Here is a 67412-nt window from a genome sequence, read left to right as displayed (position 1 = left end):
GCAGCTTGAATGTAGATAATTCTGCAGTGAATATGTACCCTGAAAGAAACGAGCCACATCAAAGATTGTAATGTCTGCAGAAAAATGCAATAGTAAATAAAAACTTCTGCCAAAACAAGAAACTTTAAGATGGATTGTTTCCATTCTGGATGAGCAAGGGAGCAGGGAGCTGGAGCTGGGTTTGTAATAGAAAACATACTTCAATATTAGCATCCATTATAAAAATAAAGGCACTGCATTTATAATGGTTAAAGAATTTACTTGAGGTTCCTACGAAAACTTTGCTTCTTTGTGGATAATTTCAGAACTGGTACTGACACAGGTTCACTCCACGGAAGGGTTTTTTTGCACTGTCTGCTTTCCTTTTTTTTTTTTTTTTAACGACCAGCTCCCTCAGGCTTCTCTTAAAACACCACTATTAATATTATCTTAATAGTATTTTAGTGTTCACTTACACAAAGATCTCTTTATCTTATTAGAAACCAGTCTGACCAGACTTCTCAACCTTTATAATCTGCAAGTACACCGATCTGTTGTAGCTTCACCAGCAATTTAGCTCCTACTGAACTTCCAACAATATATTCAGAGCATCACAAGATATATAAAATCCGCAGTAATGTGTTCTGATAGGACTCTCTTTCATGGTCAATGGAGAAAAACCACTGCCACTCCATTTGCTTTGCTGTGCTTCATTTGCTACTCTTATCACATCTTGTATGTGAAGGTCATAACGAGACGAAATTTCAAGCCCTACGCAGCATCATTTGTGTTACAGAAATTCTGGCTTTAATCAGTTTGAAAAAGCTTTTTCTACAACTTTCAGAATATGCTGGTGTCACGGCGATAGTAATCTAATAAATCGTTGTTTTCAAATAGTGAACTTTAAAATTCTGTGACTGCCCTTTATGTCTTTTGACTTTCGGACATCTGAAATAAAATGGCTGTTAAAAGAAACAATGAGAATTAAACAAAGAGGTAGTTACACTTTAGCTCCGTGTACTTTTCAAAGTAGCCTAAACCAGCTGTGTAGCCAGCACTGGCAGTCATGCTCTCCAGCTCACAGCCACCGTTACGGAATCTCCTCCCTTGCTCCAACATGAAGGTTTCTGCATCCATGTGGCAAACAGGATCAGGAAAAGAGAACATTAAAAATACCGCCCCCAAAAGCTCCTCCTTTGTCAGCAGTGTGAGTTTATCCCTCTGCGAAGGGCTGGTTGAACATGCCACTTTAGCTCTTAGGACCTATACGCTCTTCTAAAACAATGCAGCGGCAGTTTGTGTTAAAACTAGTTTACGAATTGGTATCCAGACCTTAGCTACTCTTTACTAGCTCTTTCAGAAAAGCCCACAGAACTGACTGCATTTCGCTGCCCTCCTGGATGGCAGTGGGTACTGTGAAGAGGCAAATTTATTAATTTCAGTGAAGCCATAATTTCACAGAGTATGAAATACCACGCTCGGATAAGACAAAGTCTCTTCAGATAAGCCTTTACTGAAAGTCACTTTCCTACTCGCATGGCAACACATTTCTGTCCAAGCAATTAGGTTTAAGATATCTACATATTTTTGCATAGCACTTTTACAACCTCCTTTGGCTACTACAGTAAGCCTGCTACCAGCTGCTGTGGCTGTGACTTGACCAAGCAGTAAATCCAGTGTTCAGGCCGCCACTGCTGGATCTAAACCACCACAGTCACTTGACTCAAAACATTGTTTTGGCACAAGCTCGTTCTGTCAAGACCAATTTATTTCAAGATGTTCTAAAAGGTTAACTTCGTGCCCTCAGACTTTATGCTAGAGAGGGCATCTCCTGTGCGTGCCACTGCACCTGGATCAGGTATTCCTTGTCCTCCTGCAGGCAGCACGAAGCCAGTCCAAAAGCACCAAAGCAGCGCTAACCCCAAAACGTAGGATCTGGCTGATTTGTTAGAAATGCGATCGTACACCCATCGTGTCCGATCTAGTTGAAACATGTACTGCCAGCGGTAGGTGGCCAAACGTGAGCGATCACAGATTCAGATTCATGGCCTGCAGCTGCAATTACGGCTCACAGGCAGCTGGGGCCTTGCCTCCAGCACCGGGACAGGTCAATACTCACTGACAGCAGCCTGTGCTGCTTAGCTAGGTGAGCACCTTTAACAGCACAGAGCTAATTTAGATTAGGTGGACCTTGGCACAGCGTAGGGATTTTTTGGATATTGATGGTGGCCCTGACTGAAGCTCTCGGTGCACGTGAGGTGCCTAGGTGTTACCCTCAGATGGAAGAGCTGGAGCTGGGAGATGAAAGGAAATGCTTTCAAAAGCATCCCGGCACCCAGCAGCTCCCGTTCATGTTTCTATGGGTTTCCAAATGATTTCAGGCCACAGCAGAGAGAGCCAGCAAGGTGCCGAGTGCTGTAGACAAACTGCTCTCAAATTTGTAGCTGAAAACTTTGCAATTATGTGTCAGAGGCAGGCGTTACATGTAGGAATCGTAACACCTACACCGCAGTTCCCTGCTCCTAATTCCTACAAATAAAGTTGCCAGAGCAACTGTTCCAAGGGGAGAGCAACGTACTTGTGAGTTAGTGCCACAACCTAAACACAAGTGCAGCTGCCACGTGTAAAACCATTTTTAATAGCCTTTCTAGTACAGAAGAGTTGGTGCTGGCGTAACTCAATCCTCTCTACAGCAGCTGTATTTGAAGCAGTGCAGCTTTTTGTCTTGGGCGATGGCAAAGCAGGGAACAGTGCCTCTGGTATTTGACAACATTTCTCTGGACGAGCAGTTGTTTCTTAAGCAATAGCCCTCTTTGTTGTTTACCCTGCCACTGGCTAATTGACAGCGACAGGGATTATGTTGGGAGGAGAGCATGTAATGGTGACATCAAAGCCAATTATTGGGTAAGAGGAACAATAACGGAGGAAGGCTTTATTCAGAAAGAATATGTGTTTATGTAGCGGGGCTTAGCCAGCTGACTGTGGGCCCTGTACCTTGTTTTTGCCTCCATTCCCAGCTCAGGCTGCACGTCTGTTATCAATAACTTTCCTGCTGGGAAAAGTCTGGCTTATTCACATAAGGGTCAGGAATTCCACCTAACTTTCCTAACCGCCTCAGTTTTTAATCCACAATCCTCTTCTCACAGGGCTTCCCATGCCTACCGGCTTGGAATGGTTCTCACACAGATTCGGCGCGTTCACCCCATCTGTAATTGCATGCTTTCTTCTTCCATCTCCTGCCTCATACCTTCGCCAGCACACGAGCCGCTGCCTGTCCCCTCCACCTACTGCGCTGCAAGCTCACACTGACAACCAGAAAATATTTCACCCCCAGTCTGACCCTGGAAGAGTTGTGCTTTTCTAGTACCGGGGTCAAAAAGGTCAGGAGTTGAACAGAAGCGAGGAGAAGGTACCCTAAATTATACTGCAATGCTGAAATATTTTTTCCATTGAGAATGAGATCTCCTTTTATCAGTTCAAGTAACCGTTTACTCCAAGCCCAGCTTTCCACCCTTTGCTGTTTGCACAAGTGCAACTATACTGGTGGAAAAAAAATGAAAACATAGCCTAGACAAACATATAAACTACATGTACTTTCCATTTCACCTTCAGCAGTTGCCTAATCAAGAGAAACTACATTTTAACAGCATGAAACGATCCTTAGGAATCAACACAGTGTATGAACACTTTTCTATGTAATTACACTCTTCTGTACACTTCCCTCGAGTTTTACAGGCATTTCTAAAAGATGAACTCTTAGTGATGCTGTGGTTTCTAGCACTGGTGAAGCTGTTCAGAACAGAACAGCAGTTTACCAACTGGACAAATTCCCTGATGATGGTTTTTGCCTGTGTCCAAGGTAAGCTATGGGGTTGCAGCACAGGTTCAATAGGGGTTTCACTGTTGCAGCCAGACTAGTCTGATACTAGCTAACGCCCAGATTTAAGCAAGGGCTAAATCTTTTCTTTTGAATAAGGAAAATTATGTGTGGACAAAATGGCTCGGACAAAATGGTTCGTTGAAAGATGTAATCTCGCTGATTGACCTGGATGGGCAGTTAAGTGTCAAAACCCGGTTATGAACGCATTCGTTTTCTTTCTTTTCTTCTGAGTATCTGTTCAGCTCATCTCAGCCTAACAAAACTCTGCCCACAAGGTAAGAAAAGAAACAGGAAAAAACACATCACATTCATCACAGCGCTGTAATCCCTGCCCCCACACTCTGTTTGGGGGCCCATCAGGACGGGGATTGTGTTTTACTCAGGAGATACAGTGCCCAATACAATTGGTTTCCTCTCCCAGTCTGGGCTGGGGCCCTGAGGCGCTACTGCAAGTTCAGGGAAATAATGCTGCTCGTGTTAACTCTTCCCCTGCCAAACAGGCACCGTGCTCAGAGCATCTCATCTGGGACAGATGCAGTCATTTGTCCCCACTGGACTTCAGTGGCGAGGCAAGTCGTTAGGGAAAATAAGCTGGCACAGCAAAGAAAAAGCAAAATGCAAGCTCTATTGCGATCTAACGAAATATATTTCTTCCAATTCTCACCTGGCTTATAAAAGGAGACCACCGTGAAAAAGCTATGACAGCAATCCCATCCCAGGTGAAACTTTGCACTAGTGTAATGAGATTTTAGTTGTGAAGGCCCTGGAGGCTGGTGCTGTGGGCCTAAACGTTCACATGACCAGCAATAGCATAGCACTGACTACAACTATATCTCCTGAAACACCAAGGGCATACTGTATACACAGCTTTGTTTTGTTTACTTAGGACACGCAATAAAAATGGCGCAGTTTTCAAAAACGTTGACTAGGCTTTTCCTTTGAATTTCAGTGAAAAATTAGGGCAATTATTGAGATGAAATGATTTGGGGATTTCTAAGCCAAAGCCACGTAATACCTGTCACTAATGTATTTACCTTCAACTCCATCCTGCGTTTTAGCCTTTACAGTGTCCTGTGGTAATGAGCTTCATAAACCAAATGCCGGGCCTGCACTCTGAGGTGCACATAATCCCTGACCTGGTAAGATCAGGAAAACGCATGGTTATGCCAACAGCCATGTTTCTGGGCAAGGGTGGAAAGGAAGAGAACGGCAGGGAACGCCTGACCCAGCAGCTGAATTTATACGTTGCGCCTATAAGCCACGTGCGGACATGGGGGGTGCAACTCCTTTGCAGACGCAGGGCACAAGAATAACCTCCAGTACGTTGCCTGACTTTACCAGTGCACCCAACATCGTTTTTCAAAGATCTCTCATGCTTGCCGTTCCTCGTCTTTGCTTCATTTGTCATTCCATAGAATTAAACATTCCTGTAGCTCAGCTGTCTTCCTGGCCCTCCGCAGACATGCTGCCCAGAGTTTACTGAATGTAATCTTCTCTCGCCCACATTCTCTTCTCTTGGAGGTCTGCCAAGTTTAGGCTAAGCGGTAGCACTCATTGCTCCATAGGAGCTATCAGGTGCTTGGGCAAACAAAGGATCAAGGCAAACAGACGCCCCAATAGCATATCTCAGGCTAGAAGTACTTACCAGTTCCTGTTTGGGATTCCTTTCTCTCCTGCTCTTTTCAGACTGAATGCTTTTGGAGACGGTTTGCATTGTGTCTCTCTCTCTCAGCTGGTGCAGAAGGGGAAAGTTCTGTTTCTCAGTTATGCTCAGAGAAGCTCTGCAATATAAATTAGCAGCTATCCAAATCCTAATTTCTCTTCAGTTCATTTTATGCTGAATTGATAAAGGGCACATATTACTATCTTGGACAAAACTGTTTTCGAGGTTCAAACGTGGTCCTCCTTTCATGATTTATGTTTGCACTGTTTCATCTCTGTTGCTGTTACAGCCTAATCCCTGGCTACTTATTAAAAAGGAAAGAAATCCTCCACCTGTTATGAAGGAAAGCATGTAGAATTATCCAACCAAGTTTGCCAAGAAAGAATCAAACTGCATTGCAACCCACAGGGCCTGGCTGGTTTTGTAATACTACTTCGGAGGATGTGGGATTTGTTTACATAAGGAAAATTACACTTCACTGCTGACAGTAGGTGTCATCAGCAGGTGCTGAACAGGATCTCTGACTTGAAAGCAAAGCCAGAAGCAACTTTCTGAGCTACTTCAGCCTACTTTGAACAGATTTTGACCTCAATTTCTGAAACAGCACAGTTATGCTAGTTCATGCTAGTGACCACATGAATTTCTCTACTGATCCATCTTCATCTGTTATCGCTATGAGCACTCGATTATCAAAGATAATTGATATTGATCAATTGATAAACAAGTTGATTATCAAACTACAGTGAGCTCTAACCTAACCAGACCTTTGTTGAACACCAAACCTGTTACAGATCTAAGTCTCCCATTCTTGATGAAGTGGTGCAAAACGCACTGGTAGCATTATTCAAATCCACTACAATAAAGTACTTCTCCTCCTGTGGGGAGGGGAATAAAAAAGAATGCTGATAAAGTATTCCCAGTGTGAAGATCAGCTCTGCAGTGTTGTCCCACTTCAACATATTCAACCTACACTCATTACACTTTCTTTTCCCCCTCTCAACTATCATCTCTGTGCGTTAAACTAAATGTGATGAATTTACATTGCTAAAGGTCAAACCAAAAGGTGACTGGTAGATGGGTCACTCCCATTACTCAGTAGCAGAAAAAAAAGGTGTTTTGCATATTTCCAGTGCCTCCGCAATAAATACATCCCCACATGCTGATACAAGGGTACAAGTGGCCTACAGAAGATGACTAGAAGTGACCATAGTCAGAAGATCCTGTACAAAGATAACAAAATAAGCAGACTGCAAGTGCCTCAGTACCAGGAGAGTCAAGGCAAATCCAGAAACAAAATTCCTTGTGCAGTAACTCAGGGAACCAGACCCTGGTCTTAAAGAAGATTCTGACAGTATCGTCTTCACCAAATGTCACATCGGATGGCTTGAGGACTGAATTTATCTACAGCTCTTATGGTCCTCAGATAAAAACATACATATCACTGATAATCACCCCTAGGACTTGTTTAGGGATGCAGCATGAACCTTTCAAGCCCAATAAGAATCCCGACACTGCCGCTATTAGAGCTACCTAGTATTTCCTGCTGTTGCGTGGGAAGGGAAGGCTCCATCTGTAATCCTGGCTTTGGCTATTGCAGGCGTAAACTTGCCATTTTTCATCATGCTTGTTTGCTGCCCTTTCCATTTCTGTTCTCAGTTCATTTCAGGACACATTCCAGTGGGGAAAAAATACAAACGTGGGGCCAAGTTCCCTTCCTTATGCTTGGTACTTACATAGTGGCATTTTCAGAAGCATCTGAAATCTTAAAAAAAAACAAACCTGGCCTGAAGCCACTATGTATAGCTGAGCTAGCACATCCTAGGCCAGCTACCTGGTTTACAAGCCTTAGTCATTCCCAAGGTACAATGGAGAGCATGTTTTCAGGTCTTCTATATGCTGCTAGTTCACCAGCCCTTAATCTGCTCCAGTTGCCATCCTTGACAAAATCACTTATCTACCAGAAGGCTGAAAAAAGTTATTTTCAAAGCCATAATGACCACAAAGGTCAATTCACAGCCTGTCAGTGTGTTGATTTCCTCTCAACCTATGACAGCCATTCCCAGCTCAAAGTACTTTTTTGCAAGTACTTGTCGCTTCATTACTGAAGAAACATTGACACATAGCATGAAAAAGAGTCAACTATGAGATAGAAGACAGTGGGAGATAAAGAAATAAAGTAACTTTAAAGGGAATCCGCTGATTATTTTCAGTAGCCCTATCAAAACACAGCTGCAATAGAAAAGATGTCAAAAAGTAAAAACTACCGTAATCAGTCAGAATACTGGGAACACAAGAGAATCAGCTGCAGAAAAAGGTTTCAGCAAAATATACTGAAGGATATTTGAGCTTCTCCCAAGCAGCCCTTTACCTTGGACCACCCTGGTACATATAGAAGAACAAGGGGCCTGAATGTTTCATTACATGCAGCATGAGACAACAGCACTGTCTGTTGGCACCGACCTCTTGTCGTTTTGCTTATGTACTTTAGTTTATAGACAGCTAAGCTACTTCTGTGCCAGAACCACTGGTTGATAGATACTCTGCAAAATATTTAGAACACCAAGTTGCTTTAGTAAGGAGGAAGAAATGCAACACAGCTGATGCTAAGCTCAGTCCCTGTGCACAGATACTGCATTTTCAGCTTTTAGGTGGCTGCGCAGGCAGGCATTGCTTGCTACTTTATTCTAGCAATCATGCTTTGAAACAACTCCCAGTCCTAGTGCTGGAAAGTGTGCCACCTAGCTTTATTTCTGTTTTGCAACTCTGTGATATGAAGTGATGATCATGGAACATTAAACAAAACTTAGAGGGCTTTTGTTTGTTTAACGCATACTTTGCGCCAAAAGGAAGGAGAAAGCTGTAGAGCATGAGTCTGCTGAACTAGCTGAGATGTGACCTAGGAGTTGAGTCACAAGACAAAATGGCATAGAGAAAGCTTATCTCTGTGTCTTTTTTCTTTCATCACATGCTTCAGAACAAGTCAGCTGTAAAACTGGGAGTTTCATGCCTGTAATGAGCTTTAGTTTTGTGTGAGGGTATAAGGCATTTTAAGAGTATGAGCAGAAATATTCCTAAGTGCAAAGCAGAACTGCAATTACCACACAAAAGCAACTGAAAAACAGACAGTGCCAGCCCTGCAGGCCTCAGGATAGTGTTTTAAAGGAAGGAATACCCTCTACTCACTTGTTTTTATTACTATGACAAACAGAAGAGCAAAAATATCCAAAACCAGGTTCAGCAGACTACTGTAATTCAAGTTCATGCATCAAAACAGGTTTCATGCAGGATATAAATACAAATGAAAACATTGTCTAAAAATGTATAGCACTTCATTATTTAGACCACTTCAAACTACCCAACCTGTAGAAGTCCAGTTTCATTGTTATGTAATTAGTTGGTGAGTGGAATATTGACTGTAATATGTTTCAACCTGTATATACTTACAAACAAGTAAGAACTCCACCACTGAAATTCATTACTATCCTTGGCTATAAAGATTTCTCATATACTTCCCCTCACAAAACCAAAAACTTTCTAATAGCCTGGTTTCTAGGTTATTAGAACAGGCTGTTTATTAGGCTGTTTCCCCTTAATCCTCCAACAGCTCTCAGCAGCAAAACACTATCAGTTACCAATTTTACCATGACTTTGTGTTTTCATTGAGAGCACCACGCTTCTGTAACTTCTGTTGGCTTCTTAAAGATTCTCATATGTATTTAATGTCTGGCTTAAGCAACAATATAAACTCAGGCATTAACATTTCAGCCAATTATTTTTGCGTACGCGAATGGACCCAGTTGCTTTCTCGATGAGTAACACTGAAGTCACTCACCTAGACTAAACATACCTGCTAAGCCTCCTCGGGGAGGTGCAGCTTGTATCAATAAAGCAGGGCTGTGCTTTCGCTGGAATACTTTACATCAATTCCCACACACTATTATCTCAAGAGTGAAAGCTATGCTTCTCAGGCTGTTGCCAGCATAGAAGAGCTGTGTACACACATGCTTCTAAGCTGTGCTATGATAAAGGTACAGCCTCTGGAGAAAGTTTAGTGTTCAAGCTGCCCATTGTTCATTTCTGCCCAAATCCCGAGAATTTTTTTTTCTAACAATTTCTTTCCCATGGTACTGTCAATAATCTAATAACTACATGACACTCTTCTCAGAGCCCCAAAAATATCACAGACCAAAGCAAGGCATCCCTGCTTCCCATTAAAAAAAAAGCACTGTCAAAGGAAGCGCATTCTAGAAAGTTTGTCCTATCAGACAGTGAATTTCCTCTCTCTGATTAGTCTCAAGGCCTGATACGCTCTAGAGATACCACCAGCTTTGGATTAAGAATGTTCCATTTCCATTCACAACAATCACTTTTGGTTTATTGAGTCCTGGACAGGTCATCAAGCAGAGAAGTCAAGGGCTGAGATTTAAACTAGTCTGTATCAGACATTTTCACAGCATTACTAACACCCACAGTAAAAAGAAGAGGGCAATGCAGGCAAAGTGTCCGCAGACATCTTTATTTAAATTACCTTAGTCACCCAGAAAAAGGCCCAAATTACACATGATCTTGTCTCACTTCAAGTTACTTATGCATTTTTTCATAATTTATAAAAAACAGATTTCCATGGCCACTTGGATAAACTCTAAAGCATGGTGTGGCCTCATAACTGCAAGTCTTGTCTCCAACCATCACACAGCACAGAGACAAACATTAGATTAATGTTATTCTCTATATATATTTGATTTTGCCCTTTTTCACTATGGAAAACCCCATCTGACTGCCTGACAGCACCTACAGTAATATTCACATGAATTCTACACAGACAAACAACAGTAGTTTCAAAGAACAGCAGCCCTTAGGTATCAGGTACATTATACATCAGGCATTTCAGATGCTGGACCACTAAAAACAAACCAAAACAACAAACCAACCAAACCCAGAACCACAAAAAATCTGGGTGAAATGAAACTGACCCCAGAACAGTAAACCACTTGCTCTGAAAATCTGCTGATTTTGATATTGCATTAATCCATCAAGTATGTGCAACTGTAACATTGTTCTTCTCCACATGGATGAGTTTATTTTGTATCTTATGAGAAAAAGCCATTGTGGTGAAACAGTGGATGTTCCAGCACCTGCAATACCCTAAACCAGAGTGAAGGTCCACATTTCCACGTGAGAAAGAGAGTGATTCTTTGTCTAGTTCTTTACACCTCTTTTCACAACTGCTTTTGAAGCCTACTGCTAATAAAAAAGGGGCTAGTACAGAGAAAGACAATTTAGTTCAATAACTTAGATGTAGTAGCGTCAAGGATTTCATCTTCGTTTTGTGCCCCCAAAGCCTGCAAAGAAGAAGAAAAAAGGCTCAGCTCCATTACGTACTTTCCACTGGGCCCTCTCCAGTTCTAAAAAGTCTAAAACTTGTGAGATGAGTTGAATATAAAGTACAACGTCAAGCAACAGCTGTGGACTGACTGGCCTGAAGAATGTTCTTTATAGTTCTTTACAGTTTTTTTTTTTACACAAAGAAGTCACATTTGCACATTTTCTAGAGAAGGTCATGTGTAGCACACAATGAAGGGGAAAGTCTTAAAATAATGAACCTTGCCAATAAAGAAAAACCCACTACTCGTTGGTACCATGCTCCCTGTAGGCCTGTGACAGAGTTTCAAGCCCAGCAACGGTGCTCTGTTTCCATAAGAAATAGAGATATGGTTACACGCTCATCTGTACCCAATTCCTGGCCAAAATAAAGGCAGGAATACTTGCTGAACCTCAACTAATATTCCATGCATTTTGGACAGGTCCAAATTTCTTGAGTTTCAGGAGATTAAAAGGTCTCGTGCCTTACCAGAAGCAGTTCTTGTTCCTGTACTGCTACCTTGCGTAGAATTGCTCGACTGCCCATACATTGGAGGTGCAGCTGGGGGATCTGTCCACATACTGAAATGTGATTGTGACCGTGCTCTGCTGAGAGAAAGAGTAGGAAGACTTCATTAGTAACCTTATGAATAATTATGGTATTACCACTCCAAACAACAAGGGGAATGCATTTGAGGGAGAACTGTAAGCAGGCATTTTTTTCAAACACAGAAGCTTCTCTATTTAAAAGAATTAACAGCAAGGATGATCTTTATATTTAAGTGCAGCTGTTTGACAAATACAGGAAACTGCTTGGTCTCTGAGAAGTCCCTGCAGAGGTCATATTTTCTCTAGTGAAGACTACGACAGCAACAATTTCCACCCTTAAATAGCTTAAGAGTGATGCATTTTTAAAAGTTTAAAAGTGTTTGGCAATGATCAGATGACCAGTAGATATTTACTCCAGCACTGAAACGGCTTCATTTGTATTATGTCTTTCCAAAAATGCAACTTATGACCTACAAGTCCTTTGAAAAAACTCACAACTCTTGGATTTCCATACATGGGACATTAGGAGACTGCAGATTAAAGGCTGTTTAGTTTGACTGCACTGAGTATCACACAAGAGCAACTGCCATCCATACTAAATTTAAGAGAGATGACACTAACACAAGACAAGCATAAAACTATCTGTAAACAGCTAATATTTTAATCTGTATTTTAAAGCAGTCTGTAGAGAGATTGTTTAAATGCTCATTTTAAATTTGCAGGCCACCAAGCCAGATCTGAGTATGTACTTCGAGCAGAATGAAGAACCTTAGTCTTCCCAGTTCTTCTCCCTGAAAAAGACATTCAGAATATCTTCGCTGCTGGAGTTACAGATTGCACTTCAAAGTTGTTCTAGGAGGGTTTTAGAGCTTGAATGAGACAAGTCTGAAAATTTACAAATAATATAAACGTAGTATATGGTATACCCCCTGAAATCTTGAATACTTAAAATCTGACAGTATGCATATTTTACCTGTGACTGCCAGCCAAGTAGCCTAGCAAGCCTCCTGCTCCTAATCCAGTCCAAAATCCTGGTCCTGAATTGTTTTCATGACTGGACCAAGCCCCAGATCTCTCACCTCCTTAAACCAAATGGAAAAAGGAAAACACATTGGTTAATGGCACCTAATTCTCCAGCCAGCTGTTGCAACAAAATTCTCCCATTAAACATAATGGAAAATTAGACACTGTGTTCCTCTTGATTTCAGTAGATTCTTGATCAAGTTTATCTTGAAAGGCCTCACAGTTTGAAAAGCAGGAAGAAACATAGAAACAAATAGTAAGAACAGTAGTTTTACATTAGCAATTAGCTTCCACCCCATCTCATAGTCTTGATGTTTCCAAAACAGTGCAGAGTCCCTGCCTGCAGATTTTATAAGCAGGCAGTTTAGATTAAAAATAACAGAGGAACTGAAGAAAAATTGATCTGCTCAAGGTCACACAGCAGGCAGACTAAGGCATAAAGTATTATAAAACTTAACAGCGACCCAATCACTAACACACACTGCATCTGACCTCACTGAAAACATCTGCTCGTTTTGAGTAAGAGTGGCTCAGTTTAGCAGCTAACATTACCCCATATTGTTTCTGGTAATTCTAGTCTTGTACTTGGTATCAGAAGAGAGGATAAAAACTTTGCAGTGTGATTGCAGTTATTATGCATGAGTCACTAAGACTGACAAATACCTTGATAAAAATGAAAGCAAATAAAGTGCACTGGGGGGAGGAGAGTCACAGGTTTTATATCTGAACTAATAACGTGAGGTTCTGTCTCTGAACCAGATGTCTTCCATTTATAATTAAGAGAAGGTGCAAAACCAAAGTAGAATAACTTCCTGGTCTAGAGAAAATCGGGGATACAAAAATAAGCTCAACCACAGGTTTAACGCATAAGGAAGCATAAAAAGGCAAGAACTGAAAGCAATGTTACAGTCTCTCTGAAATATGGCATGGGAGAAAAATCTCAACTTGAATCATCAGTTTAAGTCAGACTTCTACATGTAATTTGATGTTGAATTTCATTTTCAATGATTTGGGAGAAAGAAGCTCTCGTTGGGATGATACACCTGTTAAACTACGCTGATACAGGATCCAAAATAATGCTTAATTTACTGTAAAGAACTACATTAATCAGGGAGATGAACAAACTCATTTGTCCAAAAGCACCATGGCTGAACACCAACTCCGAAAGCAATCTTCGTGGAAAAATCCAAGTAAACATTCAAGATGTCAAACCACTAACAGAGGAAAAGTCTAATTTAATTAAGATAGACCAGCTAAACAAGTTTCACAGGACACATTCTGCATGCTAGGGGAATTTGAAATGAGGCAAATTAAATATTAACAGCAATAAGTGAACTACACTGCTTTTTATTACCATTCAGAATTTCAAAGACAAATACATTCTTAATATGCAAAGCCATATGCACTCAGAGACACGCTTTCCTCTGCTGTCAAAACTGAAGGCAGATACTAATTAATCCCTACGTGCTTTTTAAGTTTTTCAGTTTTCAGAATCAATGAAGAAATTTTCGAAGTCCTACTCCCGCTAGATTTCAGATTCCTCCCCAGTAAAAGCACATTTGTGCAAGTAAACAACAAGGAACAGGACAGAAATAATAAAGCAACCCTTTATTCTGTTTCGACTGTGCCCAGTGGGACAGAACCCTGAAACTGCCACAGTAATACCAGAGGCAAGTGGCATGCACACACAAGGTCACTAGTGCACACACAGCATGAAAGAACTTCCCAAAGTCTGAAATAACCACACCAAAATCAATTTGCATAGCCACTAGCTAGTAATAGTGAAGCACAACCCTTCTAATCTTCTGCAGCAGGTACATACGAAGCATTTCTGCTGCAAATGCCCTGCACAAGGGTATCTGAAAGAACTAGATTGGCAACCCCTGTTGGCCAAGTGGTTTAAGCAAGCCTGGAAGAAACCAATGTTTGTTTTAACATTACTAAAGCATAAACTTTTGACCAAGTACATTTAATCCTTGCTATTTAATACTTGATTGGACCCCTTCTGTCTCACCAGAGAGACAGAGGGTTAAATGAGTGGGTCAGACAGCAGATCAGTAACATTTCCTTGCCTTACATACTATGACTATCTATTTCAATCCATTATGTGATGGAAAAGTCATCTGTTTTCACGCTTCTTTTGATGTTGCCCAGGATACAGTTGGCTTTCTGGGCTACAAGCACACACTGCCTGAAAGACCCTTCTGTAGATTTTTCAGAGAGCTTCTTTGGCATTACTTTGTTTCTGCCTTTACAATCTCATCTCATCTGGAAGAGATAACAGTAATTACTCTTCCCCTGCTACAATCCTATCCTACAGGGTATGAAAACAATGTTTGGAGAGCACTGCAAGTTGAATTTTCCCAGATTCAAAGAGCAGTTTGCTTCAGTCTGCCTTGAAAGCCAGTGAGAAACAGAGCTCTTATTTTTGTTTTTGAACAAATAGCAGTTGAGTGTTGGCTGGAGGTTTGCAGCCAGTTAAACATAACACCCTAACGATGTATTGGTTTCAAGCCTGTCCCACAGGCACCTATTGCATATAACACAGTACAATCCTGCTTGCTTGCTAGCATTATAATGGCTTGGAGCCGCACCTGTGAAGCTGGGCTTAAAACCAGGAGGAGGAGGTGCCTGATGATTCTGCCAGGAAGGACGAGCGAATCCATCACCATCACCAGACGTCTGCTGAGGCTGCTGGTTACTGAGGAAGAGCTTGTATACTCCAAAAGCAAGAACCAGAATAACAATTATAACAATTGCTCCGGCACCAGAATCAGAAGAATCCTTCCTTGTCTGATAAAAGCCAGAACCGAAGCTTTCAGAGTTCTTCACTTTCCTTTCACCTTCCTCAGTCAGCTCTAACCTGAACAGCAAACTACAGGATCCTCTTAAGATGTAAGGATCATCTGGATAATCATAGCCTTCACAGCTCACTTCAATTTGTCCAAAGCGATAGGTGTTCTCCAAGTCTGCTTTGCACTGCCACTGGAAAAATAAACACAATATAAAATAGCAGCTACTTCTCCAGAGATGAGAATACCTCTCTGTTTTCCCAAACATGCTCAGAAATGCAACTATCATTGCCAAGAAATCATTTAAAAGGCCAGAGCATAAGGAATTTCTAAGTTCTCCTATCCTAAGGACTAGAACTTTGGAATTAACTTAGAATGATTTAAAAAAACTTAAAAGTTAATATAATCTCATCATTCAGAGCAAAGAAGAATTACAACTCTGTGAGATTTTCTGAACAGGTTTTTCAAGTATGCCTTATTTAGGTATAACATTTCTGAAAATAATCTGTATTCTGCATAATGAAGTGCACCATTAATAAACACCTGTCCAATGCAGAGTGGAGAGCAGATACAAACATAGCCCATGGAAGTCTGAAAAGCAATGCACACAATTATATTTGTGTTCAGATATGAAAAGCAATTGGGACAGACATGATAAGGAATTCATATGTGATATTTAATAATCAGATTGCGATTCTGTAGGTGAACATATACAGATTTGTCAGTCTCACAATTCTTTGAAGTATCTGAATTTAGGTGTCAACTCTAACTGTAACTGACATACTTTAAAAGAAGTAATTTCCAAATTAATAATTCAGGATAGCAGTGCCCACTGCCAATTCAAATTTGACCATACTTTTACAATACCGTATCAATTTTAATAATAAGCTTCAGCTTGGATTCCTGTTTATTCTATTGCCAGAAGCATAGGTAACAGATAAAAAAACTCTGTCTTGAAATACCTGACAAAAATACTAACGTGCAAGAGGAAGCCCTAGAAATTTGAACTAAAAGTTTTAAAAGTTAAAGCTGAAGTGCTGAAATATCTATGGTAATTTCTATTTTAAGTATGATGAATCACTGAATGGCTCAGGTTGGAAGGGACCCTAACGATCATCCAGTTCCAAACCCCCTACCATGGACAGGGATGCCACCCACTAGATCAGGTTGCCAACAGCCCCATCCAGCCTGGTCTTGAACACCTCCTGGGATGGGGCATCCACAGCTTCTCTGGGCAACCTGTTCCAGCGCCTCACCACCCTCTGAATAAAGAATTACCCTTTCCTCTTTCAGAAGCTACCGAGTCAGCAAGAGAACTATTTCATTAAGGCTTAACGCCAACTTTAAACACTTACCTGCACGTCGTACCCATCCCAGCCTTTGTTGTAACACTGAACAACCTCAGGGACGCGGGAGCACCCAGCGCTGCCTCCCGTGCACTGCAACTGCGGGACGGCCGCCGTGCGCCGGGACGTGGTGTACTGACCCCTGTGCAGAGTGAGCGCCTGCACCTCCCTCAGCAGAACCCTGCCTGCAACGAGAAGCACGGCGATCAGCACGGAGCGCAGGCCCACCGTAACCACGGGGCAACCGGGAACCCGCCCCCTTCCCCAGAAGGGCCTCCCCGGGCGCAGGAGAGGCTCCGCAGGCCTCACCCGGCTGGGCCCAGCCCCGCGCGGGGCCGGCGGCAGCGCTGAGGAGGAGCAGCAGGAGCACGGCCCCGGCACCACCGGCCGCCATGGCGGCTCCCCGCTAACTGAGCTCTTCCGGGTCCGCGCGGCGCTGCTCATTGGCCGCCCGGCCGGAAGGAGCGGGGAGCAGCCGGGGAGCACGCGCACTGCGCGCTTCCCGTGAAGCCTCGCCCTAGCAACGCGCGGCGCCTTCACTTCCGGGAAAGGGCGGGGCGCGCTCCGCGCATGCGCGCTGCCTTTTCCCGGAAGCGGCCGCTGGGGCTCCGCCGGTGCGCTCCGCGGGCCATGGCCGGCATCAAAGGTGCGCGGGGGGGGCGTTGCCACGGCAACCGCGGCGCGGGAACCCCGCGTGAGGGGCGGGGGGGGGGGGAGCTCCTGAGGGGCTGCGGGGGTGCGGTTGTGCCCGTTGGAAGCCTACGGGCGGCGTTCTGTGTCGTGTCTCCAGCCGTTTATCTGTTTTCGGTTTGCTTCCTTACAGCGCTGATCAGCCTGTCCTTTGGGGGAGCGGTCGGACTGATGTTCCTGATGCTGGGATGCGCCCTCCCCCAGTACAAGTAACGTAACGCTTGGGTTGGGTTCAACCTCGGGGTTTCCCTGCCGATACCTCCCCAGGCTGGGTCATACCCACCCGGGAGGCTCTCGGCAAAGTCATCCTTCAGAGAACGTAACAAATTTTCCCTTAACGTGCCTGAGGAATCTTGTCTAATTAAGCCACGAGCAACGTAGGAAAGCATGGCCAAGTACGGCGGTGTAATTTTTGTAACGTTGATTGCACTGACATTAAACAAAAAACGTATCAAAGGTTTTGGTGCTCCATGGCTCCTGAATATCAGCTGAGAGCAATACTCTTGTGCTGTGTGCACTGAAAGCTCGCAGACAAAACGAGGTGAGGACTACGCAAAGATAGCTCTGCAATTCTTGAGTAAAGCCGACAGGTTAAATTTAAGAGTTAAGATCATCTTCTGCTGGGTTTCGGCTTGCTTAGCGAAGCCTTGCTTTATGAACATCCTCTTAACGAGGTCTCTGCTGAAGCAGCTCATAAACATGGTGGGTTGGATTAACGTCATCTTGTTCCAAAGTAAAGGGCTTGCTTTGCCTGGGCTTGTCTTTTCCAAATGTGTATATTGGATGTAGAAAATACCTTATATTGATTTTCAGGAAGAGCAGGAAGTAAATTAACTTTTCTTCTCCTTTCTTTTTCAGCCAGTACTGGCCACTGTTTGTTCTGTTTTTTTACATCCTTTCTCCTATACCGTACTGCATAGCAAGAAGATTAGTAGATGACACAGATGCTACAAGTAACGCCTGCAAGGAGCTAGCCATATTTCTTACAACAGGCATTGTTGTCTCAGCATTTGGGCTACCTATAGTGTTTGCCAGAGCAGAACTGGTCAGTACTATTTCAATCTCTGAAAATACTCTTTGCTAGAAAACTTGTTGTTGTTTAAACTGAAGGTAGAGCTCTCGTGCATTAAGTGACTTTTATGAATACATACTTAAAATGCTTGCAGTGGAAGCAGAACAGGAATTCTTTCGGGGGGGGAAAAAAAAACAAAACAATGGAAGCATGGCAAAAAGTCATGTTTGCCAATTGCCTTACATGGTCATGGAATAAACCCTAACATCCTAGGATCCTATGTGTGGTACAGAAAAAATGAGATAGAATATAGCATGAAAACTTAACAGGCAAGTAATCAAATGTACAAGTTTACATCATACCTTGAAGGTAATTTGTAGAATAGTTGGGTTAAAGAAGTATGAATAAACAGTGAATTTTTGCACTCGCTGTGAAGGACATGTGATCTTGTTTTTTTTTTAATCTTCTGAGTTATCATTATAACCTTCCTGGTGTAGGACTTCCCACTAACATCCTGTAAAAGATGACCTTGTTTGCGTGAATTTCAATTTCAAAGAATACCAGATCAAAAAAAAAATAATGGGTGTACTTTCATAACACCTCTTTAGGCAAGAACATTTGAGATGGTCAGTTTGAATGCCTCTCAGCCTTTGACTAATGCACTTAGTCTCCTTGGAAAACATTCGCCTCTGTTTTTTGTTGTTGTTGTAACTTGGTTATCTGCTGACATTTTAAAGGCCTCCATCCTTGGCTGTCTGTTTAAAAACTCCTTTGGCTGGCAAGTGTAGCTGGACTGCACGTATGTTTGATGCTGTTGCGTAACCTTACTGTACTATTGCTGGATGTTAAGTAAAACATCCGTGCCTGCTAGCCAGCACTTAGATCTTAGACTAGAAAAACTTCAGTACTGCTTGGCTGACTATTTTTAGGCAAAGCCTTTTTGGGTAAGCCTAACCAGCCTTCCCAGCATAACAAATAATGAGATACTGTCTTTTATTGCGTATCTGTTGCTGAACTTTGTCTATAACATGACATCGAGAGATTACTTTTTGTCTTGTTCAGCTCAGGATGTATCTAACTAAATTCCCCTTGTTCGCAGATTTACTGGGGCGCGTGTGCACTTGTTCTCACGGGGAATACAGTCATCTTTGCTACGATCCTAGGATTTTTCTTGGTCTTTGGCAGCAATGACGACTTCAGCTGGCAACAGTGGTGAAAGGAAGATAAAGAACTATCACAGACATCTTGTCGTTCAGTGGCCATGCATACAAATGAGAGAATGGGCAATAAGAGAAGTAGTGTAGCAAGCCTCTCGAGTATTCTAGATACTCCTTTTTTTCCTCCTTGTTCATTCTGAGTGTACTACTGTTTTCCTGATGGGTTTCTAGGTTTTTATGAAGTGAAGAGATGGTTGATTTCATTTTTACCTTTGGTATATTTTTAGGTGCTGTATTTGTTTAAAATTTTCATTCTTGTTCTGCTCAGTGTGTATGTAAAGCTTTAAAGCTGGAACAAGAATGTTAAAAACAAGGTTTCAAAGAAAATTTCAAGTCTTTTTGTTGTTTAGCATTAATACAGTGCTTCAAAATAACTTTTTTTTTAAAATGGCGATTATATACAAGCTGAACTGACATAAGCAATTCTACACCACCATTGTCAATTACCAGATATAAAGACTGTAGTTATATTTCACCAGAGGCAAGGGTGGGGGAGTACCAGTAGCAGATTTTTCTTCTGCCCATACCTAAAACTGGGTGATGAATGTTGATAGCCTTCAGTTAAGGAAAAGGCTGAGAAGCAGGTAGAGTTATTTGGGAAAAATCCTGAATTTAAGCACTGTTAGCACTTTTACCTGCTTCCTTATCAATTTTTGTGTGGATGTGACATTCAAATTCTCTGTAAATGTGTTGATGCTATGACATACAAAACCAAATTGCGTTGTAGGGGAAGGGAAAAATGATGTTTAAATTCCATTTTTAAAATCTTTTTTTGAACTGTATTTATAAGTATTGTATGGTTTTGAGCTTTTATGTCAACTTTTTACCACAAAGAGGGTAAAATGTTCACTTATGGAACTACTGGTCTGAGTTAATTTGAAGCATGTACGAAACTTTTTCCTCATTCCCCTTTTTAATTTATTTTATACATAAATAGAATAAAGCTTTTCAAATGTAGATTAAAACCATGTTAAACTTGCCTAAGAATGATTCCCTCCACCCCTTTTTTTTCCTTTGCACAATGCAGTTGAGCCATGACTTTTTTGGAAGTCACTGGCTGAACTGATTTCACTGACTGTTTTTAAGTTCTTATGCACTATGGGTTAATAAGATTTAATGTTTTGTCTGTAACTGTAGACTTGTGTTCTGTAAGTTTACACATATAGCTTCAAATATTTCAGTCATTTCTGCATACCTCTCAATTGTCTGTATTTTTCATTTAAAGAAATCTGTCATTAGACATTCCATTGTGAAATAGCTGATGAGGGCCAGTTAAGCAGGTTTGGCTGTACCACATACAGTGATAAACCTCTAGACTACATTTTTACTCACTTCTTTAAAAGAGGTGTTTAATTTAAAAAATGTACTGTGCATAATTAAAAGGTGGTGATTGCTAAGATCTTACTTAACAGTGGAGTGGTATGAAAAGGCACAATATCAGGCCTTAGCTGTAATGTTTGTGCACAGATGTAAATGAAACACAAAGCTTGAATATTTGAAGTCAGACAGTAATAGTAGCTACTTACGTGATGTGCTTATGGAACTTATGGGGCAGTGGGGGTGTAGTTACCTACAAGTGCTGCTTCATTAATGTCCTCCTGTGCATAAAATAAGAACTCAACATTATCCACACTGGTAGAGGAACAAATGGTTGTCAAGACCATAGTGCAGAAGCCAGTAGGTAGCATTTCAGCCCTAAGTGCTTCACCAAACTTGTCTGCGATCGTTCAAAGATGCCTAAGAGCTGTAGAGCTGCTCATTTCATGATGGTTTTCAGTGAGATGTCTGCACCCCTAGCCCCAAAATGATGGATTCTTCAGAAGATTTTCTAAACCAATGGTTACATTTGCGCTCTTTGCCCTTGTGAAGGAAGAACAATGAAGACTCGTACAAATCTGAATCTGTTACCAGCTCATTTTTTTTTTTTGTGGTCCGAAGCTGTGGTAGTTGGTCCCCATCCCTTGCTCCCCAACTCCTGTGCTGCTAGCCTACTTCTCAATTTGATGCTACTCTGAAACACCAGGACACTGAACTGCGCGTGTATGCATTGGCTATGTATTTTGTATGTTAATTGCATTACAGTGTTACATTCTTTCCCTTGCACACCAAGCACACGCAGTGTGGCTCTGGTTTGAGCTAGACACTTGGGAGGTATGAACTTTCCGTGTAATAGGCATTGGGACAACATTGCCATCCTATAGAAGAGAATTTTGAACAATAAAAATTTTAAATAGCAATCCCAGTTCTGTACGTTTAATCAAAAATACTCTAATAAAAGAGTACTTTGTTTAAAGTATTATTTTGTTCATTTAATATGATCGTTGTTCCTGTTGGGGAGAGATGTCACAAGGTCATTCAAGTCAGTCCTTCAGTGCGCTTGCTTCATTTACCTCAGATTATGGGCAATACCATTTTCTAAGGGTCTGGTTGGCGTGTGTGGCTATTATACCAAGACAGGGCTGGTATTTATGTATATTTTTGTTCAAACGCATTCTTTACGAAATTTGGAGCCAGCCCCCGCGCTCCTGGCACCTGGAAGCCGTTGGCAGACGGAGGAAGGGAGGGGAACCGTAAACCGTAACCCCCCCTAACCCGGGACCGACCACCCCCCCCCCGCTCCCTCAGCGAGGCGGCCGAGGCCCGGCCCTGCCCGCGGCTGCGGGGCGGAGCGCGGCGGGGCCCCGGTGCCGCCCCCGGGACGTGGCGGGGCGGCCTCAGGGCCCTTCCTCTTCCGAGGGCAGGGCGGAGGGCTCCCGCTGACAAGATGGCGGCGGCGGCCAAGGCGGCCACCGCGGCGGCGGCGGCGGCGGCAGCGCTGTGGAGCGAGGTGAACCGCTGCGGGCAGAACGGCGACTTCGGCCGCGCCCTCAAGTCCGTTAACAAAAGTGAGTGCCGCCGCCATGGCGCCCTCAGGCGCGCGGCCGGTGCCCGGTGGGGCTCCTCAGGGGGTTTCGTTGGGCTAGGAGGGGGTGAGGAGCCGGGTGGGGGGGGCTGAAGGTCCCGTGTCCTGCCCTGGTAGGTCTGAGATTTGGGGTCACGTAATAAAATCGTCAGAATTTCTCCTCGGTCTTTCTCTGTGTCTTTTTTTTTTTTTTTCTGGCAGGAAGTGTTAGTATGTAAAACGTGTGCTTGTCTAGAGTCGTGCTGTTCTTCTACGTCAGGCGCTTTTCTTCCTGCGTGTGCTTTATGTGGCGCCGAGACAGGTTTTGGCACCGTGTCTTCTGTCTGGAAGCGAAGTGCCAATGAAAGGTTTGTTCAGGTGCGCGCAGCTCCTTCGGTGCAGCTCTGTTCCGGGTATATTAGCAGAGCGGTCATTTCCAGTAAGTTCAGTGTTTACACCAGATTCTTTTACATTAGCAGGATTTCGTTCATGGTCTGAACCAAGGCAAGCCCTGCCAGGACCCTTTTAAAATGATGTGACTGTTTTCTTTAAAGATTTTTTTTTCCAACTTTAACAATGTATGTCTCTTATAAAGCACTAATGTGTCTGATAACGAGTGAAATCATCGTGTTTAAACTGTTTTATTTTCCAGTACTGCAGATTAGCAAAGACGATGTGACTGCACTTCATTGTAAAGTGGTGTGTCTTATCCAGAACGGGAGTTTCAAGGAAGCCCTTAGCGTAATCAACACCCACAGTAAAGTATTGTCCAGGTGAGTTGTGTCTTGCTGTGGCCTACAAGACATGAAACTGTAAGTCCCTGAGAAGCTGCTTCAGCTGGAAGGACTGATTGACAGCAAAATCAAGAGCAGGAGGTGCTCAGAGCCGTTGGAACTGGGGTTCTCAGTGAGACACTGATTTGCTATGGGTGTGAGAGATGGTCTTGATCGGTTTGAGACAGGCTAATGGCTTGCTTTTTCTGTTGAAGAGATTGGTCATGGAGGTAGCTGAAAACTAGAAAAAAGACAAATTATCCTTGTTGACATGGGTGAGCTCCATAGCTGGGACAAGGGAAGAAGACTTATTTCATGGGAGTGAAGAGAGGCAGGAGAAGCCCTTGCCAGTGGGAGCAAGCTGTTAGCTTTGCATGGCTTTCTCATCATACTGCTCCGCAGGGTCCTTTTCTTTGCCAGCCTGATAGTATTCAGCTTTTGTGGTGGTGCAAATGCTTTGTGCGTGTTCTCAAAAATCAGGACCTTGAAGACAACTTGAGATTTAGAACAAGTCAAACTTCTGTATTCCCTTTTAAGTCACTAAGTAGATTTAATTCTCTTCTTAAGAAAGATGCTCTTAGTGCAATGACTAAGATAAAAATTGCTACCCAAGAACTGCCTGGCAGCAACATTTTTGTATTTCAGATGCTATTGTTAAGGAACTTCCCAGAGAAGTGCCTTTTAGTATCAGAGCAATGAAGCTCTTCCATGTTTATATAAGATAATAAACATTATTACCTTATTCACAAACTCCTCCTTTCCTGGGATGAAAGGGGTTTAATTTAAGTCTGTAGCTTGTTTTTTAGTATGTGATGGGGACAGGAGAAATTTCTCTGAATATAACTGGCTTCAAGTTTTCTCTTTAGCTTGGCAGTACTGTGTGTCTCTATGTCCTGCATAGCGGGGAAGGTGGTGGTTCTTGTTCTGTCCTGAAGTTGTCTTGTCCTTTACTCATTTTTTCACTCATTGTCCCACTCATTTGTTTTAATTCTTAATGCCATTTGTGTTTTTGTTCGTGGTTTTTTTTTTTTTTCAGACTCCCCTAATACTCAGCTGGGCTGAGATCATTTTAAATAGGGAGAGAAATGGCTGGTCACGAATGTCAGTCACTGCATTTGTGGCACTAGTGATGAACTGAGGGAATTGCTGATTAATTTTCTTTTGGCTTAAGTGGTAGCTCAGGGGATAGCTGGAGCAGAGCACTCAAGGCTCTGCTTGCTTCATAATGTTTCCCTGCTGCTGTGAGCTTGGCTTTGAAGCCGATTTTATGCTGACATCAGCAAACACTTTTGCTGCAATTGCACTGTACTGATATTTCAAAATAGGTTACTGTTAGCTTAATATCTAACAGCTAGGAGGAGCTGTGCTTTATACCACTTCCTTTCTCTCTCTGTGGGAGTTGATTATGTGTCTCTGACAGTTTGCAGTGACAATCTTCTGCTGTAGTGATATGCCTTCTCCTAGGGAAGGAGTCGCGTAATGAAGCTTGCTGTTGTTTTGCCTTTAAACTTGTTTCACATCACCAGTAGGAGGTCTGGGGAACTGCTGACTGTGTAAACATCTGATTTGAAATGGCGCGTCAGGAGACACCAGAAAAAAAGAAGGCTCATCTTTAAGATGAAGTTTTAGTATTTCTTCTCTGGTGGATACAATGTAGGTTAAAGATAGTTACAGCACTTGACAGATGAATTATTCAGTAATCTGGGATCATGCGCTCACCTCTGGTGCTTGGCTTTTGGGAGCAGTGCCCAATTAGGGCTGCAGGTGTGTTCAGGTGGGTGAATGCTGTTGAATGAAGACTCCGTGTCTGCTATCAGCCTTTGTCTTGTCATTGCAGTGATGTTATTGCCTTCGAGAAGGCCTACTGTGAATACAGGTTGAATCGTATCGAAAATGCTCTCAAGACCATTCAGAGCGCCAGTCAGCAGACGGACAAACTGAAGGAGCTCTATGGACAAGTGGTAATTACAAGCTTTTCTTCCTGGTGGCAGTTTCGTATGGATGCCTTGGCTCTCTACTCTAATGTGGGGCAACTATGGAGACAGAACTACCTTCTTTGTCTTAAAGGCATGGAGGGGTACAGTTTCCAGCTGCTCCAGTTTGCGCGAAGCCTCAGCTGTCTGTAGAAGACAGACTAATTTTCTGACTGCCACTGAGCCAAAGCACTACATTCGTGACTCCCTCTCCCTTCCTGGGTCTGGCCTGATCTGGTTTTAAAAGCTGAGAGAATGAAGGGTGGAGGTTGACTGATCAATTTTTTTTTTTGTGATTAAGCCCTCTTAATCTTTGCCATCAGATAGTTGTCCAGGAATGGTTTGTGGGACCTGATGTCTCAGGCATTAGAGGCGAAGCAGAAGAGCTGTTTCTCCCAGGTTGATCAGAACAGTTTTGTGAAGACAGTTTTTGGCTGTCTTCTCTCAGTTGCATGAAAGGCTGGTCATTTCTCTTTTCTTGTAGAGAGATTAATTAATTTGAAAAAAGGCTGTCTGAGAACAAAAGCTTATAAAATGCTGCTTCTAAAGAAGCTCCTTCAGGAGTTACAACTCTGCAGCCTTTATATATATCTGCTCTTATTGCTTGAGTCCTAGCAAATAGAATTTGCCCATACGGGTAGATGCAAACGTTAGTAATGCTCAGCCTAAAGCATATGATGCTGTGCTTCTGTCGATCCATGAGGAGGGAGAAAGGAGGCTGCAGTTACTGGCATAAAAAAAGGCAGGGAAATGCTGTTCTGAAGGCTAACCCCCTCCTGTTCTCAGCTGTACAGGTTGGAGCGTTACGATGACTGTCTGGTTGCATACCGGGATCTCATACGCAACTCCCAGGATGAGTATGAGGAAGAGAGAAAAACCAACCTCTCTGCGGTTGTGGCAGCACAAAGCACGTGGGAGAGAGTGATGCCAGTAAGTGTGTGCTTGTATGCGTGTAAGAGTGGCAGCCAGGGAACAAAGGATCTGGAGTCTTAGATCTCTAAAGGATGGAAATGCATTTCTGACTCTTAATGACTTCTGTGTATATTCAAGATCATCTAGTGTTTTCTCCTCTAGAGGAATAAATGCAGTTATTGTTCATCGGGCTAACAAGTTATACTTCATCTTTGATTTCTAAGAACCTTGTTAGTAGATGACACGGTAGAGTGGGTGCATTTCCCTGAGCCTGCATTAAGCAGAACACCTGTGACAAGTAACATTTTCCTCTGTCTCATTATGCTCTTGTCCAGGGTAAAGCTAACCGCCTAGACCACCCTGTCATGACTGGGAATATTTTTGTTAATGAGTAATGCAGATAGTGATGTTCTTGTTTTTCAGAAGTCTTTGTTTTGGAGATGTGCATGGCACGCTCAATTTTCTGTTCAGTGTTTCGGATCCTCTTCCTAGTTCTCTAGGGTAGTGGTTCTTACTCATCCTCTTCCAGCAGCATAAGCAGTCCCCAGGTTCAGGCTGGAGTTCAGTTGCTGCCTCGTTGATTGTGTCTGACTTCACTGTGCAGTATGAAGGAAGATCCTTTGCACTGTGACTTAAAATCTGCCGGTTGTATACCCTTTGAAAATTGCCTCTAAAGTATAGGTTTCTGTAGAAAACTTATTTTGCAAGGAATGTATGTGAAGACTATAGCTTGTGTCTGCAGCCTGTCGAATCTGTATAGATAGTTACTGTTTATGCTGTGATATGTCTGTTTTTCATGCTAGGAGGATCTGGGCCTTCGAGAAACTACTTACGAGCTGTGTTATAACAGCGCATGCGCGTTGATCGGGCAAGGAAAGCTGAACGAAGCCATGAAGAAACTACGGAAAGCAGAAGGTAAAATCACGGTGAGGTGTGAGAAGCTGTGTGTGATAGAAGTAGTTACTTGCTCTCTCGACACCCTTAAACAGAGAGAAAGAGGTTTGGACTGTCAATTTAAAAACTGATCAAGAGCAGAATTTTTTGTAGGTGTCCAGGTGATTCTGGGCAGAAGTGGTGTTTTTGTAGAAGCGTTCTTCTGCAGCTCTCTTCCAGAGCCGCACTGCATGTAGCATCTCCTGGCTCTTTTCCAGCCCCCTGATTGGGGTGGAATCCCTTCAGCAGTTTTTTTTTGAAGTGGGAAGCACACGTGAATGTGATTTCTTCTTGAAAATGTTTAATCTATTCTAACTCCTGGTTTTATTAGTCTGTATGCATATGTGTGTGTGTATATATATATGTATATAATGCTGAGGAAAAAAATATTTTTCTTTCCAATCTGTTTGTTCTTGCACATGAATGTCAGTTCTATCCTGATTTTGATGATAGAATAGCAGCTCCCCCTTACAACTGTTTTGAGCATGTGTAATTTTGGGGGGTTAGTGAATCAATGTGCTGTTTATGGTAGTCCTTTGGAGAGGAAAACAAGTGGTTGGTTTGAAGGCTGGACCGTTCGGTGGATAAGGAGCTGGCTTGAAGGCCTAACCCAGAGAGTGGTGGTCAGTGGCTCTTGTCCAGGTGGAGGCTGGTGACGAGTGCTGTCCCTCAGGGGTCTGCCCTGGGACCGGTACTGTTTAATATCTTCATCAATGACATAGACAGTGAGATCGAGTGCACCCTCAGCAAGTTTGCAGATGACTCCAAGCTGGGCGGTGCAGCTGATACACCAGAAGGAAGGGATGCCATCCAGAGGGACCTGGACAGGCTGGAGAAGTGGGCCCATGGAACCACAAGAGGTTCAACAAGTCCAAGTGCAGGGTGCTGCACATGGGCTGGGGCAATCCCAGACATGAGCACAGACTGGGAGAACAACTCGTTGAGACCAGCCCTGCAGAGAAGGACTTGGGGGTTCTGGTGGATGAAAAGCTCAACACGAGCCAGCAGTGCGCGCTTGTAGGCTAGAAGGCCAACTGCATCCTGGGCTGCATCAGCAGGGGAGTGGCCAGCAGGTGGAGGGAGGCGATTGTCCACCTTTTCTCTGACCTTGTGAGGCCCCACTTGGAGTACAGAGTCCAGGTTTGGTGCCCCCAGCACAAGAAGGATGTGGGGCTGTTAGAGAAGGTCCAAAGGAGGGCCACAAAGTTGATTAGAGGGCTGGAGCACCTCCCCTTTGAAGAGGGGCTGAGAGAGCTGGGGATGTTCAGCCTGAAAGAGAGAAGGCTCTGGGGAGACCTCATTGCAGCTTCTCAGTACTTAAAAGAGGGGAGATTTAGATTAGATGTTCGGAGGAAATTCTTCACTCAGAGGGTGGTGAGGCACTGGCACAGGTTGCCCAGAGAGGTTGTGGATGCCCCATCCCTGGAGGTGTTCAAGGCCAGGTTGGACGAGGCCCTGGGCAACTTGATCTAGTGGGTGGCATCCCTGCCCACGGCGGGGGGTGGGGTGTTGGAACTGGATAGTCTTTAAGGTCCCTTCCAACCCAAGCTGTATGATTCTGTGTTTTGGTGAGATACATGAGAAAGTTAAGAAGTGACTGATACTTGTACTGAAAGCTTTTCTAGTGATGCAGAAGTTTCAGGATCAGTATCTGCAAGGGATACGTGAAAACAGTATGTGCTCCCACGTGCTTCTAGGCTGTTTTTTTCCCCTAAGCGTTCTAAATTCTGTTCTTCCATTTGTTTTTGCTTCTAGAGCTGTGTCGCCAGTCACTCTCAGAAGACACTGTAAGTTGTTGATGTTGTTCTGGAAAGTGTTTACTTTTCACCAGCATGAATGAGGGTGTGGTCATAAAATGTAAAAAAATAAAATAAAATAGCCAGATGACAGCCATTGCTGCTAACGTGGTATTACCCAGCAAGACACGCCACTGCTGCTGGTACCAGCTGGTGAGGCTGGAGCAGCAGCAATCGTGGTTGTTGCAGAAGTGTAACACCACAAGTTGCTGCTGTGCTTCTTGCACGGTTGCACGTGCTGGTCGAGGCGGGATGGTTACAGGTTGTTTGGAACCTCCCCGTGACCTATGCGTGCTATGGGTGAACACGCTGACTGGGTGATGGGAAACATAGGTGGCTTGCAGCCACTGGTTGGCTCAAGCAGAGGGGTAAATTCAGTGCGTAAACTAAGGGTATCTTCAGACTTAGAGTAGCAGGTGGAGCTTTCTTTTCTCGTGGTTCAACCCAGATGTGCTTGTATTTGTGCTGTGGCTTCACGTGTAGTGGCTGGGGTTCTTTGTTGCTAATGCTACTCAAGACAGCTCATAAACATTTGCCTGCAGAATGCTGAAACAAGGGAAAGAGACTTCAGATTGCAGCTTTTTTTTCCCTTGATTTTCCTTCAGGACGTGACTGAGGAGGACATCGAGGCTGAACTGGCCATTATTCACGGTCAGATGGCGTATATCATGCAACTGCAGGGTCGTACAGAGGATGCCCTACAGCTCTACAATCAAATAATCAAGTTGAAGTAGGAGCTTTTCTAAAACTGGTATTCATTCTTCCATCTGTAGAGAGACCACTGGTTAATAGCAGTGTGTTTTCTCCTTTTTTTTATCTGCAGGCCAACAGATGTAGGACTACTTGCTGTCATTGCAAATAACATCATCACAATTAACAAGGTAAAGAATTACCTTGCTCCTTTCAGCGTGGCCCTTCCTCGTGGCTACTCAAGTCCTCTGTTTCTGTGAAAAGAGGGGGATAATCGGGGAAGACTTTTTCCTAAACAGTAGTTAAATCACAGACCCAGAGAACTTCTCTTGTTGAAGTAATATATTGAAATCATGCTGTGTGATTTTTTTTATTTTTTTTCCCCCCAGGACCAAAACGTTTTTGACTCAAAGAAAAAGGTCAAGCTGACCAATGCGGAAGGTGTTGAGCATAAACTCTCCAAGAAACAGCTCCAGGCGATTGAATTCAACAAAGCTTTGCTGGCAATGTACACTAACCAGGTAGGAGAAACTGATCTGAAGTAGTTGACTACAGACTTAGCACCCTCCAGAGGAGTTTGACTAGGCAAAAATGATGTGCAGCCAGTAGGAGATACAACCACTTGGCTTAGGCACGTAGGTGGGGAAAAATCCCTAAAAAATAGAAGAGCCTGTTGTGTGGTGACTTGAGCGTTGCTGTAGGGAGTACAACGCGGAGATGACTAGGATGAGATGGAATGGGTTTGTGGGGTTCTTAGATGCATCTGAACTGCTACTAAGAGGTTTTGTTCTTGGCTCTCTGTACCTGTTTCAGGGAAGCCATTGCTAGCAGCTGATCGAAGGTATAACTGGTAGGTTAGTCCTAAATTAGGTGCTTGCAGAGGTTGAGCAAAGTATATTCTCTTCCCACTTCTCAGGCGGATCAGTGCCGCAAGCTGTCAGCAAGCCTGCAGTCACAGAGCCCTGAGCATCTGCTCCCTGTGCTCATCCAGGCTGCCCAGCTGTGTCGTGAGAAGCAGCATGCCAAGGCCATAGGGCTTCTGCAGGTAAGTTAAGAGAAGTACTCCTTTGGTCTTGCTCCCTTTAAACTTGTTCTGTGTGTTCTCTTGCACGCTCTTACCCTTTGTTTTGTCTCATTTAAATACCCAGGGATATCTGACTGTGATTATTATGGTTTAGTTTAATGCCTCTGGAAAGCATTTATACCCAAATGAGCCATGCTGCTTTTAAAGGGAGATAGTTCCTTTGCACCTCTGATATTTGTTAGAAAACTTCTTCTAGGGTAAGCAGTGGGCTCTGTGGCTCTACTCACAAGCAGTTTACAACAGCCTCCTTTTGGAAGGAATGAGCAGTGTAGGATTGAAATCTGAGAGGACACTGGGTCGCTGGCACAGTTTGGGGTCCTTGTCTGCTGCATGCTGAAGCCTGCATGTACTGGAAAGCTTTCCTTGGCTCTTGACAGCTTCCTGGGACTGAGCATGAGGTCCAGTTCCACCAGAGCAGCAGCCTGGTGCCCATGCACGTGCTGAGTTGTTCTATCCTCTGATTCCCAGGACTTTGCAGAGCAGCACCCTGCCAACGCAGCTGAGATCAAACTGACGATGGCCCAGCTAAAAATTGCTCAAGGTATCCAGTGTCTTCCCTTCTTGGGAAACTGCCAATACGTAATAATGGTTTAAGGCTTGGGGGGAAATGGGCTTTAGGGCAATTTCTGCTGCAGTCACTCTTGTGGTAGGTGCAGAGCAGAGATGCTTTCAGTCAGGTATTCTATAGAGAGAGCTATGGCAGGATAGACCTTATAGCTTAGTGCCTGGATGTTAAGGCTCCACAGATCCCTCGCAGAGCTACCCACAATCTTTGTGAATGATAGGGCTGAAGCTGTTTTGGGGCAAGGGGTGTCTTGGGAGCAGAGTTGGGGCTTCTTGATGGTAATATTCCTGCGTAAATTCAGAACTTGTTTGCAAAAGGTTGCTCCTGATCCCCTGTAGGATGTGGCAAGGGCAGGAAGGGGGGTCCCCTGTGTGAAGGTGTGTCCTTCATTCCTGGAAGTGAGGGAGATAGTTTTAAGGAGGGGATTGTTTTGTCCCCATTGTTTACTTTTGGCAGGAAGTAGTGGAAGTTCACAGGCTAGTCCCTTGCCCTGTCCAGTAGCCAGGATGAAGTGTCAGCGTGGCACTAAGGGCATGTCCTTCCCTCTCTTACAGGCAGTGTCACCAAAGCCTGTATGATTCTGAGGAGCATAGAGGAACTGCAGCACAAGCCTGGTATGGTAAGTAAAACTCCTTGCTCTGGGTCACCTCTAGTTGTGTTTAGGGTGTCTGTACCTCATTTCTTCAGCACTGATTTTTTTTCATGGCTATCGGGGTAGAGACTGGGGGAGAAAAAAAAGGTTTCTAGTGAAACTGTGTCCAGTGGCAAGCAAAGGAAGTGCCAAGACAAGAAATTTTTCTGTGAATGCAGTCCTAAGCTTGTACTGTAAGAGAAGGATTGTTGGTGACATTTCTTTGGGAGGGACTTAGGTAGGAAGTTCTTGCCTGGGTATCCTGCCTGTCACCGTAGCTGCTTTTTAGGGACAGAGCAAAAAGCTCACATTGACTCTGTCTTGAGGAAATCTTGTGAATTAAATGCTGACTCTCTGTGTACAGAAAGCTTGTGTGAGGATCTGTTGTAAGCTGCTCTTGAACGTTTGCAGGTGTCTGCGTTGGTGACAATGTATAGTCATGAAGAAGACATAGACAGTGCCATCGAGGTCTTCACACAGGCTATCCAGTGGTATCAGCAATTCCAGGCAAGTCAGTCCTGAGGAGCTAACGTAGTCTTTTCTAGGTAGTCCAAGCTCAGCTTTTCCCACTGATGCACAGCCTCAGCAGTTCATGCAGCTGGGGTTTTGGAGAGCTACGAGCTCCTGTTTTGTAAGCATTTGTTTTATCACTGCTGTATTATTTTAGATGTGTTGCAAAGAAGGAGAAGCAGATCCTTGCTTTTCCTGTCAGATTAGGAAAGCGGGAGCTATGGGTGCCCAAATGTAGCAGTCAGGCCTCCTCTCTGATTAGGAAGCACTGTGTATCAGTGAGCAAGCTGCCTCATCCCACACAGTCTTGCCTCACGTTCTAGAGTGCAAAGATGGTCTGCTTTCTGTATGATGGTGCTAACTCAGTTCTCCCTGGCCAGGTCTCTGGGGCATTAAAGCCAGCTAGAGCTGGGCTCCATGTTGTGAAATTAAAGACCTAATTACAGCTGCTCTGTCTTTCAGCCAGAGTCTCCTGTTCACTTGTCACTGATAAGGGAAGCTGCTAACTTCAAATTAAAGCATGGCCGGAAGAAGGAAGCAATCAGCGACTTGGAGGAGCTCTGGAAGTGAGTTGTGTGGTTGCTGAACAGGGAGGTCTGCCCACAGACCTCTGCAAGCTGCCTGGTGCCAGGTTGTTTTTGACAATGTTGGTTCACTAGCAGCCCTCCTATAGAGTTGCTTTTGTGCAGAGGTTCCAATGCAAAGCCGTGTTTGTGAAGGCAGGGGATCATTCATTTGGTCTGTAGCTGATGTTCACTTGAAAACCTGATTGACTTGTCCAGGAGGACTCTTACGTGCAGTGAAGGTTACTTAGGTGACTGGGACACGTGGTTTTTTTCTAGTGCTGCATAAACCATGGCTGTCTAAGTTTTCATTTTTTTTTAATTCACTTGGTGGGATATGAGGGAGTTCTGTTAATTTGCCTTTGCAACTGGAACTTCAGGGGGTTTTGTCTTTCACTGCCTGCTTTGTGATAGTGTGATATCATCTGCTCCTCTCTCTGCATCAGTGATGTTTGGTGATGGTCTCTGTAGGAGACCACAGACTGGCATACCTGTCCCCACAGATAGTAGCCGTGCTCTGGTAGCATGCAACAGGTGGTGATACCAGGCTTTGGGATGAGTGTATGACTTGATCCTTGGTTTTTTTTTCTTCTCCAAAGGCAAAACCCGAAAGACGTGCACACTCTGGCACAGCTCATCTCTGCCTACTCCCTTGTGGACCCTGAAAAAGCTAAAGTGTATCCTTTTGGTGCCAAGGCATTTGGGCATTGCTTCCTTGGATTTCAGTTGTGTGGGGAACTTGGACTCGTTCTCACCTGAAGAAAGGCAAGGAACATCTCCAGTTGGGTATCCAGGCCAAGATTTCTGGAGCTGCTTTATTTTCTAACTGGTGTGATTACTGTGAAATTCCACGACCGTTTTGTCTTTGGCCTCCTCTCTGAGATGTGGTAATTTAAGACTATGAGGAACCAAAAATAGGAGCTTCTCCATCTTTTCTGCTGCCGTCTTGGACCTGTGGTAGTAATGCAGAACTGTGCCCAACAGAATATGGCTAAACTCTCCCTGACCCAAAATGTCAGGTTCCCATACAGCTTTTGCCATCTAGAACAGCTTTCAGAGTAAGTTGCTGCTTCTGTCCCCCACCTCAAAGAAGGGAAAAATGAGGCAGAGGGCAATTAAGCAGCTCACTCCAGGTTGGGCAGGGAGCTGGGGCTGGCCCTGTAGGTCTGCCTGGTATATTGCCATCAGGCTGAATTTGTTCAAGCTGACGTTTTCTTTTGGTACCTGAACAAAGATGGGTGTTTATCTTTGGTTGCTGCTTGCCAGTTGCATGTTACCTGTTCTGGTTTGCATCCCTGAACTCTTCCTTTGCAGTCTCAGCAAACATTTGCCTTCCTCGGACACCATGTCACTGAAGGTAGATGTTGATGCCCTGGAGAACTCCCATGGAGCGACTTATGTTCGGAAGAAAGCTGGGAAGCTCACTGGAGACAACCAGCAGAAAGAGCAAGGGTAGCGTGCTGCTTTGGCTGTGGCACAGTCATTCTTTGGGATGGCACGAGAGCCACACCTGATGTGGTAGGGGTATTGGTGTAGCAGACGTGCTGGTGGAAGGGGAGCCTGTTGTGTAACTGCAAGGAGCTTCGGATAGCAGCAGACCAAGTTTTTGGAGAAATGGGGATGGTTTAGCTTCTTCCAGAACTAGCTTTTGGTTGATTTCTCTGCTGTGTCACAGTGGCTGTTTCCCTGCTTGCTTTTCAGACAAGGGGAGGTGAAGAAAAAGAAGAAGAAGAAGAAAGGTAAGTTGTACTTCCTAGACGTTGGTAAGGCACAGATCCAGGGAGCTGGCCAGATTGGTTCTTCTGGTAGCTAACCTTGAGCTCCCTGGGAGCTGGAGCCCTTTGCTGGGACTAGTGAACTGAGGTGTTCGTGACTGATCGCTCATCCTGTGCGGGGCGTCTCTCCACAGAAGTGAGGGCAGCTCCCTGACAGGACATTTGCAATGTAATGTGTTGTGGGTTGCTGGGGTCTGTGTACTTCCTCTCTGCTGACAACCCCTGTGTGTCCCTTGTTGACGCCTCTCTAGCGTGTTGACCCCCATCTCTCTTCCTGGCACTGGCTATTCTGCAGGAAAGCTGCCCAAGAACTATGACCCCAAGGTAACTCCTGACCCTGAGCGGTGGCTTCCAATGCGAGAACGTTCCTACTATCGTGGACGGAAGAAGGGGAAGAAGAAGGATCAGGTTGGCAAAGGAACTCAGGGTTCAACCACAGCTGGTTCCTCTGAACTGTAAGTACCCGTTGCTGGGTTTGGTGTGGGGAATGACTCCTGGGTGGCTCGGAAGTGTGGCTTTGTGCTTTCCTGTGGCTCTGTCGCCTCACCAGCCCTGGGTAGCACAACTGAAGCTGCAGTTTGTCACTTGAACCTTCTACCAGGTGCTCTTCCAGAAGTTCCCTGTAATTAACTGGGAACCAAAATGATATGGTAGGCATGCTTGAAGGTGCCAAGGTGCAAATAAAATCCCGGAAGTCTTTTAATGTGCTTTTCTTAGCTTTGAAGACTAGATGCCCCCTCTCAACCTATTGCATGCCCCCTCTCAACCTGTTTGCTTTTGTGTTTTGGTTACTGGAGAACCGTTAGCCATTATTTGGGAAAATACTATACATCCCTCTAACCTGATCTTGGTTTGAGCTGGAATCAGGGTTTTCCTTTATGTATGAGTCCTCACAGCAAGCTGGTGACTTACTAGCATCTGGGAGAAGGAAGTACGTTTAAAATAATAGTAACATAGGGAACTGATAGTTGTGGATGATACAGCTCTTCTTTATACAGCTGTCTCTCAAAGTGGAAGCGTGAAAAGCCTTTTGTGGTACTGTTAGTTTGAGCAGTGTTTGCATAGAGAGCTGGCACAAAGGTGCCTTTGTCATTAAGGAGAAAAAAGGATGTTGGTCTGCAACTGCGTATCTGGGGGCCCTAAAAGGGTTTTCTTGCATTTGCATGAGTGTCAACTGTCTGTTCAGAAGTTGAAAGCCTTGCTTTTGTTGTTGGGATTTCTGCTGTCTGATGAGCATCAGTTAGAAGGTGATTGCCTGTCCTTTGAGACAAGTTCCCATCATCCATCAACCCTTCTGTGTACGCTGAAGCTCATTTAAGATGAGCAAGATCTCCTTGCTTGAGTGCTCTCACATCCATGGTGGTGTTGTAATGCTGTTTTATATGATAGCTAAACTACTATATCTTTTGCTCTCAGCTTCCTGCCCAGCTGTTGCTACAGTGCCATATCTTGCAGGTGTTTGTGAACCCATGCGGTGTGTTTTTCTCATGTCCTCCCTGTAGGGATGCCAGCAGGACTGCCAGCAGCCCACCTACCTCCCCTCGGCCCGGCAGTGCTGCAGCTGTATCGGCTGCAAGCAACGTCATCCCTCCCAGGCACCAGAAACCTGCTGGTGCCCCAGCCACCAAGAAGAAACAACAGCAGAAGAAGAAGAAAGGGGGTAAAAGCGGATGGTAAAAAGCAAGATGTGTAACCTCCCTCCCTCAGTAGGTGATGCTGGTTGCATAATAAAGGTCAAAAGCCAGTGGTGGTGAAAGACTCGTGGCATCCAAATCTCTCTGTGCTCTGGGAGGAGATGCGCTGGTATAGACACCATGATATGTCTGCTCACCAAGTTGTCTTCCTTACATTAGTTCCCGCTGTGGCTCATCTTCCTCCAAAACCGTGTTAGTATGGAGCATAAATCAGAATAAGGAGCCCCACTGAGTGTGTTTGGGGGGCTGCTATGCCTCCTGCTCTCAAGCAGGAGGCCTGGGGTGCTACAAGCGGGAGCAGCTGTGGTACTGTCCCAGGGGAACAAGGGTGGGTGAAACAGACGATGGTCTTATTTGGTTCTCTCTTGTGCCTCTGGGGAACTGCATTCCGAACTGTAAATACACACAGAGCTTGTAGCTTATTTCTGGAATGAGATCTGTTCCATATGTGCAGCCCCAGGAGGTGCATGCTTCCCAGCTCCTGCTCCAGCTCCTGTTTTAGTTGTTAGCAGCAATTACTTGCTGGGACAGCATACCGGATTTGCGAAGGCCTGTTTTTGAGAGTAGCAAGCTCCCTTGAAAGTTGGAGTAGTGATGCCTTGCATCTCTTCTCTCCAATGCTTTCACCAACTGCAAGTTAGAAGCTGGGTTGTTGGGCTTAATGTTTAGCTACATCCTCCAGTGAGGGTTAGGAAAGTCCTCTTTTCTTCATCAAGCTCTAACAGCCCTCTCTGCAGGCTGATTTTCATATTTCCCCTTTCAAGACTGCAAATCTAACTTCTCTGCTGTTGCACCCCTCCCCAGTCATCCTTGCCACACAGTGCCCTGCAGCCTGGGTAAAATGGTGCTGGTGGCATGGGACAGGGCTTCATACTGCAGCAGTGAGTTTCCTGGAGGTGTTAGGATAAGGAGAGGGGAAAAAAATGATTTTCAAAATATTTAATTTTGCTTTGGGTTGTGTGCTGTATGTATGCCAGGCAGTTCTCCTGGACAACTGCGTGAAGGAACTAAGCAGTTAAGAGCAGTCATTTTTTATCAACAGCTAAGCAAAGAGCAGTCAAATGGGGAAGGAAACTCTGGCCTGGCTATGGCATCTGTCGATTCAGACGGTAAGTATGGAGGGAGCTGGCTGTTACCATAGAATTCAAATGCAGCCTGTAGAAAGAAATCTGTCCACGTTGCTTAACTTCCAGAGGCGTGGAATAACCAACAGTGTCTTGAAACATTAGATTTATGCTACTCCAGCATGTGCTAGTCAAAGCATTTAGCAGAGTTATCTGACAGTGCCTCTGCAAGCACTGTCCTCAGTGTTTTGTCCTAGTTAGTAATTGACCACCAAACAGCACAGGCGCAGATGGTCTTGAGAAACAACATACGGACTAGATTACACAGAAGATAATCTGAGGGGGAAGAGCAAGATTTAAGATGAAACATGGCAAAGCATGTGGTGACTGACCTGGTGTCCCCTTTTCTGCTGCCCTACTAGTGGGCACGGCAAAGTGAGAACTAGCTGAAGCGAGGCGTCTGGTTGTGGTGGTTGCATTGAAGAAACATTGCCGTTTCCAATGGAGGCCGTTGGTGAGATGGAAGAAGTGCAGCTGCTCTCCTAGCACCCTACCGCTAGCCCCTCAAACACCTCTTGAAACTTGTGCTTTAGCCCGATGCTTGCAAAACCATTTTTCCGTGCACAGACTCGCAGGGGCTAGAAACAGCGCTTGGGAGCCAGCCGTCAGCTGTGAGCCCAGCAGGTGAAGCCGCCTGTACTGAAGGGATTGAAAACCCACGCCGCCAGCGCTCCGTGGGTGCGGTGCAAGCATGCGCGCGGGGGCGAGCCGAGGACGCGCGTGTGTGCCTGCAGGGGGAGCCGTGTCCCCGCCGGCCCCGGCAGGCTGCGCTCCCCCGCCGTAGCCGGGCCGGCCATGGGCAGCCGCCTGCGGCCCGCGGCGCTCTGCGCGGCCGCCATGGCCATGGCGGGCGGCGCGGCCCTGGCGGCCTGGGCGTGGGCCTGCCTGCGGGGCCGGGCACCGCCGCCCGCCGCCGAGCAGGTACCGGGGGCAGGCCGGGGCGGCGCCTACGGGGCGGGGAGAGCCCCCGAGACCGGGGCCCCTTCCCTTCCCTTCCCTTCCCTTCCCTTCCCTTCCCTTCCCTTCCCTTCCCTTCCCTTCCCTTCCCTTCCCTTCCCTTCCCTTCCCTTCCCTTCCCTTCCCTTCCCTTCCCTTCCCTTCCCTTCCCTTCCCTTCCCTTCCCTTCCCTTCCCTTCCCTTCCCTTCCCTTCCCTTCCCTTCCCTTCCCTTCCCTTCCCTTCCCTTCCCTTCCCTTCCCTTCCCCCAGTTGTGTGCCCACGTACCGCAGGGCAGGCACGGGGGTCTGAGCGAGCCCTGAGGCAGGGCACCGCGCAGTACGGCTCGTGTGTCGGAGGCCATACCGCAAAGTGCAGTTTGTTCCTCGTGCATGTGAACGCGCAGCCTCGCCCTGAGGCACGCTGCACTTAGCGGGCTCCTCGGATACAGCGAACGATGTACTTCTACCCCAGCGGCCCAGCAGGCATCCTTCCCTTCGGCCTAAAGCGGCTGCCTCTGTTCTCTCCGGACAGGCGTGGATGGATGCCTTGCTGTGCCGCCTCCTTTTTTCCCCGGCCCCACTAAGCTTGGCACGTGCCCCGGGTGCCTGAGCGAGTGTGCCGCCTCTTGTTTCACAGGGTAAGCGGCAAAGCAAGCAGATACTGGTGCTGGGCCTGGATGGCGCAGGGAAGACCAGCGTTCTCCACTCGCTGGCAACTAACCAGGTGAAGCGCAGCGTGGCTCCCACCCAGGGCTTCAATGCCATCTGTATCAACACCGGGGAGTCCCAGATGGAGTTTCTGGAGAGTGAGTGAACTTATTTTGGTACAGAACATGGAAGAAGTTCCTATCCTGTGTGCTAGGGATCAGGCTTATATTTTAAAGCCTCATATTTCCTTGTGCCTGCTCCGATAACACAAAACTCTGATTATTTTCTCCTTGGAGATTCTGCTTTCCCACCCTGCTCGTTTAAGAACATTATATGCTGGTGTCAGAGGAGGTCTGTGCTCGTTCAGCTTGTCCTCCAGGGACTTCTGCTCTGAGACAGAGAAGGCTAACAAACCTGATTGTGTGAAACCAGCCCAAAGCAGAGGTGTCCCTGGTAAGGCCTGTGTTGTGGTCTGCAGCTTCTGTTCATTGTTCTGTTCATCGTACAGCTTCTCCTTGGTGCTCATGCCTGACAAGGGCAAGTGTAAAGGAGGAGCAATAAGGTGAAAGAGGAGAACATAGAGAGCTTTTCTTTCTACTTTTTCTTCAAAAACCTATCTGGGGGCCCTGGAGTCAGGTCAGTCCCTGGTATTGAGAGGCTGACATCCTAACCTCATCGGTGCTAGCTTTCTGCAGGGACAGAGGCTGCCATTTAGTTCTTCATGTTTCTGTGTTGTGCTGTGCCAGTTCTTGACTGGCTGAGTTGGCAGCTAGCCCAGGAATGCCTCAGTACCTTTGTCAGCAAGCATAAAGCAGTTGTGTTGTTACTAGGCAGATGGTATTTAGGATGTGAGGATGAAGTCTCTAAGGCAGAGCGTCGTTCCCAGTCCTACTGTGGAAGTCTCTGCACCATGCTAGGGAAACCACCTCTTCAGAGATGCTTACAGTCTGTGTCCCTCTCCGTGTTGGTATTAGACACTTGTATGTCTCACTGACTTTGCTGGGAATGAGGTGCTCTCCAAGCTAGAGAAACCCACAGTATTTCTGCTGCTGCCTGGAGGTTGCTTGGGCCCAGTGCAGTGCAGAATTGCTGTTTCTGAGTCATCCTTCCCTCTCTAGTCCAGGTTGGTAGTGACTGAGATGTGTTGGCTGCGATCTGACCCATGGGAGATGAAATGTCTCAAGCCAGTTTCAGACAGGTAAATCCGCACATGGTGCTCTAATCTGTTATTTACCCAGTGTGTACCATTGCCTAGACCAGGGGTTAGCAGCCTGCACTGTGAACGTGTGGCTTATAATGATCTTCAGACAGTAGGGTTTTTATTTTGCTAGCCTGGACAGATAGAACAGTTCTTTTTCTTTGTACCGTCATGTAAATAAGTAGGTGGAACCTTGCCTCTTCAAGGGATAGGAGCTCCTGGCTTCTGCTGAGTTGCTACTGGTTTGGGAAAGAAAAAATGTTCACTATGAGGTTGCTGACCCCTGGTTTATGCTATGCATGAATGCACTGAACAAAAAGAACAGCGATGAGCATACAGAACGTCACAGTACAGAGTCAGAGGTATCTGCCCCAAGCGTAATGTCAGTTACAGTCTGTTGGCTCCTTCCCACAGCGGCAGACTTGCATCTGCGGGCAGAACTGCACTGGGGCTCTTGAAGATGAGGCACAAACCCCCTAGCAGGGAAATGTTGTTTCGCTTTGTGTGTTCCTGAAACTGCTAAATAATTTTAACTTAAGGCAAAGTTGCTTTGAAACAACAAATTTACTAAGGGCAGTAAATTTGATAGGCTGGGTAGCAAGTCAGTTTTGAAAAGAGTTCCTAAATAAGACAGGAAAGTATTATAGGGAAACCTAAATATATTGCTTTGGAAACTTGCTACAGTTGGAGTCAAGTCACCCCTGTCTCTTGAGCCTGGTGTTGTGCAAAGTACCTTCACACACACACCCCCTCCCTGCCTTTGATTGCCTAGAAGTGATAGACCTGGAGAGCTGAAAATATACAGAATCACAGAATGGCTGAGGTTGGAAGGGACCTCTGAAGATCATCTGGTCCAACCCCCTGCCAAGCAGGATCACCTAGAGCACATTGCGCAGGACGGCATCCAGGTGGTTTTGGATATCTCCAGAGAAGGAGACTCCACCACCTCTCTGGGCAGCCTGTCCCAGTGCTCTGTCACCCTCACAGTAAAGAAGTGCTCTCTCATATTCAGATGGAATCTCCCGTGCTTCAGTTTGTGCCTGTTGCCTCTCATCCTGTCGCCTCCCTGAAATGCTTAATATACTGTAAGCTATTCTTGCTTCTGTTAAACTCAGCACCACTGACGTTCTCAGATGGGAACAGCAATCTGAGCCACATGGCTTCACCACAGAATTGTTATAAGCCCTGGTTTTGAAGGTGAATAGCTTTTTTCCATAGCCAACAGAAAAGAGTCTGGGTAGAATTGTATCCTGTGCAAAGATTTATCCCATCACCTAAGGATAGCTCAAAGAGTCTGCTGGAACTTGATTTTTATCTCTTCCTAAACACCTCTGGTGCTTTGACAGTACGAAAGCTGTGGGAGTTTTGAATTAGTCCATAGTGTAATACAAATCTGATGAGAGCCCTCCCCATGCCAGAATTAAATTTCTCTCTAGGAAATTGTAGGCCTGCTTTGTCTTAAGGTGAGATGGGCATCCCCGTGAAATGGGGACATTCTCGCATTGTCCTTCTGGACACTGAACCTTTTTCCACTGTACCTTCTGGCTTGAGAACAAGACCCATGGGGCAGAAAGCAACCATAAAAACAAACAAAAAATGCAACTCAAGAGCTTGCAGTGGAAAGACTTTTATTTTTTTCTGAGCATACCCATAAGCCTGCCTCAAGCGGGACTTGACTGAGGAAAATAAAGCTATTTCTATTCTCATATACAGTAACGCAAATTACTTGGGTTTTCAACCCAGAGCCTGCTGTCTGGACCTCCGGGAGCTGTGCTGCTTGGATTATTTGGTGAATCTTGTGTTGCTGTGTTCTCTTCCAGTTGGGGGCGGTGAATCTCTGCGTTCATACTGGAAGATGTACCTGCCCCAAGTGCTGTTGCTGATCTATGTCGTGGACTCAGCTGATCATGCTCGACTGCCTGTGGCGAAAGAGCTGCTTCATCAACTGATCGAGAACAACTCCACCCTGCCAGTGGTGGTTCTGGCCAACAAGCAGGTAGGAGTTCCCTGCCCTTGCTTGAGCTTGGGCTGGCAGCAGCTCCGAAAACAGCAAATAAAGCTTTTCAAAGAAGGCCACATGCTGGGGAGTTTTCTGGGGCACCGGTTGACAGCAAAGGAAAATAATCTGGCGTTGAGTTTTGGATCTGTAAGATGAAGATCCTGTGCTCAGAGATGGTGCAAAACAAGCTGTGGGTGGAAATAATGGTGAAAACTGCTGTAGAGTTGCAAGGCTTGAGAGCAGCAAGGGAGACCGCAGTTGAGCCTGGGATTAGGTTTCTGTTCTGAGTATCTGTCCCTGGGTACTGCTTTACCTAGCAGCCCCCACGTAGCAAAGCACAATTGTTTGCTTTTACATTGCCTCTTTAGTTGCTCCTATGGTTGCTTGCTGAAATGTAAGAGAAGAGGAGCTTTCTTCACAAGGCAGTGTTTTCTTCTATGATTTCTGTGAAAGTGTCAGTGACTGATACCTGTAGTAGAACTGCGGTATGGTCAGATGACAGAACAACCCAAAGTCTTTAAGCACCGATTTATTTTCATTTTTATTATTTTTATTTTTGGAGCCACGTGCTTGGTTTGTTCTCTGTTACCACCTAAAGTTCTGGTAACTTAGATGTGTTACTAGCAGTCCTTTGTATTAGTCTTGTAAGTCTTGGCTTCATCAAACAAATGCCACTGCTGATTCTCTAGGTCCCTGAGACAGAAGTGCTGGGGGCTGGGAAGGTAACGAGGGAATGACTGTTGTATATTTGCCCTGTTCTTGTAACTCTGTGTGGAGTGCTTGGGGTCTTGGACCAGCAATACTTCTTTTCTAGCTTGTACAGCTAGTCTTATGTTATTATTGGAAACACTGAAATAACTGGAAGCAGAGCTATACCATTATTTATTTGGGAAGAAGTTAGGTTAAGGATAAACATTTTGGTTCCAAAGCATGTTAGGGCATGGGAACACGATCTCATAAGGGTACATAGAAGAGCAGTGCCCCCAGATATTCTGACACCCTTCCCCTCCCTGAGGAAAGGCGCAAAGCAGGACTGGTGCCGCCACCTCTTGCAACTTACAGGCTTGTTTTGGTTTTGTGTATCAGGACCTCGAAGGTGCATATTGCATCACAGATATCCACGATGCTCTGGCACTGTCTGATATCGGGGACAAGAGGAAGATGTTCTTGATTGGTACCCACGTGGCAGAGGATGGCTCAGAGATCTCCTCCAGCATGAAGGATGCCAAGGAGCTGATAGCAGAGCTGTTTTTGGAACTGCAGTGACAGCTCTTTTCCTTCAACACAATACTTGCAGCTGTGGAAGATAAGGTGTTAGTATATGGTCGGTTTGCTGCATGGCAGCTGAAATGTAGAAGTACCTTTTCCTTGTGGGTGTGGAATTCCTCCGCAAATGATGTCTAGTTGGTAAGAAAATCTATTTTATAATGTTTTTAAAATACCTTTGGAAAATAATATATTTGTAGCCTATTTGTAGGGGAAAGTGAAACTCTCAGACAGCAGAATTAGGGGTATATGTAGCTTAGGCTGAGATGGCCCCTTGCCAGGTTGGAATTAACCATTGACTCTAATGAGACAAAGTTGTATCCAGTGAATTTAACCTGGCCTGATGTCTCAGGTTTAAATTGAATTATATTTACTTCATAGGTAATGGATTTTACAGAACGCTGTTAGTAGAGTTGTTCTGTTAAAAATGAGACCACCCCTTGAGAGTGTCAGAAATTTAAAGTCCTGTGACAGAACTGCATTTTTGACAGTGATAATTTTTGTTGTTGCTCTGTAGGGGCTGACTTTCAGGGGAGTGACAAATTGGTAATTTCTGGAAATCGGGCTTGTTTACAGCTTTTTTAGTGGGTAAGAAAGACAAGAAAATTAAAGCAATAAAGACATTAAAAATTTCTTTGCTTACAGGGAAAAAAAAAACAAAACAGTGCAATTTAAGGTAGTGACTGAAAGCATTTAAGTTAGGTTGGCACCAGAGGTTGGGAGAATCCATCAGTTTGAGTGGCTTATTTTGGTTCAGTCCAGATTGTGCTTGAGCAAGCAGTGTTATGGGTGAAAAATCTATCACTTGGAAAGTGATTTCTGTTAGCACAGCAGATGAGGAAGATGAGTTGGAAAGGAGTGTTACTTTCTCAGTGTCAGTGTCCTTGTAATTACACTCCAAACATGTGATTCAGGTTCCAAGCAGTACTGCAAAAGACACGTTTCATAACCAAATGTATTATACAAATTTTTTTTCTAGTTTTGTCCTTTGTAACAGATGCATAAATCAGAAAATTTTACTCTTAACGGCTGGTCCGGGTTTCATTTACTTCAACAAGGAATGACACAGCAGACCTTCATGGCTTTTCTTGGACAGCTACCTTTAAAGTTGTTCTTTTTGCAATTCTGTAAGGGATGGCCCGTCTCTGTGCAAACAGTCCCCTGCCAGCAGGGCTCAAGCTTCTGCAGGCAGCGGGATTTTCACTGAGCTCGAGGCAGAGAGAAGCCAGCGAGACCCGCAGCAAGGCAGCACGACGAAGCAGATGGGCCTCACACCTCCGAGGCCTCCCAGCGGCGTGGAGGCGGGACAGGAGCGAAGGGAAGGCTGCTGCAGGCAGAGGGGCTGCGGAGGCTCCCTCACAGGCTCCAGAAGAAGGGCAGCTTGGCGGGCGGCCCCGCTATGCTGTCGAATGGTGTGGGGGACAGGCGGGGATGAGCTATCTGCCTCCCTTCGAGGCCGCTCTGCCAGCGGCCCTCCCCGTGTCCATCCCCTCAGCCCTCGGGGCGTGGTGGGAAGGCGCCTCACGGCCCCTCAGGGCCGCCTGTGGCTCTTGCTGCAATCTGGGCTAGGGGCTGCCCGTAGTCTTCCTTGGTTTCCCCACACTTTCTGCACGTTGCCACATCTTTGTTTTTTCCCGTTCTCCGTCTTAAAATGTGACGGCTTGGGTTGTACTTCTGTGGAGTCCCGGTTTAGTACCGCTGCTGAGCCTCCCCCGAGGCTTTCATAACTTCCCCTTGAAGTTACAGCTAAAGGGAGTAATAACTGGTGCTGGCAGTGCTCGGTCCTGTGGTCCCGAGAGCTGCTGGAGCCCTGCAGTGAGGAGCAGTTACCAGAGGAGTGGAGTGCTTCGTGTGCAAGCACATTGCTATGCAACTGCACTGAGAAGGTACCAAGGATACCGTCAACAACACAAATAACTGCCGAGTTATCCTGAGGAGATGCACAAACTTAGCTGCCTCGTCATTATTTCACACTGAAGAGCAGGCAGCCTGAGCTGCAGATGTTACCAAGTGTTTAAATTCACTTCTTGTCTTTCAAGTTTCTTGCCACTTGTCTACACATTCACACGACAGGTAAGAAACCCTCCCAGCCCTAGCTTCCTAATCCCTAGTGCCCAAGCCATGCCCCAGGCCTCCAGGGGATGGCTCAGTTGGGGATTTATGCTGGATCAGCAAGTCAATATATTGGATGCTGCTGTGATAAATACACAGACAAAAGGATGCCTGGTTTTGTCTTTCCCCCTGCTCCTCAGTACGGACAACATATGACTGTCTTGCCCCTTCAAAACAGAAGCTGTGAACTGAAATTGTAAGGGACTGGTTGTATCAGTTGAATGTTCATAAATCCATGGGGCCTGATGGGATTCACTCCTGAGTACTGAAGGAGTTAGCGGATATTAAAACTGGACCTCTCAACAATTTATCAAAGGTCTTGGGAGTCTGGAGAGGTCCCTGCTGACTGAAAGCTAGTGAACGTTACACCTATCGACAAGAAGGGCATGAAAGAAAACCCAGGAAACTACAGACCCCTTAGTCTAACCTCAGTATGTAGAAAAGGTATGGATAGGATTATCCTGGAGGATATTGAAAGGCATGTAAAGAACAAAGCTATTATCATGCATAGTCAACAACCCTTCATCAAGAGAAAGTTCTGCCTTAGTAATTAGATGTCCTACTATGGTAAGGCCATCCTCGTGATGGATGTGAAGGGAAGGCAGTGGATATAATCTTTATGGATTTTATAAAGCTTTAAAAAATAAATTTATATTTTTTATAATTTTATAAATTTATATTTTTATAAGGCCTTTGATACCGTCCCTCATGGCATCCTTCCAGACAAATTGTCCAGCTGTGAGATGAACAGGTTCACACTGTGCTGGGTGATGAACTGAATGAATGGCGGAGCTCAAAGGGTTGTAGTGAATGGAGCTACATTTCACTGGCGGACGGTCACTAGTGGTGCTCCCCAGGGCTCAATTCTAGGTTCGGTTCTGTTCAACATTTTAATCAATGATCGGGATGCAGGAGTTGAACGCATCCTTAGCCAGTTTGCTGATGATACTAAACTGGGAGGTGTTGTTGACTCCCTAGAGGGATGAGAGAGTCCTTGCAGAGGGATCTAGATTGGAAAATCATCAACAGCATCAAGTTCAACAAAGGAAAATGCTGTGTTCTGCACCTGGGGTGAAGTAATGCCAGGCACGAGTACAGCCTGGGAGACAAGTGACCGGAGAGCAGCTCAGCAGAAAGGGACTAGTGCTGGGAGGCACTGGACATTATGAAATCTTTTTTTTTTTTTTACCGTGAGGGTTGTGAAACACTGGAACAGGCTTCCTAGTGTGCTGGTTGATGCTCCAAGCCTGTCAGTGTTCAAGAGGCATTTGGATAATGCCCTCAATAATTATGCTTTAATTTTAGTTTAGTGGTGAGGCAGTTGGGACTCAGTTATCATTTTAGGTTCTTTTCAGCTGAACTATTCTAATTCTAATTTGCTTTACAAGGGATTGATTTCATTGGCAGTTGGGACCTTTTAAGCAATGAGACTGACTGACCTCCGGCAGCAGAGGGAAGGTATTTCTGTGTCTGGCTGCAACAAGGCCTCGTTTCCCCTGCCGGAAAGCAAAAGCAGGACCAAATGGCAAAGGCTGCCCTGGGACGCTCCCTTCGTCAGAGAGATTGCTTAATTCCCTCAGGTTGCAGAACTGCTGAAGATGCATGTGTGGGGATATCTGTCTACTGGTGCTGAGTTTGGATGTGACTGTGTAGTGGGTCTGTGCTGTCTGTGGAGGAAAACTGATGAGCCTCTGGAGAGCCGCTTGGCTGAAGCTGCTGAAACTGGTTTTGAGCTCCTGAGATGGCTGCTGCCTTCCTGAGCATGTCCCGTCTTGACCTGGAGGCAGGGGGCCAACATCCCACAGGCAGTTCCCACCGAGATCCCAGGGAGCTGTGTTGGCGAGCGGTGGTTAGGTGTGACAGGGAGATAAATCAGGAGGCATCTTGTGAGGGAGTGTGAAGTGAGGATGCCCTGGCAGCAGCCCGCCAGCACGAGGTCTTCGTGGTGCTCTCTGGTAAGTATTTGCCAGCGCTGTGTCCCACTAGAGGTTTCAGTACCATCGGAGGAACCACAGGGGGGTCCCCAGAGCACTGGCCATTGTCTGTCAGCAGACAGTTGGAAGTGTGCTGTCTCCATGGTACCTTTTAGTAACCAGTGGAACCGTTGATAGCAGCTCTTTCTGTTTGTCTGGGCTGGCAGACTGTCCATCTCCTACATGCTGGGGTTGCGTGGCAAGCTATGAACCAGAGAAGTACTTTCCCCCTTTCGTCGTCGTGTCTTGTTTGTTTTGCCTGCAGTGAAGACAGGTGGGCAAATTTGTGTCTCTGCAGTCTGAGAGAGAGCACAAAAATCCATAGCCTGGTGAGATCACCAGGTTAAACGGATGGAAGCTTGCTTGGAGAGAGGTCCCTGAAACACACTCTTGCAAGGGGTGGAGGTAAAGACATGGGTATTCGAGAGAGCATTATGGCTTTGAGTACAGCAGTAGTTGTTTTATGCTTTGTTGGTTTAACTGGATGTTTAAGGACACATCTGTCCATTTCTGCACTTTTAGACAGGATACAAGAACTCGCAGAACCCAAGAAAGTGCCTTGTGCAAACAGTCCCAGGTAAGAATGCACCCAGAGAGTCTGGTTTGAGGACCGGGGACTGACAGGGCCTCAGCCCCTGGGGACTCATTGGCTTTGTCACGCTAGTGCTTCCCTCTCAAAGGCACTCGTGACTCCAAGAACACCAAACTACACAGTTTGCTCTTCTCATTTTCAATCAAAAAAACTGGGCTTAACTTTTGCTGCCCCATCTGAGGTGCGGTGCTCAGACGTTGTAAGGCAGGGGATGGTTGTGTGGTGTAAGGGGGCTCGACCCCCTCAGAGCCACAGGCTGGTGTATCCTGGGGGACGCAGCACAGCTTTAGGAATGGAGATGATGTCTGTATTACGGGGCCAAGCTATGGCTCAGCAAGCTGAACCACCGTGGGTGTCACTGTGCTCCAGAAAGGCTCCACAAACCCTTTATACTGCTGTCCCCTGTTGTGACTGCTCTGGTACCCTCTCCCACCATGGGAGAGTTCATACTGTCCGTTCTCCATGGGGGATGAGCAAATCCAAATTTGCCCTGGGCATGGGAGACTAACCACTAACGTACTGGAAAACCTCACCCACTTTCCATGGCACACCCTGACCGTAACGTTATTATTGTTTCTACTGTCATACCTGTGGTGTGGCTAGGTGGTAATGGTGAGGCAAGAAAAATGCAATCATGAAACTCCTGCAGGGGTTTCAGAGATGGAACGAAATGACCCTTTTTGCACATCCACTGGGAGCTGTGAAAACAGATGCATTACTTGAAGCCTCTTTTCTTTTTTGAATTGACAGCAACCCACCTGCACAGCATTAGGAAATTCAGTGCTGAAGAAGGTGAGTGCTCAGGGAAAGGCAGCAGCACTTTACAGCTGTGGGGAGCCATAGGGACTGTGAGTGTGTCCCATCCCAGGCAGGGAAGAATGATCCCACTAAGGACATTTCACATTTGTACATATTTCTAAAGGCACATTTCACATCCTTGATGTTCTTGCTAGGCTTGTGTGGGGAAACCAAGAAACAATCTGGACCCTCTCAAGGGAAGCTGCAACAGCTCAGCCATCCCCAAGAACAGTGGCACTAGCCAAACCCAAGCAAGACTTCGGCAAGCACCATGGCAGGTCAGTGACGCAGGAGCACGTTCTGGGGAAGGCTGCAGCTCAGATGCTGCTCTCTCAACAAGGGGATGTTCCTAGGGGAAGGGAAGGTGCCATCTCCTTGCCTGCCTGGGCTGCACAATGGGCAGTTCCATGCTACTAAGACCCACCACGCTGTGCTGGTGATTGGAGCAGGGGCTGCCTGCAGCAGGGAAGAAAGTGCTATGGGAACATAGCCACCCTGAGTGCTTGGCTTCCAAAATGAAGAGGAACTGAAGAGTGCTAAGTTTTGATGCCTTTTTATTTCCTCTTCCTGGTTGAGGAAAGGGCTTCTGCAGCATGGGGTGGTTGCTGGTTTGACTAGAGCTGGGGGTTTGGATGGGCTGTACTGGTAGTGAGCCTTGAGCTCAGTTTCCAAGCATGTGGGGGCATTTTCTTCTGCTGTAACGTGTGTGGTCCCCCCCCCCCCCCAAAAAAAAAAACAAAAAACAAACAAACAAACAAACAAACAAAAACAAACAAAAAAAACAAACCTCTGTGGGGCACAAGCCACCAGCTCTCTTCGTGGGAGCCCTGGATGTTTTGCTGCCTGTGAGGCTGATGTAGTCACTTCTTGGGCTGCAGAGTGACTTGTCCTCTGTCCAGGGGATGGGAGGACAGGTTGGGGGGACTGCTTAGGCAGTAGGTTCTTCTTCTGCAGCTTGTCTGGTGCCAGATACAGCTGTGGATGGGACCATGTCCCATCTATGCGTGATCAGTGGCCGTGAACCTAGGTACGCTGAGCTGCAGGTTGGTCGTTCTTGGATGCTAGAAGCACCTGTGAGGACCTTCCTCCCCACTCTCCCACAGGTTTCCAAGTTTGCTCTGCAGGCCATTGCGAGCCCTCGGACCCTAGAGCTGGCTCGGGCAAAAAGACTGAACCCTGACTTATGTGCCCCCGCGGGATGCTCAGTGGCCAGTGACAAAGGCCGCGAAACAGGCAGTGGCCACACCGAGGCTTGTGGAACTGGCTCAGCCTCGTAAAAGGTAGGCACTGCTCCCCTGCCATGGGGAATGCTCAGTTGTCAGCCCCTTCGGTGCAGGCTGTGGCACCTTGTTGAGTTGGGTTTGACACACGTAATTAAGCCCTGTTTGTCAGCTCCCAAAAGACATGGATTTTACATGGTTGGATGTGTCAGTGCTACGGGAATTCTAGTTTCAAAAGCATCTTTGAGGTTGAAGGAGAACTAAAAAAGAAGGAATAAGAACTTTTTAATACTAGTAGGAATTACTGATTGTAACATCTCAATTATTAATTGCAATTTAAAAAAAAATCAACCAGCTGACACAGGGTGAAGTGCAGCACATTCCTTTTGCCCAGCACGGTGTAGCTGGCCTCAGCCCAGGCCCTAGGAAGTCCTGGGTGGGATGTTTCACAGAGGGTGAGGGCACGCTCGGCAGCTGTGATAGCTTCAGTGGGAAATGGGGTTCCTCCTCTCGCTAGTATCCTGATGACAGCAGTGGAGGCAACACTGCTTGTTTCCTCCTTTGATAGGGATGGGCAAGACTTGGGTGGAGATGTGTCAGCAGGAAGCTTTGAGAGCCTGGTGTGACCTGCTCTGTCCTCGCTTCCTCAGGCCTCCTATGGACTTGGCTCAGTTCAACCCCGCTGCCTTCACGGTGAAGGAGAGTGCTAAGAAGGCAACTTGTTCCGCTCGGATCCACGATCTGGCTCGTCCGATTAAGCGCTAAGCTTCCTCAGAAACACACTGCTGCTCTTGCTGGCTGCCCCCATCACCCCTTGGAAGATCACCTACTTTGGGTTTTGCTGCAGCTGGAAAACCTCACGGACATGCAGTGCAGAGGTAGCACCCAGCAAGAGTGCTTTCTTACAAGCAGCTCCCTGTTACTGGGGTTATCTGGGGAGTTAAATAAAATAGTCATTCCTTAAGAACAAAATGGTTACTGGGGAAAAGAGCAGAATTTGACCTAATGTGGGAAGCCTCTTTCCCTAGGGAGGATTGTGTCTGGGGTTTATCACTCTTGTTTTGCCCTAAACGTCAAAGAAGTAATGAAATAACTGTTGGGGGAGGCCAGCATAGGAACTGTTCCTTCACATAAGTGTAGCAAACCAAAGCTGACGGCGTGCAGGATGATGCAACGCAGCTCCTGACCTTGGGTTTCAAAATGTTTGCTAAAGTTCAGAGATCTTAGTGGCACTCAAAGTTATGTGCTTGTGACAGAAATAGGGTCATGGGGTAATGGTGTGAGTTATTTTTTAGCCCATGTACTGGCCTGCACTACTTACTACCACCAGCCTCTGCCACCCCAAGGCCTGGGGTGTGTGGGACTGTGTGGGCTGCTGTGGATGGGCTGTGGGTGCCCTAGAAGAAGAGGTTGCCCACCTCTTCAGGCTGTCCCTGTGGCAACAGGGAAAACCCACGGTGGCTGCTTGAGGCTGCCCTAGAGAAGCGTTGTCGTCCCAGACGGGTTTGTCTTCTACCACTGGGGCAGGGAGCACAGGCAGGGACATAACACAGCTCCTCTCACCAAAAATCTTTGGTTTTTATTTACACATTGGACAAAGAAAAGACCCGTTCTCTCCCTTTGGTGACATGTAACAAAAATACATTCATCTTGTCTTGATCTGATTATGATGTGGATATGTGGTTTGTCAATATCCAAACACCTTGGGCATCTTAAACTAACCAAGACTTCACAAACAACACATCACGTTTTCCAATTGCCCTACTCTCAGGATCTTCTGCATACTAAATCCTAAAGAAAATAAATCTTTCTTCCTCCCTCCTGTGCTTGAACCTTTCATAGCAGCTTTGCCATCAGCCCAGGACAAGGGCATGAGATGGCCTGGCCTGTGCAGCTCTATTAATGGATAAGAATCGTTAAACTGGTTATGCAACCATCAGAAGCTGTATACACATATACATACATATTATATATATATAGCATTTTTTCTATAAATAAAAATTATGTTAAATACCAGGGTATTATTTTGTATCTCAAAACTTTTTGCAACAGGAAACCCACTCTGAACATCTTCACCATCGTTTACAGCAGGCACGGAGACCGGAGCAGCATCCTCTAGTCCCTGACAGAGCCGCTTTCTGAGGGCAGCCCTTCAGACTTCCTCCACTGTGCCAGGCGCTGCTTGAACCATTTCTGGAGGGGAAAAACAAAACAAAACACAACTGAGTGCACTGGGCTGAGTGCTCCTGGGTGGCTCAGAGGCAGCAGGACAGCCCTGTGTTCAGCTCTGGTGAGGCCGCACCTCGAACACTGTGTTCAGCTTTGGGCCCCTCACTACAAGAAGGACATCGAGGCCCTGGAGCGTGCCCAGAGAAGGGCTACGAAGCTGGTGAAAGGCCTGCAGCACAAGTCCTGTGAGGAGTGGCTGAGGGAACTGGGGTAGTTTGGTCTGGAGGAGAGGAGGCTCAGGGGAGACCTCATTGCTCTCTGCAACTACCTGAGAGGAAGGTGTGGGGAGCTGGGGGTCAGCCTCTGCTCACAGGTAACTAGCGATAGGACTAGAGGGAATGGCTTCAAGTTGTGCCAGGGGAGGTTTAGGTTGGAAATGAGGAGACACTTCTTCTCAGAAAGAGCAGTCAGGCATTGGGATGGGTTGCCCAGGGAGGTGGTGGAGTCACCGTCCCTGGGGGTGTTCAGCAAAAGGTTGGACGTGGTGCTTAGGGACATGGTTTAGTGGGTGACAGTGGTGGTAAGGGGACAGTTGGACCAGATGATCTTGGAGGTCTTTTCCAACCTTTATGATTCTAGGGTTCTCTCCTGACCAAATGGTCTTATCACCTATGTGTGCACTTCTTTCAAGCCTTGCTCATTCCAGACCTTGACAACCTGGATGAGTTCTCATTTTATTGCTGTGAGTCCAGGTTCTTCTTGCAAACAGAGTAAGAGATAGGCTAAGCAGCTACTGAATGGCATCTGTTTAAGTGGCTGGAGCATTGAAGCAATCACCACAGGTCCAAAAATGACAGAACCAAAAGTTAACCTGCTTCAGAAAGGATGAGAGGGAAACGTAGTGGCTCTCTGCAGACTGAAGGACAAATAGATTTTTTAAATGGGTTAAAAGTTATCTTAGTCTTCAAGTAGTATGAATGGCTATGTTATTCTGTAGTGACTTGGCATCCCTAAGTCAGCTCCAAGATCTGCTGATGCCACTTCAACACAGCTGCAATTTGAAATGCTGGATAAAATGGGGGTAGATAAAGGAAGCCACACTATCTCCATAAGAAGAGAGGCATAACTCGTGTGTGCTGGAAGCACAGCTCGGGCTTGTCGTTGGGAATGTGCCTATGACTTCTACAACTTGCTTTGTTGCTGCTCGTTTTGTTGCTATATTTGTTCATGGCTATTTCTGAAGCTATTACAGTCACCAATGACACAACCGTGGTGCGCAGTAGAAGTGTCTCTCTTGCACTAATGCTGCCTTGGACCACATCCAGCCAGATGATTGCCCATCTGATCTCCTCCCAAGAATTTCACTTCCTGTCCTAAACCACCGTGTCCCGTTGACTCAGTACCTCTTTGCATTTCATTTTTACTGGTATTAAAGCGGTTGCTATATCTGGCTGGTAAAGCACTCCAGCTGCCAGGAGGGGTGATTCTGCGTCACACGCAATGCAGGCACTTTGCAGCTCACCACCCCCATCTTCATCCTGTCCCTAACATGACCTTTATCTCCAGATATCCAGGGGCACTCTGGATTTGTGGAAGAAGAAAGGCTGATTTAAAGACATCTTCAGAGGGGTTCTGGGCATATGTGACCTGAGTTTACAACTTGCTCAAGGGGGAATAAAATGCAATGACATTTCTAAGGTGTTTCAGGGCTGCTTCCTCGAAACATCTGTACACCTGGTGCTAGACAAAAATATCTGCCTGTCACCAAAAGCCAGTAGAGGAGGGTATCTCCTTTTTCACTCCAGCCTGGGATGATCAGTTACACTCAGCATCCTTCCCTGCGACAGATTAAATGCTGGCATTGTCTGCTTGACTCTCATATTCCTGGGCTTTGCTAAGGGAGAGCCAGACTTGGCAGCTTGCTCCAAAATGCTGCTAACATTTTTTCTGTTTGATTTCTTTTCTATAACCCTGAAACGCACCATGGGGCTAGGAGTTTATAAAACATCTGCATCAAAACCAGAGCTGCACTGCAATCTGCAGGCTGGAAGGAGCTCTTTTCCTTTGACTCCCAGCTCAGCCTGCAGGTAGCCAGATGCGAGTCCCCGACAGGGACAGCCTGTCTGTGTGGATGAACATTTGGAGGCCTCTGTGTCTCCTGGAGAGGCTGACAGACTGCCCAATATGTGCGCTCAGGGATGCTGAACTAATGAATTGCAGTGATGGGAAGCGTGCAGAGCCTGAGTGTGTCCCACAGCACATCCTGCAGGCGTTGCATCTATCCTGTTTTAAAATGATTGTAGTTTCTTCCAGCTACAAAGCCAGCAGTCCTGTGGGCACTTGGGACTGTCAGAAACGGGTTGGACGGAAAGGACAGCATGCACAGGTGTAAGTTAATGGCCCTAGAGCCAGTGACACACAGCAGATGCCCTTGCTCTGGCTACAGGGAGCACTAGCTTGGCCTCCTGGTCCAGGCTGGGGCTGGGGCTCGGGGGCAAAGAGACAACAAGGAACCCAGTGGGGCACCAGGCTGCTATGTGGAAAGCCGTGGCTGTGGGCCAAAGGGGCTGTAATTACAGGGGAAGGGGCTTTGGAGATGCAGGGGAAGGGTAGGAAGGGGGCTTGTGGAGAGCTTGTGGGGCACAGAGGCATGCAAGGGAAGCAGAGCTGGTGTTAAGGTGGGGGCGAGGGGTGCACACTCACCAGGGTCTGCTCCTCGGAAAGCCCGGTTTCAGCTGCAATGAGGCACAGCGTGGTGGGGTCAGGATGCTTGTTCACCTTGCAGAAGTTGTACTCCAGGATCTCCAGCTGCTCCTCGGTGGGAGTCACTGGCTTTTCTGCGTCCATTTCCTTCTGGGCTATGGGGCCAGGCACTGCAGAGAGAGGCCAGGGTTATTGCCAAGACCGAGTGGACAAGGGGTCCATACTTGCTGAGCTCCACCTCAGGCATCCCAATCACCACCAGCCCCCTCTTCCCCAGCGGCCTCCGGCTGTGGCAGGGCACATCTCCCTTCCCAAAGGTCTCAGCTGGGAGCCCTGTCCCCTGCCAGCAGCACCTGCCTCAGTTTCCTGGCTGTGGCAGCAACACTCCCAGCCGAGCTGCCTCACCATCCCGAGCTGGCAGGAACTGCAGCCTCTCCTCTGCCGAGCAACCTCTGTTGGTTGCTGTATTTATAGCCGGCGTGACTCCCGCAGAGATGATTCCTGTTTACGGCCGTATTTAGGCTTGGGCGTCACTCGGGAGTGATGTCACAGCAACGAGCATGTTGGGGGTGTGTGTGTGTGTTACTTTCAAGTTAACAGTTAAAAAAAAAACAACCACATTATTTATCTTTTTATCTTTTGGGACAGGGGACGGCGTCTGGCATCCAGCCTAGTGATTTTGTTTTTTCTTTTCTCCCCAGCCACCAGGCAAAATTGTGCAGGGGACTCACGAGTCAAAGGATGCAGGGTCTGTTAGGAGCACAGGCTTGGGCACAGCAATCACTCTGTTTTCCCTCCTGGTCCTCTTCCCGGCAGCATGGCCGGACAAAACTGGAGATGAGCAAGTGAGCTGCTTTGTTTTTACTAATATTTAATGCTATCATGCATGGGGATACACAGTTAGTCACGTTGTTCCTGAGTATCCCTGGACTGTTGGTTTTTCAGTGTTCAAGTAAGGGGTCAGTCTTTGGAGGACCATACCACATGCATCTGTGCCCGAGCAGTCACAAAATTTGCCAAACTTTGCACAAATTTCTGGCAGGCTTGGCACAAAAGCACAAGCAAAATGAGTCACATCTCGGGTAAGTCCCACGCCCCTCTTCTGCAGGGCTCCAGGTTTGCTCCCAGGTGGCAGAGGGTCAAGCCTGCCAATGCGGTCAGCTAAAACAAGAGGACACAGAAGTCTCCTGACAGTGAACTGCCTCGGTGTTTCCGAAACCAAACTGTGGGTGGTGGCAGGGGAGGAGCTGGATTCAGAAATGTGGCTTTTCTTGATCTGTTCTGCTTTCTGAGTCACTCAGCCTGTGCCTGTCGGGTGGGCTGGCTGGTGTTGCTGGCTCCCCAGTGCTGCCAGGAGCCCTTGGCCTGCTGTGGGCCTCCTCTGGACCACCTGCCTCTATGTCACAATCCAGCTTCTCCTTCTCTTTCTCTCTGGGGATGTAGCCTAAATGCCTCCATCATACTGCACCCCTACTGTGCAGCATTACACCTGCCTGTTATCCCAGCTGAAGGATTGCCACAACCCACCCTGTAGCCTGGGGTGTACCGAATGCCTCAGGGCTCTCACTTTCTGGCAGCACTGCTGGGACAGGGCTAAGGTCCAAAACTGCTTTGCAGCTTGCAGGGAGCCAGCTGTCCTGTTCACAAGGGGCTGGGGAGAGCTTTACCCCGAAAACTAAATGCTCCGCTGAGCCTTATCTTCAAAAAGTTGCTTTGACTAATAACAGGATCTCCTGGCATTCACATGGGGCTAGAAAGACCAGAGTTGCTTATGAAACAGCCCACTCTTCTTCTCGAGTCACTTGGTAAATACTGATTGTAACACGGTGGTTGCATAAGGTCGGAGCTCCTTCCAGTGCGATGGAGTGTGCTGGAAAACGGCATCGTTCACCGCCAGGAAGAGACCAGGACGAGATCACCCCTAGCACCCAGGCACCGCAGGCCGAGCTGCCCTCCTCCGCAGAGTACTGCAGCCACCGGCCTGTCGCAGCAGCTGGCTGGGCTCTCCTGCCACGGACTCGGTTCAGAGGTGTCCGTACAGGGAGAGGTCAGGCATCACGCATCTAGCCTGGGCTCCCAGCAGCAGCAGGGCCCAGCGGTTCATAAATCATCGTCTGCAGCCTGCTCCATTAACGTGCATTAACGCGTGTGCGTGGATTTGCATAGCAAACACGTGCCTCGTAACTCTTCCCGTTTCATCTTCCTGGCTGCTTCTATTTCTGATAATCCGCAGGTCCCTGAGGCGTTTTCCCATAGGGCACAGATCTTCTACCTGCCGGCAGCTCGGGGTGCCCTGGCACATGGAATAGGATACCTGATGTTGGTTTTTTTCTTACCCCTCTCTACCCTTGCTCTGGAGGGAGAACGTTTGCTGCTTCTCGAGGCTGTGAGATGGCTTTCAGGAAAAGGTCAACATCCTGCAGGTCCTGGAGGGCTCTGCGGGTCTTCTCACGTTGCTCCTCTGGAGGCCAGAGGTTTTCAGAGGCCACATGCCACGTGTGGCACCCTGCACAACACTTTTGGTTGCTAAAAACAGGCAGTATGTGACAGGACTGGAGTACACCAAGAGTTCCTAAATATGCTCGTTGGCCTCACCTGGACCCCTAGACCCATTTAAGCCCAGGCCCTGGCTTGAAGCCTGGCCTTCAGGCTGTACAGGACCATTCCCTTGTCCAGAAAAGATGTTTTTCTTACTTACATTTCTTAAAACCTGGCAGAAATATGGAGAATTGTGACTGTTTTGCTCATCTGCTGAAAAGCACCACTGCTAGCTTTTTTTTCTGCCTATTTTTTTTTGCAGGCTTTAGAAAAAATGGCCTTTTCTACCAGAAAGGATGCAAGCTATCTATGCAGCTCTCACAAAAGCTGGGGTACTGTGGTACTTGTCGAGATCTGTGAACAGTCCCATGCCTAACGTTGTCTTCCCTCGGCACCACAGGCTTGAGTTTGGTGGCAGAGGGTGACACACCCAGGCAGAAATGGTGGTTCCAGAACCACAGTGAAACCACAGCACCAAAACAAAAAGTGTCTGCAGCTACAGAGCCCGGGGGAAGTCACACTTCATTCTGACCATCTTGGTTTTAGGAAAGGCAATGTGACAGCAGCCACCAGCTGAAGCTTGCAAGGGATCTGCCGTTGCAGGTGGCTATAACCAGCACTGCTGTGTGCATGGAGACCGTGCAGGGAGCACCTGGTTGTCTTAGCATGGCTGGTGAGTTATTTAAATGTACCTCCACATCCACCTTGTAGGGAACTGACAACAAGCAATGGCCACAGGTTGCAGCAGGGGAAAATGTTATTACACCCCGGGGGTACTGGCTGGGAACCCAGCTCTGGCCTGAGATAGGGGAGGGCATCAACCCTCTGCCTCCCAGGGGGGCAGCTCCTCAACACTGCTGGTGCTTGTCAGCACCTACTGTCCTGGCAGAAAGCAGCCACTTTTCCAGAAAAGAGATGATCTCTGTTTGCTCAGCTTTGCTTTTTTTTTGAAATACATGCACAATAGCTGTCTGGCTGCACAGCTTTCCAACCATTTACTGCACCTGAAGCCCCTGGAAAACTCTCTGGTCAGAAGCTCCTGCACAGCTGATGGGACCCCGTGGCCCCTTCCCCAGTGCTCTCCCCACCGTTAGGGCTGAGAAGGGACTGGAAGCATCTGTTTTTAGCTTGCAACTACTTCCTGCCACTGCAGGACAGAACAGCGAGCTGTCCTCAATGCAAACAGGCTGTCCTGTCCTCTCTCGCTCTGCAAAGCTGTGTCCTGTCCCGAGCTTTGCTCTGCCTCCTGCTGAGCCAGGGCACGGTCGTGGATAACATCAGCCAGCACGGCACACAGGATGAGGTGGGGCTGAGGCTTTAAAAATAAACCAGACCCCACCATAAGGAAAAAACACCTGTCATGCATCCTGTAAGCCTCCCGTTCAGCCTTTTCGAAGATAATACCGGATAGGAACAGCACGAACAGTGCAGCAGCTGCTGTAGCTGAGATAGGTCCCTGTGGTACACCTAGCCTGGGCTCTCTGCCTGCCTGCGTGCCCCTCTCGTGCCCCAGCCACAGGGCTTTCCCGTTACAGCCCTGCTGGGTACTGCTCCAACCTCCCCAGCAAGTCGCTCACCCCGTCCCCCAACCCGTCCCCGGCTGCGAGTCGCCCCAGCGCCCCCAGCTCAAAGCTCACACTTACCTGGAGCTGGCAGGCACCAAAAGCGCGTAAAAGAAAAAAGAAACCCGCAAGTCCTTGGGTGACTGCTTAAGTAGCTGCGTGTGCGTGTGACAGGCGGGGGCCTGAAAAACCTGCCGCAAATCGCAGGAGCTCCTAGGATCTGCAGCTACTCTCTGGGCTGGTAATTCAGGTTTGGCATCTGCTCTCCTTGGCAGAGCTCAACGCATGGTTCTGTGTGCTCCGGGGCTCTGGGGTTGGGTGGCACAGGGAGACGTCCAGGCTTGTCACCGCTGTGCTGGGGGACTGTGCCCTGCGGCGGCTGCTGGGACCTCGTGCCCAGGGGCTGCTTCCTGCGGGTTTACAGGAAGGGTGAACACACGCTGCAGCAGCGGAAACGGTGCTCAGAAATTCATCTGTTTCAGCTGCTCCTGCTCGCCTCCATGGGTCCTGCACGACTGCACCCTTGGCCAGGCTGCGCCCAGCTCCCTGCTGTGGGCAGCCCCGCTTCTGGCTTTGCTGATGGAGCGTGGCAGCAGAGTCACTGTTGTGCAGAGTTTTATTCTCATCTTATTTTAGTTCCCCGCAAATGGTTTGTCCAGGCTTGATGTTCCTGGCTTTAGTATGCGCTGTGATTCTGCCAGGCTGGGGAGGGGTTGGATCAGGTCCTGGATCAGGTCCTGGATCAGGTCCTGGATCTAAGCTGCTGCCGCAGCCCAGGTGCCCCTGTGGGCACAGGGCAGGGGTCTGGCTGGGGATGGGAAGGGGCAGGACACCCCCTTTTCCCAGGGAACTGTCCTCTTCCTGATGGAAGGTCAGGGGGAAAAAGAAAAATCTTGGGTCTTGGGAAGGAGTTGATTTTCTCTCAGCTCACAGACAGCTGAAAGTGGATGCTGGAAAATCAGGAGGAGGGAGAAAGGACTGACAAGAATCACAGTGAAACACAAATATGTGTTTCAGTGGCTGAGCTTATCTGACAGAGCAAAGGAAAACTGGCACTGCATGCAGAAAGCTGTCTAGCTGGCTGGAGCCTGGGGCAGAGGGGCAGGGCTCTCTGGACAAACCCAGGCAAAAACAACAACAACAACAAAGCAACTGCCATGTGTTTAGCAATGAGCCGAAACTGTCCTGAACTTTGAGTGGTTTTGTAGTGTGAGGGGACATGTGGGCCAAAGCATGGGTATTGCAAAGGCATGGGTATTGCAAAGAGATCTGTGCCAAAGGGCTGAAAGACCAGCGCCAGTTTTTCTAGTGGGATGATGCTGACCAAGCAAGAGTGCTTTTGCTGCAGTTACACTGTCTGATAAACCAAGCGATGCTGTTCAGTTGCTGCTAGAGGAGGTTTTGGGGAGAAGACTTGATCCTGCATGCCTCAGGCAGGCACCCAGCCAAGGGGATATGTGGTGTGTATCTGTGGTGCTAAGCAACAGCAGCACGGCTTGCGATGGGTGGAGGCAAGCAGGTTGGAAGGAACGTCTGGTGTGACACCTGGGTGGCTGGAGGAATGGGGATGTGGTCAGGTTGCAGGCCCCTGCTGCAAGATACAGCCCTAGAGTTTGACCCCAATGTGCGAGGTGCAGGCAGAGACCTCGCAATGTGTGATGCCACACGCTTGCAGTAGCTGTGGTGGGTATCGCTACCTGCCTCTGCTCGGCCCTGCCACCTGCTCTTGGTCACTTTTGGCAACAGGACAGCTGGGAAGATAGCCCAGCCCACACAGGTTTGCTCATGTTTTTATGCTGTCTGTTATTTTCTTCCATGCATGTGCCTCAGACATTGCCAAATAGGAGTCCTCAGGAACAGGAAGAACTCCTCTCTTCCCTCGTTTATTACTGTCAACAGAGAGAAAATCTCTAATGTGGAAAAAGAACCCACAACAACAACAAAAAAACAAACAAACAAAAAAACCCCACACCATCTTACTTAGCCTCTGAATCCAGCCCAGACTTGCACTAGGAGTACTGGCAGCAAAGTGTTTCAGGCTGAGACAAGCTGCTGAAATGCTGGGAGTCCTGCAGCGACAGCGTGAAAGTCACATCCCGAATCTGTCTGTGTCCGGATGGCAAATGCTAATGCTTTTCTGATCCTGAAATCTTTCAGGATTTCTCTTCCTGGCAGGAGATCAGAGTTCTGCTGGGGTTTGTGCCTGACCTGTTAAGAAGATATCCTGGCCCCAGAGGAAGTCCCTTTGGCAGGAGAGTAAAAGGAACAATATGCAGGGTGCCTCTAGGCCCATCGTGGAGTCTCCCTTCCTTCAGGGGAAAAAGGCAGCTAGTGTGATGCACACTTGACAATTTTGCATGACACTGTGGCATTGCAGGGAGGATTTGGCATTTGCAGCATATGTTTGGCATCCCACTCATCTGGACTCAGCTCGCAGAGGCCTGGGTATCATCCAGGCACTTGCACTACGGCAGCATGTTGGCTGGAGACACTTTGTTGGGGCAATTATACACGTAGCTCATGGCTGTCCTGGCCCAAATGTCCCTCTAAAGCAGTGAGGAGGCAGGATGGAAAGAAGATTAAGAGGAGAGAGGAGAAGTGACCTGTCAATCCATCAGGAGAAGAAAGGGGTATATTCAGGTTTCCTGAATGTCTGACTCGCCTCTTTGGCATGCACATGTCTTTCCTGAATTTTGTCACGTTTTCTTTCTTGTAAATGAGGGTTAGTACCAGCATCTCTTTTCTGGGCATAGAGCAGAGATTTTTTTTTTTTTTCCTAAGTATGCAAGTTAAAAAATGTGTGCTTTCCAGAAACTCCCTCCACCCCCTGAAAACCAACCATAAGAAAAAGACCCAAACCTTCCCTTTTCCCTGTAACATACCAATGCCCAGGGAAGCTGCAAAAGACATCTTCTGCTTTCTTTTCCTCTTGTTTTGTTTTGTGTTGGGGTTTTCTGGCTACACAGCTTTACAGAATTTGTTTGCTTCCATTCAGTTATAGCAGTATTTCCTAACCAGTCAGTACTGACTCAAAGGATAACTCTTGCAGTTGGTGAGCTGCTCTCTAGGGAGCACCTAACAATTGCCTTTGCTCGAAACACAAGAACTTCACTGAATCATTGATCTTTTGATCAGAAAGCTGGCAAAACAGCAGCAAGAGATGCACAGAACGACCGTATTGAAAAAGCCTTTCCCCAGAGAAAGGATGTTTATAAGGCAATGCTGTGTCCCTACGGCCATGCCTTCCAGGCTGTCTCCTTGCTATAGCTCTGAAGGACACCGGTCAGCTCACTATACAATTCCACCCCGACCAAAGAGGGGCTTCCCAGGAGCTTTTGGCTCAGATGTAAAGTGCTCAAAGCTGAGCCAGAATGTCTCTTTAGTGCATTTTCCTTTTTGTTTTTGTTTTAGTAGGCAAGGTTCAGCCCGTCTCTCCTCAGCATCAGAACTGATTCAGGCCAAACAGATACGAATCAGATGTGACTTCCAGTGGAATCAGTGCCTTTTCTTTGTCCACTGGCTACAGCCACGCAGATGGAAACTGGGATGTTTTATTGTTCCTCCAGTTGTGCCAATAATTCTCAGAGAACAGTGTCATCTCATTGGCATTTCCATGTGCAATCTCTGCCTGGGGTACAGTCTTTCTCCATCCTTTCCTCCCTCTTACTAACCAGATTGTTTTGAAGTGACTAAAATAGGCTCTGATACTTGCAGTTCCTTGCCAGGAGGCTTTTCAACAGCCCTGCATTGCTTGTAGGCAGAGCATGCCCTAGCATGCAGAGAGCCAGTTGGGCATCACATGTGTGAGCTGCCTCTTGTACCCAGCCCAGGAAAACACTGGCTACAGTACTTGTGATTATAAAAGCAGGGAAGAGGCAGGAGGAGACAAGCAGATCTGCTCTTTACTCCTGGAGTGCCAGAGGAATGTGAAGAGTAGCGTGTGCCCTTCCAGAGGTTCAGATGGCTGTACATTTTTTAGGAAAGAAGTCAGGGAACTGGGAGGCCTGCAGAAACCTGTCCTAGTCAGAACCTCTATGCCAAAGCTGTCAGGTTTCCAAAGTCCCAATTCACTTAAATACAGGACGACAAAAGGACTTTATTTCTCACTGGAGCAGGGTCATGAAGGGCTGGATGAGTGCCCCTCACTATGGGTGTTTGCTTCAGGGCTGCGGCAGCTGCCTGGCCTCCTTGTTCTCCTTGTGACGGCAGTGACGTGCAGCCAGCAGCAGCCTGGTTTCTGTCAGACCAGTCTGAGCAGGTAGCCTTGGGCCACCACAGGCTACCACCCTGCAGGTAGCCTTGGGCCACCGCCTGCAGAGAGATGACCACCAGCTGCTGTGGTGTCATTACAGGCCTGAACGCTGGGGTGGGTGACCGTGATGTCTCCATGTGACACACCCATGGTGGCTGGGGGCACCATGGGGCCCATGTGGCACTTAGAGATGACCTAAGACTCCCTAGCTGGCAAGGAGGCTGCAGCTATCATCTCTGCAGCACCACTGTGGCTGTTCCCTCCTTGCCTTACCAGCCTAGCATGGCCCCTGCCCCAAGCTAGCAGCCTCTCCTGACATGGGGATGCAGGGACTATGTGGTGTCCTGGGCCAGCGCAGTCTGTGGCAGGGTGGTCAGGGAACCCATACTGTTTCTTCTGGTGGCTACAGGGGAGGCTGAGACACAGGATCTGAGGCACAGCCTCATACCCAAAGTCTAAGATCCCTGACTACTGGCAGAGCATGTATGGTAATTGTTGAGTGATCTCCCTGTCCTTATCTCAACCCTTGAGCCCTTTTCATCGTATTTTCTCCCCCTTTCCCTTTGAAGAGGGGGAGTGAGTGAGAGCGGCTGTGGTGGAGCTCGGCTGCCCACCTAACACCTCCACAAAGGCTCAGGCCGAGTCCCCGGCATGGGTGTCTGCTAGACTCTCACTGGAGCCCCAGACTCATGGCCAGCCCCACACCAGAGGAGCAGAGAGCACAAGGATGGCCCTGCTCCCAGGGTCCCACAGTCCCATTGCCCCCTTCCGCTCTGCCAGGGCCCTTGCATGGTGTCAGCTCAGGCACTGCCCAGCCAGGCCTCAGGGAGAAGCTGCTCCATTTGCTCACTTGTAGGCTGGGGACTCTGTGGGGCCAAAATGATGTTGTGTCCAACCCCAGCACCAGCTCCGTGGAGCTGCAGAGAACCAAGAACTTTGATGAAAGAGAGGATATGTCCCTCCTGGGGACACTGGGCTGCTTTTCTTTCCCTGCTCTGGAGGGCCACCTCAGACACATGTGAGCAGCTGCTGGTAGCCGCTTGCTGCCTCTCCCTGCTCTGCACCTCTAGGCTGTATGTGCAGTTATTAACTCCACACAGCTTTCTCTCTGTCAAACACATTTCTAGAGGGCAGTTCTTGGGAGCCATGTCTCAAGGCTCAGCTGCCCACTGCAATGGTCAGGCACAGCTCTCCTGGTCTTGGCCACTGCCCTGCCTTGGCTTCAGCGATGTCTCTGAAGGTGGATCCCACCTCCTAAACCCTCTTCAGCTAGCGCCAACGTGCTATCACTGGTAATCTATGAAAAAGCAACATTCTTCATGCCCCTTGTCAGCAGCAGCTTCCTTATGCTTCCTCAGCTACGAAGTGTAGGACATTCAAGAGCTTCTCACTATTCATGCCTCTAACCTCCCTTTTTAACCATTACTTCCAAGGGTTAGTGCTTTTTAAAAACAATTACAGAGTAAATCTTAGGCCAAAGATCCCCATTTTGTCCATTTTTCCTTTGTATCTGTGCTGATTTCAGAGACCGGAATGTGGTCCTACCAAAAAACATTTATTTTTTCTGAATCTGTTCAGTCTCTTTTAAGTCCTGAGCAACTTTTCACCAGTATCTTTTCAGCTGGGGGCTGCAAAGTCAGTTTCACCTTCACAGGTGCTCCACTGACCACCCTGCCCAGGCCTCTCACTGCCATCTGCTGTACAGCACTGTGTATGTCCCACAGTTTCTCCATCAAGTGACCAAAGACAGGCTTAAGGGACTTCCTTTTCTTTAGTGCTGGGTCTTTCATTAGCTACAATAAAGCAAAATGTCCATTAGCGTGAGGATATACGCCAGTCCAAATACAGCACGTCAATAGCAACATGCTTAGACTCCAGATAAGAACATGTTGGGGCTTATTGCAGTTTCTCCCAATAGCACATTGCTTTCTGCAGGAAAGGAGAGTTCACAGTAACATTAATTCAGCGTGACTGGCAGTAATAGCCATTGCGGGATGAGAGGTTTGCAGGAGAGCAGAAATGAGATCATATCCCATGTCACCTATGTAAACCAGGAGTCCTTATGGAAGAATTTGGACACACATATAACACAGCAGGATTCATTTGCCTTGCATCACCATGCTCATTTAACAAGGTTATGCTACTGCCAAAAGTGCTGATGGCTACAAAGGACAGACTTTGTCACCCTGCCTCTGTCCTTAAGGTCCGTAGCTCTGTAGAGGTCAGAACTGTAAGTCTACATAAGTGAAATGATCTGAAAGGATCAGCACGTGGTTCTGCTGCCTTTGGCCTAAGCATCAGTTAGGGGAAAATGTCTCTTCTACATTAGAGAAATCCTTCCCCTCAGCACTAATTCAGTGTGCACTCTGTATCAGCAAGAGTGCAACCACAGAAATAAAGGAGAAGATTCTTCCCATCTATTGCGCCTGGGTGAGAGCAAGTCTGGGTATGGGTCCAATTTAGGCTCCCCAGAAAGACATTAACAACGGAGAGAGTTCAGTGCAGGGCCACCGAGATGCTTGAGGGACCAAAGCACAGGATAAACAAGGTAAGGCTGGGAGACCTGGATGTAACAGAGGGCAAAATGCAGAGCAGGGAGTCTGCCGGGGTTAGGACCTATAGACTCATGGGATGAGTGGGTTGTACACTGGAAGTGGCCATGAGACAATCCTGCTTTCTCCTGCAGCTGTCTCCCCTTGTGCAAGCACGGGACTTAAACACCTCAGCTGCAGGCCTGTTTAACTGTTGTGGGGGAATAACTGTGAGTGGCTGTGCCATAGCTCTCTGCTTCCAGACCTTACCAGTCCCCTGAGAGGCATGTGTCACCAGCTGCACTGAGCTATAGAGCTTCCCCGCGGATCCTGGAGCTTGCCCGGCCAAAGGTGCTACATCCAGAGTTCCTGCTGCCTAAAGTGGTAAGGTTCAGCCCTTCTGGGGAGGGTGTGTGTCTCTGTGGGCTGCTGTGAATGAGCTCTGTCTCCGCACATCCCTCCTCCCAATCTGAACCTCTGTAGGTGCCGGCACGGGTTACGAATGCTGTGGCCTTGTACAGAGCATCCTCAAGGTTACAGCGCCTTGCAGAGGCCTGGGTTGCAAAGCAGAGAAACTGCCCACAGAGACTGTGGAGTCTCCTTCTCTGGAGATATTCAAAACCCGCCTAGATGCCACGCTATGGAACGTGCTCTGGGTGATCCTGCTTGGCAGGTGGGCCGGACTAGATGATCTTCAGAGGTCCCTTCCAACCTCAACCATTCAGTTGAGCAGGCAGTGTGCTCAGGTGGCCAGGAAGGCCAATGGCATCCTGGTCTGCAATAGTGTGGTCAGTAGGACTAGGGAAGTCCTTGGACTAGGGATTGTCCAGGACTAGGAGTCGTCCCCTTTTACGCAGCACTGGTGACACCATACCTTGAATATTGTGTTCAGTTTTGAGCTCCTTACTATGAGAATTATATTGATTTGCTTGAGCGTGTATAGAGAAGAGGGTCTGAAGGAATCGGGATTGTTTAGTCTGGAGAAGAGGTGGCTGAGGGGAAACATCATTGCTCTCCACAGCTATCTGAAAGAAGGTGGCTGTTGTACTCTTTTCTCGGGTGACAAGAGGTAGGATGCAAGGAAATGGCCTCAAGCTGTGCCAAGGGGAAGTTTAGATTGCATTTTAGGAATAATTTCTTCATGTTGGTTAAGCATTGGATCAGGCTGCACAGGGAAGTGGTGGATTCGCCATCCCTGAAAGTAAAAGACACGTGGACATGGCATTTAGGGACATGGTTTAGTGGTAGACTTAGTAGTGTTATGTTGTTGGTTGGACTTGATGATCTTAAGGGTCTTTTCCAACCTAAATGGTTCTATGATTCTATGACTAGCCATCTGAAATGACTGTCTTCAGTCTCAGAGGCACAGGAACGCCTCCAGATCAGAAACCGCAGGCCCGAAACTGAGCTGACAGAACCCAGGATGCTGTGAGCAGTCCGTGACTCACACAAGGTTTCTCCAGGCAATGTACATGGCCACCTGTGTGTGCCCACCCCC

General features: G+C 47.0%; 6 protein-coding genes across 14 annotated transcripts; 4 read left to right on the top strand and 2 right to left on the bottom strand.

The window, feature by feature from the left end:
* Positions 1 to 8673: 8673 nt before the first annotated feature.
* Positions 8674 to 17062, bottom strand: SARAF (store-operated calcium entry associated regulatory factor). 2 transcript variants are annotated; one of them, XM_080591879.1, is made up of 6 exons: positions 16903 to 17062; positions 16603 to 16778; positions 15050 to 15440; positions 12406 to 12514; positions 11374 to 11492; positions 8674 to 10864 (listed from the first exon to the last, which is right to left on the bottom strand). In XM_080591879.1, the coding sequence occupies exons 1-6, from the start codon at positions 16985 to 16987 to the stop codon at positions 10839 to 10841; spliced, it is 906 nt and encodes a 301-aa protein (XP_080448005.1). In that variant the 5' UTR covers positions 16988 to 17062; the 3' UTR covers positions 8674 to 10838. The 2 variants fall into 2 exon arrangements, with proteins under 2 accessions (XP_080448005.1, XP_080448006.1); XM_080591880.1 differs by having other exon boundaries at positions 11374 to 11489.
* Positions 17063 to 17086: 24 nt separating this feature from the next.
* Positions 17087 to 21809, top strand: LEPROTL1 (leptin receptor overlapping transcript like 1). Its single transcript, XM_080591899.1, has 4 exons — positions 17087 to 17239; positions 17417 to 17492; positions 18142 to 18328; positions 19395 to 21809. Exons 1-4 carry the CDS (start codon positions 17164 to 17166, stop codon positions 19509 to 19511), a joined length of 456 nt encoding a protein of 151 aa, XP_080448025.1. The 5' UTR covers positions 17087 to 17163; the 3' UTR covers positions 19512 to 21809.
* Positions 21810 to 22193: 384 nt separating this feature from the next.
* On the top strand, positions 22194 to 36356 carry SRP72 (signal recognition particle 72). Of its 2 annotated transcripts, none has more exons than XM_080591871.1 (19): positions 22194 to 22397; positions 23046 to 23166; positions 25004 to 25127; positions 25926 to 26069; positions 26855 to 26966; positions 28740 to 28771; positions 29386 to 29510; positions 29604 to 29661; positions 29860 to 29991; positions 30387 to 30515; positions 31023 to 31095; positions 31674 to 31738; positions 32162 to 32261; positions 32727 to 32826; positions 33423 to 33500; positions 34138 to 34275; positions 34525 to 34562; positions 34894 to 35053; positions 36101 to 36356. In XM_080591871.1, the coding sequence occupies exons 1-19, from the start codon at positions 22277 to 22279 to the stop codon at positions 36273 to 36275; spliced, it is 2025 nt and encodes a 674-aa protein (XP_080447997.1). In that variant the 5' UTR covers positions 22194 to 22276; the 3' UTR covers positions 36276 to 36356. The 2 variants fall into 2 exon arrangements, with proteins under 2 accessions (XP_080447997.1, XP_080447996.1); XM_080591870.1 differs by having other exon boundaries at positions 22199 to 22397; positions 32162 to 32257; positions 32723 to 32826.
* Positions 36357 to 38153: 1797 nt separating this feature from the next.
* ARL9 (ARF like GTPase 9) lies at positions 38154 to 44490 on the top strand. The gene is made up of 4 exons (XM_080591895.1): positions 38154 to 38337; positions 38991 to 39159; positions 42020 to 42195; positions 43285 to 44490. The coding sequence occupies exons 1-4, from the start codon at positions 38212 to 38214 to the stop codon at positions 43462 to 43464; spliced, it is 651 nt and encodes a 216-aa protein (XP_080448021.1). The 5' UTR covers positions 38154 to 38211; the 3' UTR covers positions 43465 to 44490.
* Positions 44491 to 44633: 143 nt separating this feature from the next.
* LOC308195068 (sperm microtubule associated protein 2-like) lies at positions 44634 to 52174 on the top strand. 4 transcript variants are annotated; one of them, XR_013951213.1, is made up of 6 exons: positions 44634 to 47531; positions 48072 to 48126; positions 48892 to 48933; positions 49095 to 49217; positions 50043 to 50219; positions 50810 to 52174. XR_013951213.1 is itself a non-coding variant. In XM_080591903.1 (5 exons), exons 1-4 carry the CDS (start codon positions 47484 to 47486, stop codon positions 50214 to 50216), a joined length of 387 nt encoding a protein of 128 aa, XP_080448029.1. In that variant the 5' UTR covers positions 44634 to 47483; the 3' UTR covers positions 50217 to 50219; positions 50810 to 52174. The 4 variants fall into 4 exon arrangements, 3 of the variants coding, with proteins under 3 accessions (XP_080448029.1, XP_080448027.1, XP_080448028.1); XM_080591903.1 differs by lacking the exon at positions 48072 to 48126; XM_080591901.1 differs by having other exon boundaries at positions 44634 to 48126.
* On the bottom strand, positions 51719 to 60147 carry HOPX (HOP homeobox). 4 transcript variants are annotated; one of them, XM_080591906.1, is made up of 3 exons: positions 59213 to 60147; positions 55032 to 55201; positions 51719 to 52352 (listed from the first exon to the last, which is right to left on the bottom strand). In XM_080591906.1, the coding sequence occupies exons 2-3, from the start codon at positions 55173 to 55175 to the stop codon at positions 52275 to 52277; spliced, it is 222 nt and encodes a 73-aa protein (XP_080448032.1). In that variant the 5' UTR covers positions 55176 to 55201; positions 59213 to 60147; the 3' UTR covers positions 51719 to 52274. The 4 variants fall into 4 exon arrangements, with proteins under 4 accessions (XP_080448032.1, XP_080448033.1, XP_080448031.1 ...); XM_080591907.1 differs by lacking the exon at positions 59213 to 60147 and adding an exon at positions 55389 to 55542; XM_080591905.1 differs by lacking the exon at positions 59213 to 60147 and adding an exon at positions 55385 to 55525.
* Positions 60148 to 67412: the final 7265 nt, after the last annotated feature.

The sequence above is a fragment of the Anser brachyrhynchus genome (assembly GCF_964034855.1).
Source record: "Anser brachyrhynchus genome assembly, chromosome: 4".
NCBI classification, from domain to species: domain Eukaryota; kingdom Metazoa; phylum Chordata; class Aves; order Anseriformes; family Anatidae; genus Anser; species Anser brachyrhynchus.
Note: the sequence above shows the minus strand (reverse complement) of the source record. Positions and strands in the feature narration are given on the sequence as shown.

Bases quoted from the DNA above. Each gene is read 5' to 3' on its own strand.
- LEPROTL1 (XM_080591899.1), top strand. From the start codon at position 17,164: ATGCGCGCTGCCTTTTCCCGGAAGCGGCCGCTGGGGCTCCGCCGGTGC. The intron at 17,240-17,416 runs GTGCGCGGGGGG...GCTTCCTTACAG, and splicing joins GGCCATGGCCGGCATCAAAG to CGCTGATCAGCCTGTCCTTT. The intron at 18,329-19,394 runs GTCAGTACTATT...CCTTGTTCGCAG, and splicing joins TGTTTGCCAGAGCAGAACTG to ATTTACTGGGGCGCGTGTGC.
- SARAF (XM_080591879.1), bottom strand. From the start codon at position 16,987: ATGGCGGCCGGTGGTGCCGGGGCCGTGCTCCTGCTGCTCCTCCTCAGC. The intron at 15,441-16,602 runs GTAAGTGTTTAA...TTATTTTTCCAG, and splicing joins GGGATGGGTACGACGTGCAG to TGGCAGTGCAAAGCAGACTT. The intron at 12,515-15,049 runs GTGCGGCTCCAA...ATTTGGTTTAAG, and splicing joins TTTTAAGCCCAGCTTCACAG to GAGGTGAGAGATCTGGGGCT.
- SRP72 (XM_080591871.1), top strand. From the start codon at position 22,277: ATGGCGGCGGCGGCCAAGGCGGCCACCGCGGCGGCGGCGGCGGCGGCA. The intron at 23,167-25,003 runs GTGAGTTGTGTC...TTGTCATTGCAG, and splicing joins CACAGTAAAGTATTGTCCAG to TGATGTTATTGCCTTCGAGA. The intron at 32,262-32,726 runs GTCAGTCCTGAG...TCTTTCAGCCAG, and splicing joins GTATCAGCAATTCCAGGCAA to AGTCTCCTGTTCACTTGTCA.
- LOC308195068 (XM_080591901.1), top strand. From the start codon at position 48,013: ATGCTTTGTTGGTTTAACTGGATGTTTAAGGACACATCTGTCCATTTC. The intron at 48,127-48,891 runs GTAAGAATGCAC...TTGAATTGACAG, and splicing joins CCTTGTGCAAACAGTCCCAG to CAACCCACCTGCACAGCATT. The intron at 48,934-49,094 runs GTGAGTGCTCAG...TGTTCTTGCTAG, and splicing joins GAAATTCAGTGCTGAAGAAG to GCTTGTGTGGGGAAACCAAG.
- HOPX (XM_080591905.1), bottom strand. From the start codon at position 55,439: ATGGTGAGGCAGCTCGGCTGGGAGTGTTGCTGCCACAGCCAGGAAACT. The intron at 55,202-55,384 runs GTGCTGCTGGCA...CTCTCTCTGCAG, and splicing joins CAGCCAGGAAACTGAGGCAG to TGCCTGGCCCCATAGCCCAG. The intron at 52,353-55,031 runs GTGAGTGTGCAC...TTTCCCCTCCAG, and splicing joins TTTCCGAGGAGCAGACCCTG to AAATGGTTCAAGCAGCGCCT.
- ARL9 (XM_080591895.1), top strand. From the start codon at position 38,212: ATGGGCAGCCGCCTGCGGCCCGCGGCGCTCTGCGCGGCCGCCATGGCC. The intron at 38,338-38,990 runs GTACCGGGGGCA...CTTGTTTCACAG, and splicing joins CGCCGCCCGCCGCCGAGCAG to GGTAAGCGGCAAAGCAAGCA. The intron at 42,196-43,284 runs GTAGGAGTTCCC...TTTGTGTATCAG, and splicing joins TGGTTCTGGCCAACAAGCAG to GACCTCGAAGGTGCATATTG.